Here is a 71,444-nt window from a genome sequence, read left to right as displayed (position 1 = left end):
ACTTATCTTTATTGTTGAAAGTATTACAGATATCCCTCCTTTTTTCCCCCATTGATCCCCTACACCCCACATCCGTGCCCACCTCCTCGGCCTTCACCGCACTATTGTCTGTGGTCCATGAGTTACGCATATATGCATATAACTTCTTTGATTAATCTCTCCATGCTTCTATGCCTCTGGATCTATTTTGTTCCTCAGTCTATTTTGTTTATTAGATTCCACGTATGAGTGAGATCATGTAAAACTAAATTAGGAAGAATCAGAAAACCCGAATAGGCTAATAACAAAGGATGAAATTGAAGCACTAATAAAAAAAACCTCCTAGCAAACAAAAGCCCTGGTCCAGGCGGCTTCACAGGGGAGCTTTCAAATTTTTTAAGTTGTAGGGTTAGATAGTTTACTAAAAGCTTTTCTTGCTTTTTGAGGTAGGCCTGCAGTGCTATGAACTTTCCTCTTAGGACTGCTTTTGCTGTGTCCCAGAGATTTGAGGTTGTTGTGTGTTCATTTTCATTTGTTTCCAGGAATTTTTTATTTCTTTCTTGACCTTATTGGTAACCTATACATTGTTTAATAACATGCTATTTAGCCTCCAGGTGCTTGAATGTTTTTGAGTATTTTCACTGTAGTTGATTTCTAATTTCATGCCCTTGTGATCTGAGATGCTTGATATGATTTCAATCTTCTTGAACTTGTAGAGACTTGTTTTGTGTCCTAACATGTGGTCTATCTTTGAGAATGACCCATATGCACTTGAAAGGAATGTGTATTCTGCAGCTTTGGTATGAAATATTCTGTAAATATCAATTAAATCCATCTGATCTAGTGTGCCATTTAGAGTCACTGTTTCTGTGTTGACTTTCTGTCTGGAAGATCTATCCAGTGAAGTCAGTGGGGTGTTGAAATCCATGACTATGACTGTATTGTTGTTGATGTCTCCCTTAAAGTCCTTAAGGGTATTATTGATAGGTCCTTATTTGTTGCCATTTTAATTCTTTATGCCTATGTTTCTCTCTCTCTATTTCTTCTTATTATTACAGCAGTCCCTTCAACATTTCTTGCAATGTTTCTGTTTCTACTTCTAATCATAGCAGTCCCTTTAGCATTTCTTGCAATGTTGGTTTGATGGTGATAAACTCTTTTAGCCTTTTTTTTCTCTGGGAAGCTCTTTATTTCACCATCTATTTTGAATGATAGCCTTGCTAGATAGAGTATTCTTGGTTTCAGATCCTTGTTTTGCATTACCATGAGTACTTCATGCCATTCCCTTCTGGCCTGTAGAGTTTCTGGTGAGAAGTCATCTGACAGCCTTATGGGAGCTCCTTTGTAGGTAACAGATTGTTTTTCCCTTGCTGCCTTTAATATTCTCTCTTTGTCTTGAATTTTTGGCATTTTAATTGTGATGTGTCTGGGTGTGGGCCTCTCTGGCATCTTGTTGCTTGGGACTCTCTGTGCCTCCTGAAGTTGTGTGACTTTTTCCTTGACCAGGCTAGGGAAGTTTTCTGCCATTATTTCTTCAAACAGGTTCTCTAACTCTTGCTTACTTTCGACCTCCTCTGGCACTATGATGCAAATATTGTTACATTTCATGTTGTCCCACAACTCCCTTAGACTGTCCTCCTGTTTTTTTTAGTTTTTTTTTTTTTTTTGATCTCTGATTGAGTGATATTTTTCTACCTTGCCTTCTAATTCACTGATCCAATCCTCAGCTTCCTCTAATCTGCTGTTTATTCCTCCCAATGTATTCTTTATTTCTGCTATGTCATTCTTAATTTCCTTCATAGTTTCTATGTCTTTTTTCATGCTGTTGGCATCCTTACAATCAGCATTCTGAACTTTTTATATGATAGATTGTTTATCTCCATTTCATTTAGCTCTTCCCCTGGAAATTTCTCTTGTTCTTTTATTTGGGGCTTATATTTTTGTCTCTCCATTTTGGCTGCCTATTTGGTTTGTTTCTATGTATTAGGTAGGCCTGCTAGGACTCTCAGTCTTTTTGGAAGGTCTCTGGTGCAGGCCAATGTCAGACACTGTTTGTGACTGGGCTTGAGAACCCTGTTTGGAGCTATGAACAACCCACGGCTTGAGGTCCCCTCTGTTGGGGCTGGGTGCATTTGGACAGGACCAAGATGCACACCAAAGTCTGCTTTTCTAAAGCCGGGGTCCGGAAGCAAATCGGGCAAAATCTCAAAGCACTCTGAAGTCTGCCTCTGCCTGCAGGCTGATTAATCTGATTCTCTTAATGAGCCTCAGGCTATAGAAACTTCACAGGTAGGGAGAAAGGTTTTCCAGCAGGGTGGGGCAATTGCTTCCCCCTCAGGCAAAAGCTGCTTGGAAGGTAAATGTCTGCCTCTGCAGTATGGGGGAATGGCTCAGCACAGGAATCCAGAGGGAAGCCCTCTGAGCTTTAACTCTAGAGCCCACAACCCTCCTCACACAGCTCCAGCCCACTCTGCCCTCCCTCTGCTGGAGCCCAAGGTAAGTGGCTGCACACAAAACTTTGTGCATTATCTCTAAGAGGGTGCCTGCATTTCCAGCCCTCTCTCCCTGGCAGACAGAAACTAGGCTGCTTTGCATAGCCAGATGTTGTGTGGGCACCTTTATCAGTTGTGGTGCTCTGGGCTTTGGGCCCCAGAGTCCTCAGTGTGAGCCCCCACAGCTGAGCTATCTCTCCAGACATTTAGCTGCTGCCTATGGGAGCCCAGACAGCCCTCTCACACCTCTGCCCTTCCTACCAGTCTCTATGCGGTCTCCACTTTTCCTCCTTGGTTATGAGGGCGCTCTTCAGCTCCTCTTCAGTTGCTGTTGCAAGACCATTTTCTTCAGTTGCAGGACCATTTTTCTATAGTTTAAGTGCAGTTCCAGTTTGGCCCCAGGAGAGTGTTATTGTAGCTTCTGCTCAATCTGCCACCATCTTTAATCTCTTCCTCATTGTGGTTTTAATTTGCATTTCTCAGATGATTAGTGATGTTGAGTATCTTTTCATATGTCTATTGGCCATCTGTATGTCTTCTTTGGAGAAGTGTCTATTTCGGTCCTTCACCATTTTTAATTAGATTTTTTATTTGTTTTGGTGTTGAGTTTTATAGTTCTTTATAAATTTTAGATATTCTATATGTTGGAGATATCACTGGCCAATATGTTCTCCCATTCAGGGGGTTGTCTTTCATTTTGTTAATGGTTTCTTTGGCTGTGCAAAAACTTTTTATTTTGGTGTTGTTCTATTTGTTTATTTATCCTTTTGTTTCCCTTGTCTGAGAAGACAGATCAGAAAAAATATTGCTTTGAGAAACACTTGAGATTTTATTGCCTATGTTGTGTTCTAAGATTTTTATGGTTTCAGGTCTTACATTTAAGTATTTAATTCATTTTGTGTTTATTCTTGTGTACAGTGTAAGAAGATGGTTTAATTTTATTTTTTGATAACTATCTGTCCAATTTTCTCAACACCATTCATTGAATAGACTATCTTTACCCCTTTGTAAGTTCTTGCTTCCTTTGTCAAATAATTGACCATAAAAGTGTGAGTATATCTCTGGGCTGTCTATTCTGTTCCATTGATCTATATTTTTGCTTTTATACCAGTCCTATGCTGTTTTTATCGTTATGGCCTTGTAGTAGAGTTTGATATCAAGTAGTATAAGTCCTTCAACTTTGTTCTTTCTCAGGATAGTTGTGGCTATGTAAAGCCTTTTGTGGTACCATATAAATTTTTGGAATATTTGTTCTAGTTCTGTGAAATATAACATTGTTATCTTGATAAAAATTGGATTGAATGTATACATTGTTTTGGGTAGTATGGACATTTTAATGATGTTAATTCTTCATATCTATGAACATGGTATATACGTTCACTTAATTGTTTATTCTTCAATTTTTTTCTTCTGTATCTTATAGTTTTCTGAGTATGGGTCTTCTATATCCTTGGGTAAATTTATTCCTGGTTATTTTTTTATGCAATTTAAAATGGGATTGTTTTCTTAGTTTCTCTTTTGATAGCTCATTATTGGTGTATAAATGCAACTGATACTTTCTGGATTATTATTTTGTATCCTGATACTTTACTGAATTCATTTCTTAGTTCTAGTAGGTTTTTAGTGAAATCTTTAGGGTTTTCTATATACAGTATCATGTCTTCTGCAAATAATGATAGTTTTACTTCTTTCTTTCCAATTTGAATGCCTTTTATTTCTTCTTCTTGTCTGATTGCTGTGGCTGGGACTTCCAGCCCAATGTTGAATAATAGTGGTAAAAGCTGACATCCATGTCTTGTTCCTGATTTTAAGGGAAATGCTTATATTTTTTGTCTATTTAGTATGATGTTGTTTGTGGGTTTGTCATATATGGCCTTTATTACATTGAGGTATGTTCCCTCTATTTTCATTTTGGGGTGTTTTTATCACAAATGAGTGCTGGATTGTATCAGATGCTTTTTCTGAGTCTATTGATATGATCATGTGATTTTTTTCCCTTTATTTTGTTTATGTGGTGTATCATGTTAATTGATTTGCAAATATTGTATCAACCTTGCATCCCCAGAATAAAACCCACTTGATCATGGTGCATGATCTTCTGAATGTATTGCTGGATTTGGTTTGCTAATATTTTGTTTAGGATTTTGGGATCTGTGTTCATCAGAAATATTGACCTATAATTTTCTTTCTTTGTAGTGTCTTAATAGTTTGAGAAGGATAGCTGTTAATTCTCCTTTAAAAGTTTGGAAAAATTCACCTGTGAAGTCATCTGGTCCAGGACTTTGATTTGTTGGGAGGTTATTATTATTATTATTATTATTACAGCTTCAGTTTCACTAATAGTTATAATCTGTCTGTTCAGACTCTATGATTCTTCCTAATGCAGTTTTGGAAGATTGTATGTTTCTAGGAATTTATTCATTTCATCCAGATTGTCCAATGTTTTGGCATGTAGTTATTTAAAATATTCTGTTACAATCCCTTGCATTTCTGTGTAGTCAGTTGTTACTTTTCATTTCTGATTTTATTTATTTGGGTCCTCTTTCTTAACAAGTCTGGTTAAAGGATTTTCAATCTTGCTTATCTTTTCAAAGAATCTGCTCTTGGTTTCTTTGATCTATTGTACTGATATTTTAGACTCTATTTCACTAATTTCTGCTCTGTTTTTGTTATTTCTTTTTTTTTTCTACTCACTTTGTGCTTTTTTTGTTGTTCTTTTTTAGTTCCTTTAAGTGTAAAGTTAGATTGTTTATTTGAGATTTTTGTTGTTTTTTGAGGTAGGCCTATAATACTATGAATTTTCCTCTTAGGATTGCTTTCACTGTGTCCCATAGGCTTTGGTTTGTGTTCTCATTTTCACTTGTTTCAAGTTTTTTAAAATAATGTCTTCCTTGAACTCATTGTTAACCAGTTCATTGCTTAGTAAGATATTATCTAGTGTCCATGCGGTTTTTAGGTTTTTTTTCTTGTGATTGATTTTTATGTTCATACATTATGGTCAGAGAAGATGATTTTAATCTTCTTAAATTTATTGAGTCTTGTTTTGTGTCCTAACATGTGGTCTATCCTAGCAAATTTTCCCTGTGCACTTGAAAAGAATGTATATTCTGCTGCTTTGGGGTGAAATGCTCTGAAGATATCAATTCAATACATCTGACCCAGTGTGTCATTTAAGGCTACTATTTCCTTGTTGATTTTCTGTCTGGGAGACCTATCCATCTATGTTAATAGGGTGTTAAAATCTCCTACTATGACTGTATTACTGCTGATTTTGCCCTTTATGTTAATCGAGATTTGCTTTATATATTGAAGTGCCCCTATGTTGGCTACATACATATTAACAAGGGTTCTATACTCTTGTTGTATTCATCCCTTTAAAATTATGTAATGTCTTTCTCTGTCTTTTGTTATGACCTTTGTTTTGAAGTCTATTTTGTCAGATGTAAGTATTGCTACTCTTGCTTTTTTTTATTTGCATTTGCATGAAATATCTTTTTCCATCCCTTTTAGTCTCTGTGTATCTTTCATTCTGAGGTGGGTTTCTTGTAGACAGCATATATATGGGTCTTGTTTTCTTATCTATTTAGATACCCTATGTCTTTGGATTAGAGTATTTAAGCCATTTATATTTAAAGTGATTGTTGATAGTTATATTTATTGCTATTTTATATTTTTAACTATGTTCTTCTGTGTTTCTCCTCCTCCTTCTCCTCCTTCCTCTTCTTCTTCCAGCAGGCCCTTTAACATTTCTTGTAATACTGGTTTGGTGATAAAAATTTCTTTAGCTTTTTCTTGTCTTGGAAGCTCTTTATTTCTCCTTCAATTTAAAATAATAGCCTTGCTGGGTAAAGTAGTTCTTGGTTTTAAGTCTTTGCTTTACATCACTTTGAATATTTTATGCCATCCATTCTGGCCTGAAATGTTTCTGTTGAGAAATCAGCTGTCTGTCTTATGAGCATTTCCTTGTAGGTAATTAACTGTCTTTCTCTTGTGGCACTTAAGATTCTCTCTTGGTCTTTAACCTTTGGCATTTTAATTATATGTCTTGGTGTGGGCCTTTTTGGGTTCATTTGAGGGGGACTCTCTGTGCTTCCTAGACTTGTGTATCTTTTTCCTTCAACAGGTTAGGGAAGATTTTCATCATTATTTCTTAAAATATGTTTTTGATCTCTTGCTTTCTCTCTTCTCCTTCTAGTCCCTAGGATGTGGATGTTGTTACACTTCTTGTTGTCCCAAAGGTCTCTTAAACTATCTTCATTCTATAAAATTCTTTTTTCTTTTTGCTGCTCTGATTGAATGTTTTCTGCTACTTTGTCTTCTCAATTGTTGGTTTGATCCTCTGCTCATCCAACCTATTGCTTATTCCTTTTAATGTATTCTTCATTTCAGATAATATATTCTTCATTTCTGACTTGTTCTTTTTCTTGGTTTCTATGTACTTTTTGATACTTACTATCTCTTTGTGGAAGTTCCCATTAAATTTCTTGAGCATCCTTATAACCATTTTTTAAAACTCTATATCTGGTACATTGCCTGGCTCCATTTCATTCAGCCCTTTTTCTGGAGGTTTCTCTTGTTCTTTCATTTGGGGCATATTTCTTTTTCTCCCCATTTTGGCTGCCTCTTTGTGTTTGTTTTTTGTATTAGGTAGATCTGCTATAACTCCCAGTCTTGGTAGGGTGGCCTTATATAAGTAGGTGTCTTGTGTGGACCTAGTGGTGCAGTCTCCTTGATCACCTGATCTGGGAATTTCTCTTGTTCTTTCATTTGGGACATTTGAATTTCAGGAATTTCCCTGGTGTGGAGGTTATATGGGACCTCCTGTTGCAGTTGAGTCTTAATTGCTATTGGGCTGTTCGTGTGTGACATCGACCCTCAGGCTGGCTGACTGTGAGGCTTGACCCAACCATAGTGTACAAGCTGTTGTGCAGATGCTGACCACATAAAGTGAAATTCACCTCAGCAGGACCTGGTGACCACCAAGATCTCACTTTGGATATGTTGCTTGTGAAGCTAATTGGATCCTGCTCTGATTTTGTCTGAACATGGCCACTGGGTGTGTTGGTTTGGGGGCCTCTTGGGAGGGGCTCTGGTGCAGGCCAGTGTCAGACGCTGACTGTGACTGGCCTGGGCAACCTGTTTGGAGCTACAGGTGATCCACAGTTTGTGTCTGCTTCTGCTGATGCAGAAAGGACCAAGCTGTACAACAAGGCCAGCTTTTACCAGCACCAGGCCCAGGAGCAAGTCAACAAAAGTCTAAAGGCACCCTGAGATCTGCCTCTGCCTATTGGCTGCCTGTTAGGCTCAGTCACTGAAAGAGCTTCTGGCGGTACTGGACTTGCATGAGGTAGGTTTCCAGTGAGTCACCGAGGGTGAGTGGTGTGCACCAGATTGATCCAGGTTCAAATTCAGTGCCAGTGCTGGGTGTGAGGCCACTCATCAAATACCCCATGTATACTAAAGTCTAGCTGCTACCTGCCTGGTACCCACAGATCTTTGTGTTGGGGCAGAGCCTCAGGGAGTCATCAGGGTGAGGTCAGCATAGTTTATCAGGCCCAAACAGACCAAGATTTGGCCACAGAAATGGAGGGCTCTGCATCAGTTGGATATGAGAAGGAAAAAGTTCCCCCATCCTACAGCCACACAACTCAGTCTATCCAAGATTCTTTTTTTTATTTTTATTTTTATTTTTTTTATTTTTATTTTTATTTTTTATTTTTTAAATATATCTTCATTGATCCCAGAGAGAGGAAAGGAGAGGGAGAGGGAGAGCGAGAGATAGAAATATCAATGATGAGAGAGTCATTGATCTAACCTGCAAACCGAGCCCCAACCAGGAACTGAACCCTGATCACCTGGATCCCAGGCTGACGCTCAACTGCTGGGCCATGCCTGGCCGGGCAAGATTCTTTTTTTAAAAAACTATATCTTTATTGACTTCAGAGAGAGGAAAGGAGAAGGAGAGAGAGAGACAGAAGCATCAATGATGAGAGAGTCATCATTGATTGGCTGCCTCTTGCACACCCCCTACTGGGGATCGAGGCTGTAACCTGGGCATGTGCTCTGACCGGGAATAGAACTGGGATCTCCTAGATTCTAGATCGATGCTCAACTGCTGAGCCATGCTCGGCCGGGCTATCCAAGCTTCTGCCAGGAACCCAAGGTCAACAGGGTGGTTCAGGGCCATCATGAGTCAGGAGGGTGGGGCTAGTAGATCACCCCTGATGGTAAAGTCAGGCTTGGGGGATATGTAGCCCCTGCTCCAGAGCAACACAACTCAGCCTGTCCCTGATTTAGCCCAGACCTTGGCAGGGCGAGGCCACTTGGAGCCTGGAAGGTGGGGTTAGAGGATCTCCCATGAGGGGTAGGTGCCATTCAGGTTCACGGGAAAGTAAGGGGAATAGCCCCTGCCCCAAAGCTACACCACTCAGTTACTGATACCCCTTAAATCTGCCCTTCCTCAGCAGGGCATGAGTTCTGCAGGGTGAAGCTACAGAGGGTCCAGAGGATGGAGCTATTGCATTTCTCCAGGTTGATGCCATATGGAAGGGAGTGCTTGACCCCCAAAAATGGTGTCTATGGTTCAGGAGAGTGACTCAGCACAGGGAACCTAGCGGCTACCCCTCAGCTTTTTTCCCAGAGCCACAAACCCTAGTCTCTCCTCACATGACTCTAGTCTGCTCCACCCTCCCTCCACCAGAGCCAGGTGAGTGGCTGCAAATGAGATTTTGTGTGTTGGTCCTTTAAGAGGGTACCTGTGCCTGTAGCTGACTCCAGTCTCTGCCTGAGTGACAGAATCCCCATTGATTTTTACAGCCAGATGTTGTGTGGGCACCTCTTCCTGGTTCTGATGCTCTGGGCTGGGGAGTTAGGCATGGGGTTGAGACCCCACACTTCTCAGTGGGAACCTTTACAGCTGCAATGTCCCTCTGGAACCTCAGCTGCTACCCATGAGAGTGAGGTCAGCCCTTTTTGCATCTCCTCCCTTCCTATCAGTCTCCATGTGGCTGGTCTTCAGTTGGTTATTCAGGTTGATTGCTCTATATTTTAATTGTAATTTTGGTTTGGTTCCGGGAAGAGGTGAGTACAACATCCACCTAGTCTGATGCCATCTTGAATCTCTGATACTAACTGCTTTTCTCTTGCTGCTTTTAAGACTCTCTGTCTTTAACCTCTGACATTTTAATTATGATGTGTGTTGGTGTGAGCATCTTTGGGTTAAACTTGTTTGGAACTCTCTTTGCTACCTGGACTTGTATGCTTATTTCCTTCACCAGGTTAGGAAAGATTTTTGTCATTAATCTTTCAAAAAGTTTTTTAATTTCTTGCTCCCTCTCTTCTTCCTCTGACACCCTCCTGATGGGAATGTTGGTGCACTTAAAGTTGTCCCAGAGGCTCCTTATACTATCCTCATTTAAAAAAAATTTTTGGATGTTTCTGTTTCCTTGTCTTTCAGATCACTGATTTGATCCTCTGCTTCATCTACTCTACTGTTGATTTCCTGTAAGGTATTCTTCATTTCTGTTTCTTTTTTTTTTATGGTTTCCATGTCCTTTTTTATGCTTTTGAAGTTCTTACTAAGTTTCTTGAGCATCCTTATAACCATTGTTTTGAACTCTGTATATGGTAGTTTGCTTGCTTTTATTTTATTTTGTTCTTTTTTGGATATTTCTTCTGTCCTTTCATTTGGGACCTTTTTCTTTGTTTCCTCATTTTGGCTGCTTTCCTGTGTTTGTTTTTATGTATTAGGTAGAGCTGCTTCATCTCCTGGTCTTGGTAGAGTGCCTTATGTGATAGGTGTCCTGTAGGGTCCAGTGGCACAGCGTTCCCAGTCACCTGAGCCTGGTGCTTAAGGTGCACACACACCCCATGTGGGCTGTGTGCACCATCTTGTTGTAGTTGAAGCTTGATTGCTATTGGCATGTCACTGGGAAGGATTAACCCCCAGGCCAATTGGCTGTGAAGACTGGCTGTGACTGCAGTGATGGAGCTGCTATTCAGGGGTCCAACCCACGGAGCAGTACTCATTTCAGTGGAGTTTTGGTGCTCATCGAGTCCACCTTTTGAGTGTGCCTCTCATGGAGATGGTTGGGTTGTAATTTGGTGTGGTCTGAAAGTGTCCCCATTTACACCAGCTCTGGGGTCTCCTGGGAGGTACAGGCCAGGGTCAGCCATCACCTGTGCCCTGCCTGAGGCCATCTGGCACAAGTTACAGAGTGATCTTCAGATGGTTGCAACTTGTGCCGGGCTTGGAGGTACATGGGAGAGGCCAAGTTGTGAACCGGGCTAGCTGCTGGTAGTGTCAAGCCTGTGGCCACTTAGCAAGAGGTATGGGGTATGCAGAGACCAGATGCTGCATGTTTGAGAGATTTTAGGGAAGTTCAAAGCATGAACCAAGAGAGCCAATTTGTATGAAACAGCCACTGGAAATGGCTTGGGTGGACCAGAAAGCTGGATAGGGCTGGGTCTCAGGGAATCATCAGGGCGGGGAGAACAGTGTAGAGTAATGGAACCTCAGATATGACACCTGTCTGCTGGCTCTGTGGAGGGAGGGCTCAGCAAAGGAACAATGGCCTCTGCTAACACTGCTGTCTGGCAGAAAGCTGTCCCTTCAGCCCTCATCCTAAAGCCAGACAATTCAGTTCTTCCCTGTATGTCCCTGGCTCTTTTTGAGCTGCTGTCTCAGACCTGAATCTCAGAGCCAGTGAGTCTGAGTAAGTCTGTGAACACGCCCTCTGTCTCACTCAGCCACAATCCCTGCTGGTTTTTATAGGCAGAAATTATAAGGACTTCTCTTCCTGGCACTGGAACCCTGAGCTGGAGGTTCTGGCGTGGGGCTGAGACCCCTGCTCTTCAGGGGGGAACTTCACAGTGGAGATATTGCTCCCATGTGGGTATGGCACAGCTCATTTCGTTGCATGTCTCCACCCCTGCTACCAGTCTTAGCGTGGCTTCTTCTTTACATTCTTAGTTGTAAGACTTCCATTCAGCTAAATTTCAGGCATTCTGAATGACGATTGCAATACTGATGTGGTTGTGGGAGGTTCTAAGTACCATGTTTACTTGTTTGCCAGCCTGTCCAGAACCCCAGGACACATCTTTTGTATTCTTTGTTGTCAAATGCACATTCCTCGATAAATTTACATTTCCCATTGCAAAGAAAAGGTGGCAACACCATTTAAACTCACAATGGCACAGCTCTTTGGAACCTGTATGTACAGAAGCCATACAAATCTTTTTGCCTCTGCAGTTCCCTAATGCTGTTTATTTAATGCCGATTTAGATCACTGTTCACAGAGCCGTGTGCTGCCCATGAGTCCTGATCTCACTGACTTCAAGCTGTGGTTGTGCTTTGTTACTGATGGCTGCACGTGCAAGGCTCCCCCGAAGGCTGCAGGAAAATGAGAACAGTAATTCCTTTTCTGGTCATGTTAAATTTGCCAGCCACTTGGAATTTTGTAGCATAAACATGAAACAACACATCTTCCACCCACATCTTCTCTTGAACTTGTTAAGCTGTAATTACTGCATCCCCAGAATGTGATCACTCTCACTGTGGCCCAGTCCCTGCCCTCCACACACCACCAGCAGCTGGAGGACAGGTAAGCCTGGTACATTCACACCAAGAGCGTCCTTTCCCTCTCTGGCACATCTTAAGTCAGGTCAGGGGAGCATGGTGTCACCACACCCATCGGCCACAGGAGGCTGTATCATTTGGAAAAGTATATTAGCATTTCTCCAAAACCCAGGAGAAAAGAGGCACGGCCCCTCTAGAAGCTGCCTGACTCGGAACCTGGGGAGGAGATGCGAGCATCACCTGGGTGCCAGTGGTGGGAGGCACATGGAGTAAAGGTGTTCAGGAAATAGATGAAGAGAGGGAATGAGAACAGCAAGGACTTCGAAGGCAGCAAGCCTGAGTCCAAATTCTCATTCCTCCACCTATAAACTGTGCGACTTAGAACAAGTTAATTAACCTCTCTGAGATTCAATTTCCTCTTCTATAAACAAGACACTTATGCCTCATAGAACTGTCTGGAGTTCAGTGATTGAGACCATGGGCTCAGAGGTCAGGCAGGTGGCTGTGTGCACTTGCGCAGTTATCTAACCTCTCTGGAGCCTTCATTTCCCCAGTTTTTAGATAGACAACATAGTATTACCTCCCAGGGCTGTGGAGACACAATAAGATAAGTATTGTAAACATCTAAGTTAGTACCTGGAACATTACAAAGAATTAAAAAAAAAAGATTACAAGATTATTCTCTTGCCCATAGACCTGCCTGTAAGGAGTGGATGATCCAAATCCCCTTCCAGCTTTTGACTGTCTCCGCTGTCACTTTCCTGTCCACCCCCCACTCCGACCCCCGTCCCCACCCTGACAACACACTCATCAATCCTCCTCTCCCCTAACTGCTCCAGTCATATTCATTTGCCCTGTTCTTTCTTATCTCTGAGCTTTGCTCCTGTCAGGTGCAACTGAGTGATCTCCTCTCTCCTCTCTGCCAAACCGGGATGAGTGCCTCATTCATGCCTTTGTCAAATTAAAAACTTCACGGCAAAAATACCACGAACAAAGTAAAAGGACAAACCAAGATAATATATTTACATATTCATCTCCATGCAATATGGAGAGCTCTCATAAATTAGTGAAAAAGACTAATAACTCCATTTAAAAATTTAGGGAATGCACACATAGCCAGTTTACAAAAAAGGGAGTGCAAAGGGTCAATGAATACATGAAAAGAAGCTCAGACTCACTCATTATTTAAAAATGCCCAAATCGGGAATCCACTCCTAGTGTGTGCCAGGCACTGTTCCTGGCACTGGGATGCGAAGCAAGGAGGGCAAACACCTGGGTTCATTTCCTACTACTGCTGCCACAAACCACCACAAACCGAGTGATGGGAAACTACACGGAGTTCCCATCGCACAGTCTGGAGGTCAGAAGTCCCACAATCAAGGTCCAGCAGGGCTGAGTTCCTTCTGGAAGCTCTAGGGGAGAAGGCATTTTCTTACCTTTCCCAGTTTCCAGAAGCTCCCGCATCCCTTGGTTCAAGGCCACCCCACCCTCTCCCTGACCTTGACCTCCCTGCCTTTTCCTTATGAAGACCCTGGGGTTACATCTGGGGCCCACCTGGATAATCTGGGACCATACTCCCATCCCCAGGTCTTTAATGTAATTGCATCTGCAAAGTCCCTTCTGCCACCTAAGGTAACATTCACAGGTCCTGGGGACTAGGACAGGGATATCTTTAGGGGTTGCTGTTCTGCCTGCCACACAGCCCCATGGAGTTAATATTCCAGTGCTGCTTCCAGGCAAAGACACTCACAGCAGCAATATTTGTAACGGCAAAGAGCTTAAAGAGCCTAACTGGTCGTTAATAGCTGACTAGTTAAACTGGTTACAGTACATGACTAGTGGGACCCCAGGTGGCCGAGGACCTGAACACAGAACTGTATGTAGCCACCAGGATCCACCTCCAGACACTCTGCTGAGTGAAAAGGTGGCTGCAGAGCAGGAGGAAGAGGGAGCTGACAGTCCTGTGGAAACACAATCACGCTGCTCTGCTTGTGGGGAAGAATATATTTGCAGACAGCTGTTCACAGAGACTGAATGAGGACCAGGGTTTGAGTCAGGGTGAGACTCACTCTTCATAAGACAGTCTGTTGTACTGATTTAATTTTTTTTACCATTTGAAAATAACTTTCAATTAAAAAAACTCTAAGGAAAAGATAGAAATGAAATCTTTGGTGTTTTAACTGTAAATACCGGTCATTTCCCCAAAGCTCTGTCCCCACTGTCTTCTCAGTGACACCCCTCGAAGGTGCCCCAGGGCAGGGAGGAGCTGGTCAGCAGGTGCCCCCCCCCCCCAGAGGGCTGGCTGGAGGGACCGGTTCTCAGAACCCCCCAGTCTGAGCAGCCAGCAGGATAAGGGTGGAGGTGGGATCTGAGGGGAAATGAGGGCAGGCCAAGGACAGCCAGGCAGTCATTCCTCCATTCAGCAAACATATGCGGGAACCTGTCTGTGTGCAGGGCCTGAGTGGGGCCTGGGAGGGACAGCTGGGGACATGAGGAGCACGCACTGGAGGCCCACAGACACTTGTCAGGCGCCCACTCTGCCTCGTTCGGGGCTGGGTTTTGCCCCAGGGAATGATGAAGCCCGATTTAAGTGTTAGAAAGCCCTTGGGCAGCAGGGGGCACAGAGCTTAAAGGGAGGACCTGAAGCAGGTGGCAAGCTGGAGGCTGGCTGGGGAGGCAGGGCAGAGACCTGGATGCGAGAGCGCTGCGGGAAGGGGGGCGGGTCTGAGGATGACTCGGGTGCAGAATGAATTGAAAGAACTAGGGGATCTGGGGGAGCCCTCTGTTCTTTTCTGAACAGTTGCATGAATGACAGCCCGTCAAGTGAGAGGACTATGATAGAAAAACCCTGGTGCAGTCAAGGGCACTCGTGGCGCATCCAGATGGGGAAGGTGGCAGGGTGGGCGCGGGGCCCAGGCGGCAGGGTTGACCCCAGGAGGGACCCAGCAGCAGCAGCGCGGGGCTGGGGCTGTGTGCGCACGTCCAGCACGCGGTTCTTAGGCCACATTAATAGAAATTGCAGAGTTTTCTAAGACATTTTAATTCAGGCTTTACTGAAGAACACGGACTCACTCTTCACTCACCTTCTTCCTTCCTCTTCTTCGTCGGCTTTGGAGGTGGCTTTGGGAGGAAGCAGATGGAGCTGGGGGTGACCCCTCCAGCCACCCCTTGGTGTCCTCTCTGCTGGGGACCATGTGGATATGGGTGAGAGAAGAGGGTGAATGTCAGTCTCTAAGGGGTGGGCAGGGAGAAAAGAGCTGGGGAGCAAGGCTGAGGGGAGTCAGGGAAAAGTGGGGTCAGACACCAGCGAAAGGTTGGGGAAAGGGGAGAAAATGTTTCAAAAAGCACATTGTGCATTATGAATTTTAAAAACATTTTTTTGAAAGGGGGTAATGGTTAGCACTGCCAAACCCTCCTCTACCCACCTGTCTCTATCTATCATCTTTCTATCACTTTATCTATCATCTATCTATCATCTATCTATCTATCTATCTATCTATCTATCTATCTATCTATCTATCTATCTATCTATCATCATCTATCTATCATCTATCTCTCTATCATCTATCTATCTATCTATCTATCTCTATCTCTATCATCTATCTATCTATCTATCCATCTATCTATCTATCATCTATCTATCTATCATCTATCTATCTATCTATCTATCTATCTATCTATCTATCTATCATCTATCTATCAATCATCTATCTATCTATCTATCATCTATCAATCATCTATCTATCTATCTATCTATCTATCTATCTATCTATCTATCTATCTATCTATCTATCATCTATCTATCTATCTATCTATCATCTATCTATCAATCATCTATCTATCTATCATCTATCTATCTATCTATCTATCTATCTATCTATCTATCTATCTATCTATCTATCTATCTATCATCTATCTATCTATCTATCATCTATCTATCAATCATCTATCTATCTATCTATCTATCTATCTATCTATCTATCTATCATCTATCTATCAATCATCTATCTATCTATCTATCTATCTATCATCTATTATCTATCATCTATCATCTATCATCTATCTATCTATCTATCTATCATCTATCTATCTATCTATCTATCTATCTATCTATCTATCTATCTATCTATCTATCATCTATCTATCTATCATCTATCTATCTATCATCTATCTATCTATCTATCTATCTATCTATCTATCTATCTATCTATCTATCATCATCCAACTGTCTATCCGTCTGCCCACCTAGCTGATCAGTGGATGCTTACATCCTGCCTGTCAAGCACAAGGCTTAGAGTCGTGTTGGAATCTGCAGGCAAGGCTGTTAAGTGCCTTACACTCTAGTCGGGTGAAACTGAAACTAGCTATAAAATATTTAAATAACAGCTAAACCCTGAAGCCAAAAGGAAAAGATTGATAAGTCTTACTACACAAAAAATTAAAAGCTTTAGTACAGAGGAAAAATATCTTCAGGATAAACTGTAAAGGTATTTGCAATGCATATGACAGACAAAAGAGTAATTTCCTTAATTTACATTGAAAGAATCATTGCGAGAAAGACCACAAATGAACAGATGTGAACAGGAAGTTCTTAAAATTGAAAGCCAATCTGAAAGCGTTCTCAGCCTAACTCATGATTAGGGAAATGTAATTCAAAACAGCAATGAGGCTTCAATAATCACAGCTCAGACTGGCAGATATAAAAATGTGCATTACTATTCAGTGCTGTCCGAGTGTGGGGCCAGAGGCATCCTTCTACTTCTGGTGGCAGTCAGCTGGTCCAACCTTTTTGGAGGCTAATTTAGGATTATGTCAATGTTTAAAATACACAGCCCATTGACCAGCGATTCCACCACTAGGAGTGAGCTCCACAGGTGCCTTGCTGAGGTTACTGAGGTGTCCTGGGAGGGTGCTCACCGCAGCTCTGTGTGAAGAGCGAAGCTTGCAAGTACTGAATATCCATCAGCGGGGGAGTGGGTAGGCGAGCTATGCTGCATCTGGGCTGTGGAGCATCGGTAGGAAGGAGGTATAAGTAACCAGCTCCGTAGAGAACAATGTCTCTAGCATTACGCCATATATTGATAAAAGGCATATGTATTATATGTGAATCATTCAAAATTTTTTGAAGGGATACATGTAAAACCAGTAACCATGTCTGTCTTAAGACACTATATGATTGTTTCATCAAGTGAGATGAGAAATTCAGGAAGGTCTTTGGGTGGAAATCATGAGTCTGGCTTTTGACTATTGAGTTTAAAGTGCATTTGGGAGGAGTACTGAGAGGGCTTCATGTAGAAAGGGAGGCTGCTGTTATTTATTTTATGTTTTCAAGCACAACTTGAACTTTTTAATTATGGACATGTATTACTTTATTTTATAATAGATTTTAAATAAAATTACATATTAAGACACTAATTGAGTAGTTGGCCCAAGGCCACATGTAAGAAACACCAATGACTTGTTCAGCCAACAAGGGCCTGGACAGGAGGTGTCAGATCACTCCTCTGCACCGAGTTGCTTCTCTATCCTGTGAAGTCCTTTTGTCACTGCCCATTGTCCCTGGAGGACATTAGTAAAAATTCCCTGCAAGGTGACTGAGAATAATAACCCAACAAGCCCCCTCCATCTCACCCCAAGATACAGTTATGACAGGAGATGGTTCAGAGCAATTTTCATTTCATTGTGATCACCAAACATTAAAGTATTGTCTTGGTCAAAGATAGAACGAATCACTATTTGGGCAACTGTGTGTGTGTGTGTGTGTGTGTGTGTGTGTGTGTGTGTGTGTGTGTATCCCAAGGTGAGTGGCACAGCAATTGTGTGTGTCCCAAGGTGAGTGGCCCAGCCTGATGATTGGAAGGAGCCTAAATCAGGGTCAGGAGACCTGGAATCTAATGCAGCTCAGCATTCAACAGTGTGTCCTGGGCCCACTCTCATTGCCATTACTGCCGCTGCAATGAAGGACGCCAACTCACATCACGACCTCTGATGATCCTCACAGGCCAGACATTCTGGTTTTTCTACATTTTTTCTAGATTCCAATTCAAGCTATGGTTATATATTCTCCCATTTCTCTACTTTACCCATACAGCCTGTCTCCCCTACTAGACTATGAACTCCTTGTGGTCCATGATTGTGACTTTCGTCCCCTGATCCCCAGTACCTGGCACGGTGCCCGGCACAGAGAAGCTGCTTGATACACCCTTGTCAAGCCTGTGTGCCACATAGTTTCCTGCCACAGGAAGACCTGAGAGACCTGAGAGGCTAGTTTTGCCTCTGGCTCAAGCTGTCATCTGGCCCACACGTCTCTCTCCGATTGAGCAAACCCAGGAGGGCTCCCGTATGGATGGGGGCAGAGAGGGCTCTGGGCAAAATGATGTAAGCAGTGGCCCCTCGGCCCGCTTGTCCAGTGGGGACTCAGTCGTCAGCTGGGAGACCCTAGGAGCGGCAAGTTGATTCATCCAGGAGATAAAGAGCTGTGTGTGGCTCAGCGGTTGAGCATCGACCTAGGCTCCAGGAGACCGCAGTTCGATTCCAGGTCAGGGCACATGCCCGGGTTGTGGGCTTGATCCCCAGTCTGGGGCTTGCAGGAGGCAGCCGATCAATGACTCTCTCATCATTGATGTTTCTGTCTCTCTCTCCCTCTCCCCTCCTCTCTCTGAAATCAATAAAGATATATATTAAAAAAAAAAAAAAAAGCCGTGGGTGCTGCTGGGAGCGTCTGTAACATTGCTTACCAGAGGAGGAGGCTCCTTTCTAATTAATCGCAGCCCCTTCTGTTAGTGACAGCAGGGGCCACAGTCAGCGTCACAGAATCGCTTGGTCTTTGAGAACTCTGCAGTCCGGGCACCTCGCGGGAGCCTCCTCAGCAGGCCCGGGTCCCGCCTGTGCACGTCAATCAGACAGCTCCTCCAGGGGGTCCCACGAGTCACACACAAGCTTCTCTTTACCCCAACCTGCCCTCCTCAAGGATTCTCCCTTTTTGTAAATAGTGTAACTACACTCGGGCACCTCAGCCAGGACTCAGCCTGGAGTCCACCCCACTCTCTGGGCATTGAGGGCCCATGCCATGCCCCTCGCCCTGTTTTGGACTCCTCTTCCCTTAGCTGGGCTGCTGTGACAGTCTCCTCATTTGCCTTGTCCCCTAAATGTCCAGCCCCCAGACCCAGTCGTCCAGCTCCCTCTCCCTAGAGCATCTTCCCTCTGCCCTCGCTCCCTCACTGACCCGACACCCTCCCAGCTCAGGCGGGACACCGAGGGGAAGCTGCCCATGACTCCCAAACCCCAGCGGGTTCACTACCCCCCCCTGAGTCCCTGGGCCCTCTCAGAGATCAGTAGTTGTCTGCTGAGGGGCCTGTCTTCCCAGCTGGACCGGGGGCTCCTGAGCCCTCTCCACACCCAGCACTTGCTGCAGGTCCTGGCATGTGGAGCGTGTTCTGGCAGGGTTTGCTGGAATGGATCAAACCCAAAATACTCATGAGGAAAAGGGTCTGACGAGGGAGACCGTTTCAACTAGGGGAGGGTGGGATGTCAGATGCTGGGGTCATCTCCTGATGCCGGAGAACGTGAGACATAATCAGGGAGCCCACCGAGACCGTGGGCGAGCACCTGCTGGTGAGGACATTTGCTGCCCTGATCCCTGCCTTCTCAGGCCTGGGATGCGGGCACTTTTCAGAGGCTCTGGTCCTCTGGTGCCCAGCCCCACGTCACAGCTGGCACATCCTAAGACAGTTTGCATGAAGGCTCCTCTTGGCCCCTTTCTTTCTCACTGGCCAGCCCCCAGAGGAAACCCCTCGGCAGGGAGTCCTCCACGTACACACTTTTGGAGACGCTGGCAGGTGGCGGGGTATGTGTGTATGTTAGAATGACCTAGTCCCACCCTCCCTTGTTCAAATGAAAAATCAGGGGCTAGAGGCCAAGGTCCCAAGCCAATATTTGACTGAGGAGGGACTAGAACTCAGGCCCCTGACTACATTGGTGCTTTTCCTCTATAGAGCCCTCAGCCCCCCCAACTTCTTCAAGAGTCCCTCCATGAAACTGCCGGAGTAGCCACATCCTCCTGGCAAAGTCTTTACCCTGTGGTGTGCTATGGGAAGCAGATGGCAGGTGTAGGGGAAGAGCATGGGTTTCTGGGTCAGCCTTGGGCCTGAACCATCAGCTCTGCTGCATTCCAGCTTGCTGTGTGGCCCTGGGCAAATAACCTAACCTCTCTGAGCTTAGCTAGAAGCTCATGGGATTGTTCTGAGGAATTAATGTACAGAAAGAGCCTCACACATTACCGGTTCACAGCCAGTGCCTAATAAATGGAAGTTTCCCTACCTCCTAAGGGTGCCAACTCCCTGAACATGCCCTTCAGAATGCATTCTGTCCAGGGCAGGAGTAGATGGCTTATTACTGGGGACTAGAAGGAGGGAAGGAGGAGGGAATTTCATGGAGGCCTGGACGGGGCACAGTGAAGGGGCTGTGTTTCTTATTAAGCGGGTGGGCTGGGTCCCAGTGACACCCACCCTGGAGCCTTCTCAGGACCAGAACCGCAGCCTCTGGAGGTTGGGACACGTGGAGCTGGGCAGAGACGGAGGTCTGCGCCTGGCAGGCTGAGCAGGCCTGCAGCGCCCCCTTGTGCCCAGACACAGAAGGCGACCTCGGGAACCACGCCAGGGTCTGCAGGTAGACAAGCCCCCAGGCCTGGGTCCTGAAAGGAAAGCAGGGCCAACCAGCAGGCAGGGGTGGGGGGAGGCAGCCAGGTTATGTGTGTTATGCCTGAAACCTGCCCTTCCCCAGGCTGTTCCACAGTACCAGCCACGCCACCTCCCGCAAGGATCAGCCATCATCCAGTGTTTACCAAGCTCTCCCTGGAAGCCAAAAGCCTGTGTGTACACCGCACTCACTGTGCTCTGTGGTGACTTACTGTGTTCTTCCCAGCCCTCACCATGGGGCAGAGGACCAGAGAGCTCCCCTCAGCTTATCAGAGGACTGCAATCAGAAAATTCAGAGAACTGCTGCTTTAACATGCATTTTAACAAACATGCAAATTTCCTGTTTATCTTTTGAATGATTTTGAGTGCATTTAACGAGAAGACACCACAAAGCTGTTTTGTGTGTGTTCATTAAGATTTCACTATCTGGATTTGGGGAGCATGCTGAGGAAAGGAATCAATCTGGCCCTGAGCCCGGTGGGGGTTCGAAGCAGAGGCCCCACGGGCCACCACATTCCTGAGCCAGCCCAGCCCATCACTCTGTACTGAGACTGTGTTCACTTGTGGCTTCCTACGTGGGCCCTGAGCTCAGGGGACAGCCACTGGGTCTTTAGTCGTTGTCTCAGGGATGCCCAAGAAGATGCCTCGCTTGTAGAAGGCACAGGTAAATGGCTGCCAAGTTGCAGGGGAAAACTCAGGGGGGAGATGGTAAGGCTGGGGACAGGTGTGACAAGTGGCAAGGAAAACAGAGCAACACAGTAAGGTTAAGGTAAAGTGAGGACCCTCTTTAAGGATACTCTAAACTCTCCCATTGGGACATCAAGCCCTTGGCACCTGTCATGTGTTAGAGCCCCCAAACCTGCTGGCCCTCAGGAAACACCACTTGCCCAGGAGGTGAGTCAGGGCATGAGGTGGTGCCCAGCTGGGCAGAATGGGAGGCAGGACGTGAGGCTCCACGAAGGCGCCTGAGCACAGCATGCGAAGGGCCACTCCTCGCTGCCATCACGCACACCTGGCTTCAAATCCAGCCTCTGCCTGTGACCTTGAACACGCAGCTCCTCTTCCGTACGTGGTCCCGGACCCCCACCTTGCAGGCTGTTTTGAAGCTTAAATGAGAGGATGAGCCTGGCACTGGGTGAGCCCTCGGTGGATGGCGGCCTGACTACTCCTACCGTTTCTAATAAAGGCAGCAGCAGTACAGCCCTCCGCACCCCAAAACTGGATCCTTCTCCCTCGACACCCCAGGGCCCGTTCCTCCCCGCTCCACTCAGCTGCCGACCTTGGCTCATGCCCTTTGAGGAAGTAAAAGCAATGAGATGAGAACGGCCCCGTCCCTCATCTTCCCAAGGCCAAAGCCACCGGCTTCTGCATCTTTATGCATATTTTCTCCTTCCCTCCTGCTGTCCTGGAAGAACTGCTCCTGTCCCCACCGATTGCTCAGAATCCCTTGCCCTCTAGTCCTTGTAAGGACTCGGCTCCTGAAATTATGCCCTTGCTCCAAATTATTAATTCTCCCTCTCTACTGGGGCATTGCCATGAGCATGCAAGCAGGACTTATTATATCTTGTTATAAAATACAAAGTCCTCCCCTGCACCCCACCTGTCTCCCTCCAGCTGCAGCCCCATTTCTCTTCACAGCCCACGCGGCAGAGGTGTTCTCCGACCGTCCCCCCCGTCCTCCAGCTGCCACTCGGCGACACGTACAACTGGAAGGCTGAGCTCAGGAGGAGGAAGATTCGGGACTCTTAACGACGCACATTGCACTTTTATTGTTTACTTTAAATAGCATATACATTTTTAAAAACAATTTATTTATTAAAGATATATATAACATACAGTACATATGATGTATATGTAATACATGTTACACGTGCTTAATAACGGGAGTACAGCAAGACGGCCAGCCCCGCCCTCCGAGCAGGGAGAGGCAATAGCAGTTCTCCTAACTGCGCTGAGTGTCACCATGCTGGTGCCGAATGTCACCGTGCTGGCGAGTCTGGGGAGAGGCTCAGAGGAAACAGGAGGGGGAAAGCGGAGGGAAGGCAGGTGATGAGTGCAATTCTCAGGCTGGAGAGTGGCTTGGGCTAGGTGGCCAGTGGCAATTCAAAGGCTGAGAGATAGGCTGGGGCCGGGTGACCAAAGGCCCCTATCCCATGGCTGGGAATGGACACGTCCTCGTCATGGCAGCGGGCGGTCTCGGAAGGGCTTGAAACAAGGGCGGGGACAAGACACACTCGGCTGCTTTGGTTCAATGGCTCGGAAGAGGCACGTGAAGGGGGAGAGCCCAGCCCGGGGGCTGCTGCAGTGGCCGAGGCCGCTGGCGGTGTGACAGGCCGGTGGCCAGGGGTGGAGACAGCGGCTCCCTGAGAGGCGCCTGGGGAGCCCACGTGTTCTGTGTGCGCCCTGGAACCTGGGGCGGGCAGGTGAGAAGGAGGGAGCTTTCCATCAAGTCACAGTCCTTCTGTGATGCCGTTTTAGAAGTCTTCTCTCTTAAAATAAATTGGCACGAACACTTCCTCATATTCCTAAATACCCTCTCTGATGTGGCTTATAAAGGTCAAATAGCCTGTGACTGCATTTTCCGCACGGTCATTTAGTGAACCCAAACTCCCCTGTCAGCTATCGGCTATTTCCAATTTTTCTTTTCAAGAGAAGCAAATCTCAGCTCATCAGGGGGAATCATCCACAGTCAAGAAGCCTTAGAAAACCCCTTAAGTCACCCATGATGTACAGTGTTGTAGTTCTGCCCCATACAGTAATGTACGCGTGTAAATACATAATGTTCGGCATGTGATAAAGAAACGATTTGCAAAATAGAATTTTAGGCCACTATTGAAATTGCCAATTTTCTTTTCATTTTTCGGAACACAGGTAGTTGAATTGAGATAAGTTAAAGGCACATCCACACTGTTGCACCCAACGCTCCCAAGAACTTTGCCGCGCCTCTGCGGGTCGGTAGCTGCCTCACCGGCCCTGGTTCTGCACCCCCCCCCCCCCAACAGGCCCTTCGCCCCTCCTCGGTCCTACCCTAGAGGTGGGGAAACTTCCCTGCCCTAGGGCTTTGGGCCCAGCCTTGTGACTTGCTTTGGTCAATGAAGTATGGGCAGAGGCGAGGGTGTAATCCTGCTGATGCCTTAGGAGGCATCGGGTGTTCTCGCTTTCCCTCGCTTCTGCCTACACCAGGAGGCGAGTTCTGGAGGGAATACAGGCGGCCGGCCTAAGCCTGACCTACACCGAGGAGCCAAGCCCAGCTGGACCTGCAGCTTGAAGCACAGCTACCCAGCCCAGAGCAGCCCATCTTAGCCCATCCAGACACATGAATGAGCACAATGATTTCCTACGTAGCAGTAACTAACCCTACAGTAGGCTTTCCTGATTATAGTTGATCCTCGAACAACAATCCAAGTATAACTTTTGACTCTCCAAAACTTTACTAGTAGCCTATTGTTGACCAGAAGCCTTACTGATAAGATAAATAGTCCAATAACCCTATTTTGTATGTTATGCGTATTATATACTGTATTCTTACAATAAAGTAAGCTAGAGAAATAAAATGTTATTAAGAAAATCATAAGACAGATGAAATGTTTTTGAAAAAATTTGCATATAAGTGGACTCGTGCACTTCAAACTCATGTCGTTCAAGGGTCACCTGTAGTTCTTTTTCTGTTTCAGAAAGCTCAGGTCACATCTTGTCAAATCTCTCCTGGCCCCAGGAAATCTGCCTATACTTCTATTCACGGTGGGTAACAGCTTGTTTCCCCTGCTTGACCAACACCAAGGAATGTTTTTTAAATTGCCAATTTGACATCCAAGTAAATGATCTAGGGTTCTTTTTGCAATTCTTTTGTTATAAATGAGGTTGAACATTTTTTTTTATATATTTACTGGCCTATGGTCTCTCTTCTGTGGATTAATGGTTTATATTCCTGGGACTTATTCACCTCTGATCACCCTGCCACAGAGGGGAGCTGGAAGGGTTTGAATGAACACATTCTTTGAGTTCTGATCCCCTCCTCAGCCCACAGACTTAAAACAATCCTATCATGTAAGTGCTGTTTTAATAATGCAGCTTCCGATATTGTAATCATTCATATTTTCTGAATGCTTTCTGAGTTCATTAGGGTGCAAATGCAAAAGTATTCAGAAGTAGAAGACCTTGATGCATTCTAATGACCAAAGAAAACTCATTTTATATCTCCCATCCTCAGTTTTCCCACCTATAAAATGGAGATAATAATGGAACCTTTCCCTCAATGTTGCTGTGAAAAATAAATAAGATTATGGGCAACCAGCACAAAAATATAATGCATCTAGCATGGTGCACACCACAGAGTAAGCCCTCCAAACAGTTAGACTTGTGGTGACTTTTCCTTCCTTACATGGGTGGGCTACAGGGATTGAGAGAAAGGAAAGATTTCTCTGGAGTGAGAGCAGTCAGGAAGTTTCCTAAAGGAAGTGGAATTTGAACTGGGCCTTACCAGGCGGGGAGTGGTGGATGGGAAAAGGGAGATATTCTGGGTGTGGAGACAAGGCTGAGAACAAAGCTTGGAGCCAGAAGCTTTCAGTCCCCAGTGTGTGCCAAGAGCATAAGGAAGTATTTTATTTTTATCATCATTATTTCCACTTTACAAATGGGGAAGCAGAAACTCAGAGAGGTTATGTGACTTTACCAAAGCCACAGAATTGGTCATTGGTGCTGGTCATTCAGCAAACCAGTTCTAGCAGCCATGGAGCTGCTTCTGAGTCTCTGGATTGGAGAGACGCCTGCCATTCAGCGTGGGAGGCAGGAGCCTCCAGCCTGGGTGCTGCACCTTCAGGGTCCACCTCCACTACCCGGTCAAGGCCGTGCACTTCGGGGCAGCCCCTCCAGGGACTAGGGCCTGACTGTCCCTCTCTGCTCTGGAATTCCCTGTAGAGCTGGCTGAGACTTTGCCATGTTTGCATGTTGCCCTGAGGCTGTCCTGCCCGCTCCTGGTCCCTCCACGTTTTCACAGGCATTACTCCCAACAAATCACTCCCCCTCCCAACTCCTTCTGTGTGGGCCTCTGGAGGCCACAGACACACCATCCTCATCATCCGGCCCCCAGTCCTGGTGCGGATGGGAGGGCCCCGAGAAGACTCATCCACCTGGCGCAGGGAGCTCAGGGGGCAGTGCTGGGGGTGGGACAGCGCTGGGGGGAGGAGTGGACTGTGAAGGATCCTGAGTCATAATAACTGACAGTGTTGACCATGTGCCCAGCACCATTTCAAATGCTTCCTTTTTACTTATCATTTCAATTCATCCTCACAAGAACTCTGAGAGGGAAGGACTGTTATTACCTTTATTTTGAGACTGGAAAACCGGCCCAGAGAGGTTCAGTCACTCCCTTGTCCAGGTAAAGACCTGTTACGCGCAGTGGCACTAGGACCCTAGCCCAGGCTGTCTGATTCCTGAACGTTCCTTCTTAGCTGTGTCTCTACCGTGGGATGCTGGCCACTGTCGGGGCACAGAGGGTGCTTTAGGACCCTGCCATCTCGCCCCCCCAGCCAGCCTGTTCGGTGCTGGGATCTGTCCAGCAGGCCTCAGCCAGGTCATAGTGTCCCCGGGAGGGGGAGGAGAAAGGAGAATGATTTCAAGGGAACGGCACAGCCAAGGGTCACGCGGAGGTCAGGAGGCCATGCCGCACGGTTAGAGGCCGCAGCCCACAGCAGCCTGCTCTGTCTCTGGCAGCTGAGGATGATGTCACGCTAATTTTACCCGGTTCCTCTTCAGCCCCACATCAGCCTCCAGTCAGCCGCAGAACCAGGGTGCCCACATGGCTGCCATGTGCTACGGCCCCGTGTGTCTGCAAGGGGAGCTTCCTCCGCTTAGCTCGGCCTGGAGCTTATCGGAGGAACCGCCCGACGGAGGGGAGGGTGGCCGCTCGGGGGTCAGCTGGAGTAACAAGCAAAGGGCACAGGGGGATTTCGCTGGTGCCTTTGAGTGTCACTAGGTCACAGTCACGGGAGGGTAGAAAGGGGATTTGTGGCAGGTGCTCACCGGCTCACCCCGGTGCACCTGGTCAGCCTGTTCATGGAGATGGTGCAGCAGCAAGAACATACAAACTTTTAAAGAAAATTTAAACAACACTAGGTAGTAAACAAGTAGGTAGTAAAACATGGGTCCCATTATTTTGTTTTGAAAGCTAACCTCATAGATGTAAAAGGCCAAGGATTCGGTTCGCCTTTGTGAAAACTATTTCTTCATGCCTGGGAAACTGAATCAGGACCTTTAGTCAGAATAACTGGAGGGCAGGGAATGACAAGGACGCACCTCCTGTCTGAGGAAAGACTAGGAAGCAATCCTAGCTCTGCTTGGCGTCCTTTGTTTGTTCATTTATTCCAGAGTCAATCAGAAAACCTTTGTCAAGAGCTGGCTGTATATGAGACGTTGCAAAGGGGAAGGTGCATGAGCACAGGGTAGATGCAATAGGGAGGAATGAGACACTAAGGTTGCTGGGGGCCTTGGAGGTCAATGTCAGGTCACTTCCTAGTAAGCCACAGTCATGAATCTGGCCCACTGCCTAAGGGACTGGGGGGCCACTGAAGGCTTTAGGCAGGGAGTGACATGGTTGGCTTTGTCACTTCTAAAGATCTCTCAGGCTGCTGTGTGGTGAATAAGTGGGTGGTTGGTGGAGTGTGCTGGAGGGGAGAGTCTAATTAGGGGATGTTCCAAGCATCCAGGCCATGGGTGCTGTGCCCTGGACCATTTTGGTGGCAAAGATGGGGCGAACTGGATGGACCGGAGAGCTATTTGGGAGGCAGAATTAGGGACTTGGTGCCTGGTGGATGAGGAGCATGGCTTTGACACTCAGTGTTTATCCTGAGCACTGGATGGAGAGCCACTGGCTGAGATGAGAGCACAGGAGGGGCAGGTGACGAGTCAGGGGTTAGCTGCCTGGTTTGTGAGGTACCCATGTGGAGGCAGTTGGTAGGCAGATATATATGACTGGACCTCAGGAGACATCTGCATCTCATCAGCAGCTTGGAGACAAAGACCAATGCCATGGAAGGGAAGTACTGGGTGCAGGTGAGCCACAGCCTTGCTATGCAGTGTGCCATGGTCCATTCTCTGCAAAGATTTTGACTATTCTGTGCTTATAAACTGCTTTTGTCCCTCTGAAAAGATATGTGTGTGAGAGAGAGACAGACAGACAGACAGAGGCAGAGAGAGACAGAGAGAGAGAATGCACGAGTGCCAACAGATCTGTAAGGGTGGCAGAAAGGGGTCAATGGCAGGAAGCAATCCCAGTCCATCATTCTTGGGGGAGGCAGATCCCAGGACACACAAAAAAAATGCAGGGAGCGGGGCCCAAGACTGCCAGGAGGACCTTCCCTCTGTTTCTGTCCCCTCATCTCCTTCCCCCCTATCCACTGGGCAAGGGGGCAGGGGACTTTCACCTCATGCCCATCCTGTTGGCTCAGGTAGACCTCCTTTACTTAAAATGCTATGATCAAGCCAGCCAGGTTTGGCTTTTTATAAATATATTTGTTTTTATTGATTTCAAAGAGAGGAAAGGAGAGGGAGAGAGAGAGGATCATCAATGATGAGAGTCATTAATCGGCTGCCTCCTGCACGCCCCCCGCTGGGAACTGAGCCCGAACCTCGGGCATGTGTTCTGACTGGGAATCGAACCGTGACCTCCTGGTTCATATTGACACTCAACCACTGAACCATGCTGGCCGGCGGCTTTTGATAAGCTAAATGGAAAAAAATAGAAACTTGCTTCTGCTTCCCACTCTATTTCCATGGTGCTCATGTTTCTAAAGAGGTTCAGCAGCCAGCTTTGAAATTCAGATGGGAGGGATGAACATCTCTGTTTCAGGCAGCCCCTGTTCTTTCCTTCCAGTGGCCAAGACACGTATTGGGAGATAAAGAACAGGCAACGAGGTTGGAGAGATAGAGGCGCTGATAAGATACTTGAGTTACACATTTTCAAAATGTTATATCCTAGAACCCCTGATATGGCTTAACGTGTCTCATTGGCATTTTAAGTCCTCCCTGACCAGCATTTCCCCATCCCAGCATGCCAGAGAAGGGTGCAGCATTATAGAAGTCTCTGCCGGATTAAAAGAGCCAGCTTTCAAGCCCTCCTCTCTGCAAAGACGTCCCCCTTTCTGTCCCCCCGCAGCTCTGACACTTATTCTAGAGTTGTGCACCTGCAGCCTCGGACAGTGCGGTGGCTTCTGGGTTCTTCTTGGTTAAGCTCCAGAGGGAAGCCCTGAGGTGTCCTGATGGGACCTCTCACTTGTGCTGTGCCTGTGCTCTGCAGCAGCCAGAGCTTTGGCCACTCCATCCCCCAAGCCCTTCCGATGTTCCATCCTGGCTTCTAACCTTGGCTTTACCATTTACAAAGTGACCCTCAGCAATTTTCCTAATGCCCTTGAGCGGAGCAACTCTTGGGTCACATGCATCTCACTCTTCCAAATCATTTATTACACCTGGGAGCAGCGGGGGGGGGGGGGGGGGGGGGAGATATGTGATTGCACTCAGAGAGAGTATATATTCCAGGGGGAGAATGAAAAGTCAGAAGCCAAATTCCTCAGAGAGGGTGAGTTGTTCTACCTGCTTGGTTTAATTCAGTCTTTCATTGAGCAAATATTTACTGAGCCCCTATAGGGATGGATACAACAGACAAAAGTCCCTACATTTCTGGAGCTCACATCCTAATGAGAGCTAATTTTCATGCTTAAAGGTACAATTCCTATTTATCATGCAACATGGTGCCAACTACATGCCAACCTCTTCATTTGCTGGAGAATAGTTCCAGCAAATGGGAGAACTTGCTATGAGAGATGCCACATCTGAATGATTGAAGGAATGGTCACAACTCATTGTGACTACAGATGATCTTCACTTTCTGTGTTCCATTTAGATCCCCCTGTACCCCACCCTTCCCCAGCTATAAGTTGAAGCTCCACTGTCCCTGTGTGCAGGGCATCTGAAAATCAATGCAATGTGTGTGCATTGAGTGGGCACATCAAGAAGGGGTGGGAGGTACACATTAGTGATTTCAGCCATGGCCAGCGAAGTTGCCAGGTAGCACTTTGAGTTTTATTAATGATCCCACTCCCAGGGAACCCCAGAGAGCGCTGGCCTTCCCCCGGTGGAGTGAGTGTCTAAGCTTGCAGGCACCGTGGGAGCAGGGCAGCCTAAGGCCCCAGCAGGTCAGCTGCACTCCACACCGGCATCCTCACTGTGGTTGCAGTTGTGAGAGCCCCAGTTGCTCTTGTTGCAGTTCCACAGGGTCGTCTCTGTCCCTTGACATGCAACATCATCCAGCCAGATCATCCCAGAGCCTGGATACAGAGAAAGCAAGGAGGGAAAGGGGAGTGGGATTAGGCTCAAAGCCGAGTGGCCCCTTGGTGTTGGGGGCTCCCATTTGGGGTACACTGTCAGTTCCTCTCCCGTCCACTCAGGCCCAAGGTGCTGACAGTTGGACTATTCTCTTCTAATGACCCTGCCTCTGTCCTGCTTCCTCTCCTTTTTGACAAAAGTCTCATCGAGTATTTCACACTAATCCAGGCACTATTTAAAATCCGCTCCTGGGGGCTCCCCACCTTCTTCTCTTTCCGCTAACTCACTACAGGATGTCTGTGTTCCTCCCGGCATCCACCTTCCTCAAACCCCTTTCTCCTGAGACAGCTGATTTCACACCAAGAGCTCAGAGGAAAACAGTTGGATTGTTGGAGTGCAGAAATTTACACCACAGTGTGACAACCTATATGAAGGAAAGGTGTATTTTAAAGTTGTTTTACAATCCAGATTTAAAAATGGTTATGCACTTTGGGGTGGAGTAAGAGCAGAGAGCATTTGGGGGTGGGAGCAGGAGAAGTGAGCCTGGTGTCCCTGCAGGCCAGCCCTCCCAGCTGAGGAAATGGTCTCAGCCTGCTGACCTAGCTCCTTTACTGAAAGTTGGAACCTTGTGCTGAAAGTCACAGGCCGAGTCTCTAGCACCCCACGCTGATTGAGGAAGTCCTTGCTCTGATTTGGTTTGCACCTTCCCCTTAAAGGTGACCACAGCATGGGCCGTGCAGGCCTCTAGCACCCAGACAGCTGGAACGGAGGCTCACGCTTGCCCACCCTGTGAGTTTTCTCCACTCCTAAAGCTGCGTTTCGGAGAGTCATGCCTCGCAGACACTGCCAGCTGTGCCACATCTTGGCTCCGGGCGGACAGACACTGACCCAGGCCAGGCAGCCAGAGCCCCAGCTGAGCCTTTACCGTCACTCTTAGAGAAGAAAGGTCACATTTCTTCTAGGGCTGCCACGCTGCAAGGATGCAAGCCTAGGGCCCTGAGCTGTAGTTTTGCTGTTGCTTGAACGAATCTTTCTCTTTTAACCTAAACCACACCGAGTCACTTGCAACCAAAGGGAGAGAAAGCCCATGACAGCCCCTCAAGGAAAGAGGCTGCCGGGGGAGGACTCACCAGGTGTCATACTGAAAAGGGCCCTTCCCGAAGAGTAACCCAGCATGCGGCAAAAGACAGTGGCATCCGAATTGCCCCAGCCATCGTCGCAAATCGTCCCCCAGGCATTGTTATAGAAAACTTCAGCCCGGCCTCGGTTCGCAGAGCCAACAATCCTGACAAGTGGCAGGGATTCACCTGGGTGGAAGGACACACGTGGGAGAGGCGAGGATGGCAGCCTCGGGCTTGGCGTGGCTGTGGGCTGTGCCTATTCGTGGCAGGGAGTGCTGTGTTCGGGGAAGAAACACCCCGTTTGGCCGGGAAGACCCCACATGTGGCACCACCACTGCCTGGCAAGCAGCCTCTGTGCCTCTGGGCCTGCGGCCAAGAGGCCACGGGGTCAGGTGCCTCTGTGGCTGGTTGTGGGGAGAAAAAAAAGAAAAGTTGAGGGAAAAAGGAAGGAAGAAAAGAAGAGAGGGAGAGAAAAAAGGAAGGGGGAGAGGTGGGAGGAGAGAGGAAGAGAAGGAGAAAGAAGGGGAGAGGCTGGAAGGGGGGTGCACTGGGGCTATGGCTGGGAGCAGGCTTATTCAAGGGAAAGGCCCACTAACCTTCCCCAAAGTGAGGCATTTCTCTGAGACCCAGGGCGGCTCCCCCGGCCACACATGCAGTGCTCAAGTACAGAACTGACTCGAGCGCACAAATGAAGGCAATAGAAGCCGCAGTTACCTTTCTGGCCTTTCTCTCCCTTCACTCCTTGCTGCCCAGCAGATCCTGTCACAAGGAGAAAACCACAGGATTTGAAGGAAGCCAGGCCAGGACTCCCTCGCCCTCCTCTGCCGCAGCGGGGTGGAGGGTGGAGGGGTGGCCAGGCCAGTCTCTCTTCCCAGCTTTGCCCGTGACCTGGCATTATGCGGACGGGATGCTCCCCGGGCACCAACGGCTAAGCGGGAAGACATGGACCTAAGCCACAGCAGGAAGGGTTAAAGCTAGATTAGCGAGGGGCATTTAACAGGTAAGAGGCCTAACGTGGGAAGCATCTTCATGGAAAGCTCCGGGATGGGGGGCGCGATGGGCATGGATCGAGTGCACGTCTGAGTGCCCCCTTGCTGAGCGTGGACTGTGCCTCGTTCGCTCCATGTTGAGGCTAATCCCAGCTCAGAACTCATCCACGGAACCAGCAGACCAGACCTTCTGGTTCTGAAAACTCTTGAGCCCCCTACATCAGAGCCTCTCCTTTGAACCCACAAAGGAGAAATAGAGGCCTTACCTTTCATTCCTTGGTCTCCCTTCTGGCCACTTGGCCCAGTTGCACCCTTGGGGCCTGCCAGGCCTGGGCTTCCCTTCTCTCCCTTCATGCCTACAGGTCCTGGGAGGAGAAAGACTGCTCGGTCCGGTGCTCTCTTCTGCTTTACAAGGGGCCCAAGAGCAGTGGTTTAATGAGTTGTCCTTAACTAGCAGGTTTCCCTGTGAATTGGGCTGTTTGGATGCTCAGTTGGTATCTTTGGTCCCTCTGGCTGCGGGGGGTGGGGATGGGGGCACCGCTCTAATCTCCCCAGTCCAATGCAAATGCTTGTTGAGAAGTTGCTGACAGGAGTCCAGAGATTGTTGGTCCTCATGGACTACATAACTGTGTGGAAGTTCTAGCCATTCTAGAAGAATTTGCTAGAGTGTTTCTAGGCCTTATTTTCCCCTTGGTAAGTTAAAACAGGAATAGAGTATCCAGTTTTTGAGGGAGAGAGGCTGCTCCAGCAGCTTGTCGGAGAAGTGTTGCTCTCGCACTCCTGGGCTCTGGGTGCCGAGAGGACTAGAGCTGCTCTCCGGAGAGCGCTGAGCGCAGTAGCCAGCTACCAGCCGGGGCTTAGCATCGAGGATGGTGCAATAGTCCAGGGAGAAGACGGAGGAGGTGGGGAGGCGCTGGAGGCGCCAGGTGGCTGCATAGCCCAAAGCCACTACCTGGCCACCGGCTCTCCTGATACTTTTCACCGAGCCCCCTGTCCCCCCCCATCCAAAGCCCTATACCCCTCAACTCACTGAGTTCCTGTCATTCCTCAGGTTTCCCAGGGAGAAAATCTGAGGCCCCGGCTGCTTTGAGAGAAGGTCACAGCAGTTCTTTCAAAGTCAACAAGCCAGGCCTGAGCCTTTGCAGTCATCATTGCAAGGAAATTAAAATAGAGTCGGCCCCTTACCTGGAACTCCTGATTCTCCTTTTGTTCCTTTCTGTCCTTGAAGTCCTAAGATCAAAATACAAAAACCAGGAGAAGATAATAAAACTTGGATATTAGATACTTTTAATCTTAGACAACCTCTGCCTTTGTCTGATTAATGCAGATGGAAAGATACATCAGCGCTTCACGATTGTTTAGCTTCTTCTGCAGAACACAAAGGAGACGGACTGTACATAATGGGACGCGTGTGTTGGGGTGAAACAGAAATGTCCTGGGTGGAGGTCTGAGTTAGACAGACAGATCCCCACTCACTGGCTGACCTTCCGTGCCAGTGGTAGCCTGACTTAGTGTCTAAGTCCAAGTCTATTCCTTCCTGTTGCATTTATTGGAAAAGAATTAAGAGATACTGTGAAAATAAAATTATGTTTATTTCCAAAAGACTCTAGAGGGTACTCAGGGGCCACCAGGAGCTTTGAGGGCCTCACCCATAGTAGGTGTTAATAGTTTGGTTGGTTTATTTCATTGTGGCCCCAGTGTGGCTGAAGAGTCATGCGGCTAAAGGGCCTCATGTGCAGAAAATGGAAAAATAATCACTGCAGTTATTAGTGATGATACTATTTGTGTTCTAATGTGAAAAACCCTGCCTCCCTCCCTCCTTCCTTCCTCCCATTCATCTTTTCTCACTAACGTCCATGGATGGTCCACTCTTCCCAGCACCAGGTCGGGTCACTGTGGGATAATAATTTATTGGTTTAGCAACATCATGGTCTCTTGGTTTTAAGGCTACTATTAGTTTTACTTCAGAGAAATGGGGCTCTCCAAGACAGCTACACAAACTTGGAAAATGAAACTTGATATTGATGTGAAGTAACAGTTACTAGAGTGTAGCAATGAGAATGCAAAGTGTGCGATGTGCCCATCACCACGCCCTTGACTGGTGTCCCCCCCATGGTGCAAGCCCAGCCTTAACCAAAGGCCCGCTTTTGATGTTCAACAGAAACCACAGTTACCTTCCTTGCCAATTGCCTGGGGGAAGTTCCTACATGGGGAAGTTCCTGCCTCCCAGTTCCTGACTTTCCTGAGTACCTACTGTGTGCTGGTCAATGAGGGGTAAGCTAAAGCCTGGCAGGTCTATTTGGGGCACCTTGGAATAAGAGGCCAAGGGAGTCTTGGCTCCCCACAGCCTTTCAGATATCTTGTCGAGGCCAAGCACTGCCTGGGGAGGAGGGTCAGAGGGCCATGGAGCCACGAGCTGCCACTACAAGCCTCGGCACCAGGAGAAGCAGGGTGCACTGGAAGGATCTGAGAGGGCACCTGCTGCAGCCCCCTCATGCTAGGCATGGGGACAGGACTGAGGCTCAGAGCTTCTTCTAGGAGCTGAGGGTACCTTAGAGGCCTGACACTGGCAGGAAGTCCCCAGCTCACCCAGGCCTTTGGTTTGTGCTCTGGTTCCTCTATCTAGAATGCTTCACCTTTTTGGTGCCTTTGAGAACTTTGACCAATCCTGTAAAATGTGCTAAAATGTCAGATGTCAACAACTGCGAAGCCTTCTCTGGCCTTGACTGCTGATGCTGCACAAGTCAGGCGCTCTGGGCTGTGTCCACCTCCGTGACCTAGAGCAAGGTGTCTCCTTCCCTGAACCCCCTTTCCTCCTCTGAGGCCTGCTCCCCAGCCAGCCCGTTTGCTGTTGACCCGAGGTCACCCTGCAGAGGTGGCAGATGCTTCCTCTCTACTTACCTGCGTCTGAATCGCATGTGTCAAGATTAAGGAGCTGAAGACATTCAGAAACAGGTCTTTGTGATTAAATTAAAGTGGTCCACACTAGGCCCTTGGCCCTCTCTGTCTGCATCCTAGAGCGCACCACATTGCAGAAGTCTCTAACTTAAGGCTCTGTCCCTAGAAGCAAGGCTCAGGGATGCCAGGCACTGTGACCTCCCTTTATTGTCCCCTCATCTCTCAAAGACGCACCTCTCTCCAGCTGTCCCTGCAGCACCGATCAACATACACCTTGTGCAGACAAGAACAGGGAAGCCCTTATTCATGAGGCCCATGTCCCTTTGGCCTGACTCTCCCTCCTTTTTCACGCCTTCCTCCCAGCCCCTCACCTCCTGGGGCCTCAGCATCTCCTGCCGCCTGCCTGCACTGGGCCAGGCACCCTGCGCAGCCAGGGGCTTTACCTGTGCGGCCTTGTTCCATCTCTCAGCTGCCCTGCAAGGCAGGCCGTTTCCCTCTGTGCAGAGGGTGAAGCAGAAGCCCTCACTCTGAGATGGGAGGGATTTATCTAAGGTGAGGTTGGCGTTGGGTCCCAGGGTCTGCCTCCCACTGGGCCCTGTCTCTGCCAGCTCCCTGTTTCTTCCTGGAGCTTGGCTCGGGCTGTTCGCTGGGTTCCGAAGGCACCGGCTGCTGGCCTTGGGTCCTTCCTTTCTCCTGAACAAGCAGTCACACTGCAGTGTGCCCCAGAGTCACCTGCACAAGGTTGCTAAAGAGCAACCTGCTGGGCGCCCCCCAGAGTCGCTGATTCCATGGATGGGTCTGGGATGGGACCTGGGACTCTGCATTTCTGACAGGTACCAGGTGATGCTGATGCTGCTGGTCCGGGGACCACATTTTGAGTAGCACCGCCCCAGACACACCCCATTTGATCTCGGGGGCCAGCTGATGAAGTGCCTGCTGATACGTGTATGTAGCGAGTGGGTGGTGGCTTTGTCTTCAACACTCCCCTCTTCAGGTGGAGGAACCGGGAGCTGAGTTTTGTGTGAGGTCTCTCTCGGCCTCTGGACACTAAAGGACATTCACTGAGTGGCTGTTCCATCGAAGGACTTGTAATTGCTTCACTACAAATCAGGGTAGCGTCCCAATCAGATCAGGGGGAGAGAAAAGGTTGAAAAACAGCATCTAGAAGTGAGTACAAAAGTGCACTGGAAGCAAGTGAACCTGGGCTTCCCTCTTCACCACAAACGAACTGGGTTTCCCGGGTGTCACAGCCTCACAAGCTGAGAGGGCCCAACATACTTATTTGCAAGGTATTTACTTGGGGAAGATATTTCTACTCCCAAAATAATTTAGTTAGAAAGCAAATGCCTTCCTATTGTTTAGTGTTGAGCTGGCGTTCTGCCTAAAATCTCCAAATGTTCCTGCTCCCAGGGGAAATCGCCTGTTTCAGCCCCAGAGTGCCCCTGAGCTGCTGGACCCAGATGTTATTCTAGACTACTCCTTGCACCTCATAGAGGGGGAAAATGGGGCCCAGGGAGGTCAAGTACCGGCCCACTGTTACCTAGCTGGTCAGAGGCAAGTCCAAGGTGAAACACAGGTCTCCTGGCTCTGACCAAATGAGCCATTCCCAGGACATTAGGAAACCCCCTTCAGTCCCATCCTGACATACAAGCTCAGTACAGCCTGGCACGTCTAGGATTCATTTCATAACTGACAAATTGAGCTGTGTGTCGAGAAGCAAAAGCCGACCCCAAACTGGGAGGCATGTAGACTCCTGCAAATGTCTCTAAAAAACTTAGAGAAAAACAAGGGAAAGATTCATAAGTGACAATTTAGTAATATGACTTGGTGGAATTTAATAAATTCTTGCACTAACTCAGTACTTAGATATGGGGAATGGAATTAACTGAGAAATTAAATTCACAATGTAGGGTTTGATTGCTATTGTGGATGATTTTTTGTTGCTATCTTTAAAGTAAAACATTGTAAAATATAGATGAGAAAAGAGATTTCAAGTTATTTTGAACTTCGGATTTGCCTCAAGAGGAAAGTAAAAGAACTTAGAAAATTTGGGTTCTTGTTATACTTTGGACTTGAAGGCTGTTGAGATGCAGAATTTCTGATCAGATTGGTGCTTTGGAGGTTGAATGTTTGGCTACTTCTAACATGGTCCCACGGGGTGGAAATAGAAAAAGAAATGCCATTATTACCAGCAAGTCCTTCCTTATTTCCGAACAAACTTTATGAAACTTTGAGCTAAAATTCATTTTGTTGTGGGTTTTTTGCAAAAAATTTTTTAATGATTTTGTAACTGTTTAAAAGATCAAAGGTTACAAAAACTAAGTTTTAGGGGTTTGATAAAGCCCTGTTTTGTTAATGGTAATGGAAATTACCTTCAAGAAAGCTCTGCTGGGTGACAATGCCACTTACTAAGCCATGCAGTTTATTTTCCAAGCAGATGGAAGGGGTTTGCTCCTCACAATCCTTCATCTGAGACGGCTCCGCCTTCTCAGGAGATGTGAGCAGGAGGAAACACTTCACCGGAAGGGGTCACCATGGTTAGTGACTGTCCGTGACAGTGGGGAGATTTGGTGACTAAGCTAGGATTTACCCTCAGACTGTGGAGTGGGGCTCATTTATCTGAGTCCTATACTCTGTGCTATTCTATATAGCAAGGTCTGGAGAAGCACCAATTTGGAATCAGAGTTTGAGATTAACTCCCAGATTAGGTGCATGTTAACTGTGAGACCCTGAGCAAGGCGTTTGCGCTTTGGGAGCCTTCGCTTCCTTGGCTATAAAGTAGGAGGCGTGTGTGGGTAGATGGACTAAGATCATGGGAATCAAGTCCCAAGCACAGTGTCTGGCCCAGAGGCATTGCTGATAATAAATAGGTCTGTTTTTATTATTAAAGCACAATATTGAAAGCTAGCTGTTTCCCAGGTCAAGCCAAGGCACTATAATTTCTCTGTTTTTGTCCAATGCAGCCAGATAACCTCTTGAGAGATTAGTGATTTTATTTACAAAATGGGGAAAAGACATCAGTTTGGAAAACTGGCTTGATGTAATCAAACCTGGACAAACACCATGGGACCTCTAGTTCGGGGAATACCGGTGTCCTGACATCGAAAAGTACACATTGTCTTCGATGATGAGCCCTGGCTGCCACTCACCACCCACCCTTCCTTCTCCCGGGTCAGAGACCTAACCTCTCCCAGGGCTCATTAGCCTTTTCCTTCAGGATGCTATCGAGGCCTGGCTATGATGAGCCAGATTGTGGTCCTATCGGTGGGAATTCCCTTCTGAGATGTCCGTGCGGACCAGCAGCTATTTGTTCAAGGTAAGCATTTGGGTTTGAGTGGGAAACCTATGCAAGTTTACACAGGTTTTAATCATCACACGCCTCAAAATGAAAATGTAATTCACCATGTTTATCGGGCAGCAGGAACTTGCCTGGTTGGTATTTACCACTAGTTCTGAATGTTGGAGATCCCTGTGAAGGCACCCAATGAATAGACAAAGACGATGGACTGAAAACGGTCCCCAGACTGTGTGCTCCAATGGAGTGGGGCCGTGGGTAAGTGAGGGACAGCCATAACGGCCGGAGATCTTCGGGTTTCCTTCTAAGGGTGGAAGAAGCTGCTGCAGCTTCGCCTCTGAGTGCCCTGATGGGGGCAGGGGACCCTTCTGGCTGCCTGGGGAGGAAGATGGCATAATAAAGTGTAATGGATAAAGCCCACGTCTTGGACCAGCCAGGCCTGGACTGCGCCCTGGCTGCATCTCTCACTGTGAAGTAGCACTCACAACCCAAGTCCATTGGGTGGTCAGGAAAATGCTCAGGGTCAGCAGCTGCTCTCACTGTGCGAACCCTCCCAGGATGCAGAGCACAGGGCAAGATTCCCTGCTCTCGGACAGTGGGAGACACTGACTAGGGCCCGGCAGTGGGCTCAGTGGCCCTTTGGGTAAAATCATGTTTTACCCCAAGTATTCTTACTTAGTCTAGCAATGGGAGTGTGTAGAGGGGGAGGGATTCTCCTTGTTTATAATGAGGGAGGAAAGCCATCATCTCCATGAAGCCAAACAGAAAGCTCAGAGGCAAGACAGTCTCAGGCCCCAAAGTCAGACACCCTAAGATCTCCAAGAAAGAGGGAGGTGTAAGATCAGAAAGGGAGCTGACAAGTCAAGGCCACCTATCCACCTCATCCAGATGGAGTCTTTCTGGAAGTTGAGACCTTGCTGGTGGCCTTTAAGTGGCATCAGGTAGCAGAGCCCCTGCTTATACCAAACCACAGTCTGTGAAAAGAAATCAGCTCCATGGCCGGATGGATTGGAAGGACTGTGGGTGTAGGACCTGCCTGGGCCATGGCTCCTGACAACCTTCAGTAAAACCCCAGACGTCAAAGGCCCAGTCCAAAGCTGGCCAGGGAGAGGGCGCACCTACCCCTCTGACCAGAGCTCCTGACTCCCCCACATCCCAACCTAAGAAACCAACCAGGTGCCAGGGACACCACCCTACAGAGCCCTTCCTCACTCCTCCATGACTTCACCAGCCCTGTTTCCTCTCTCTAGATTCTCTTCCCCTCCTGCACACGTCCAAGCTCCACTCATTCTCCAAGACTCAGCTCAAGCTCTTACATCTCCCCTGCACTGGTCTGCCCTTGGCCACCCCCACCGGACCCCAGCCACCAATAACCTGAAGCATTTAACAGGGTTAAGTCACATTCGTTAAAGGAATTATTTGGTCAACCACTTGATCAGTGAAAACTCAGAGGTCCTGCCTCTGGTGTGGGTCCATAGCGTGGCCCTGGGGTGAGGGCATACAGGTTTGCTAACACAAGCATGACCTTGACTCTGCCAGAGGAGGGGACTGCAGCAGGCTGCCCACAGACATCCTAGGCAGACACGCAGCCCTTTCTCCCAGCTCCAGGCTGCCACCACACCTCCTGGCCTGCACCTGGCTTTCTAAATGGCATGTGACTGTTCTCCATGCAAATGTTCACATCAAACTGCGCTTGACACAGTGTGACAAAGTCTGTGTGCCTCCTGCACCAATCTCTATGCCTGAGAGCAGGAGCCAGGTCCTATGCATCATGGGGCTCAGCACCCAGCACAGTGGCTCAGACTTTCTAGACCGTTGCAAGTGCCCAGATGTGTGTAGTGACTAGATAAAATTGGCATAGTGGTTTATAAAGTAGACCGCCTTGGTATTATGGTTTATAACCAGACTAAATTGACATGACAGTTTATAACGTAGGCTAAGTTGGCACGATGGTTTCGAAACTAGTCTCTGTGAGTTCGGTTGCTGTGGGTTGCTCTCCCTAGTCTGACAGCCCTGGGAGAATATGCAAAGAGGGATTTCTTGACACCCCCTATCCGAATCCCTGACCCTTGAGGCCCCACTCAGGTGAGCAAGAGAGAGTGGAAACTATGCCCACAGCTGGAAGGCAGAACAAGGAGACAGCATGGCTGAGGTGCCCTGCTCTGCTTTTTGATGTTAGAGGCCTGGTTGTGGCATTCAAGGCCTTTAAGGAACCCTGGGCAGAGGAAGAACAGCCCTAGGACCTTCCGGGGTCAGAGCACAGGAGACACTCTGCTTTCTTCTGGTGGGCCCGCAGGGAGCCAGTCTTCCTTCCTGTCCATCCCTGCCCACCCACCTACCCACACCCTCCCTTACCTGTGTCTCCCTTGCTTCCTTTCATGCCTTCAGGTCCTGGGCTCCCGGGTCTCCCTGGTTGTCCTGGACAACAGATGTCACAGCGAGCATAAGAGTTGGGTAGATGGATCTTCAGACCTCACCCCCCATGTCCACCACAGGACAGAAGACCTCACCTGTTAACCCAGTGGCACCAGCTCTGCCAGGCTCTCCCTTGGCACCTGGGGATCCTGCTGCACCCTGAGGGCCTCGAGGACCCTCTGCTCCAGGTGGTCCTGAAAGTTAATTCACAACTGCAAAGCTGGGGTGGCTGGCAGAGGGCCTGGCTGCCATCCCCTCAACGCACCTCCGCTCAGCAGTGAGACTTGTATGTCCTGGCACCTAGTATGTTCCCTGGGCAGCCCTGGAAGCCATGAGGCAGCCCAAACAGTGAGAGGGAATGACAGTCTCAGCGGTTTGTTACTTTCTCCCATTCACTGCAGCTTGGGGCTTGTGGGCTTACTAGGAACCTGGGTCACGAATGTGTAGCTCCCACTCTGGTGGCAGAGTGGGTGCAGCTCTAACGAGGGGCATCAGTTTAGTGTGCTGCTTTGTTCCTCTTGAGGGGGCCAGGTTTTGGAGGCCCCAGATGCTCTGGATTAACACCACAATGGAATAAGAGATAGTAGAGTCAGGCCCTGGACTTAACTTGGCCCAGAGATGGACTAATGCCCAGGTTCCTGCAGTTCTTACCTTGATCTCCTTTGATTCCAGGAATTCCAGCCACACCTACAATTAAGAAGGACTTAGGACTTTTTTCCTGTAGCTCGGCCTTCCAGGAAAAAAATGGAATATGTACAAGCCCGTGCGTGGACCTGCCCATGCAACCTCTTACCTGGAGAGCCTGGTTTCCCTGAGTCACCTTTACTCCCCTGGGCTCCGGGGGGTCCCATGACGCCCATGTCTCCTTTCACGCCCATGTTCCCCTTGCTTCCTGAAAAACCAAGGAGTCATAGTCGGGCATGGGAGGAGGGCAAGCCTGGGCACCAGGTCCCGCTTGACACAACTCGTCCCACTCAAGACACAAGGGCCCCCCCTTCAAGGAGCACACCACCTTGCCCCAGAGACAAGACATAAACTCATGAGAAATGGACACGGCGACCTCGCCTGGCTGGCAGCAGATGGTCTCAAAGCCTGGCTCTCAGGGCCCAGGTCAGAGCTCAGGTCCCCTTGGGAGGGACCACAGCTGGGGCTCAACTCGTGCTGTCTGGTTTATGTGGGGAATTATTTTTTCAAGCCTTCCAGACTGAAATCTGAATATTCCTGCAGGTAGACCCCAAATGCTGAGCACAGAAACTATGAAGTATTGATGGAGAGAAAAACATTGCAGCAGCTCATTTTCCTGCCAGTGCTTCAGCCATGGGCTTTCCTTGTGCCCAAGGTTTCAAATTTTCCACTTGTCATCAGCATTCGAGGCTTGTCCCAGCCAGTCCACTCCTCGATCTTCCTTTCTCCCTCCTCTTTTCTGCCACTGCTTGGTGCATATCAATTGAGGGCAGCTCCTCACAGGGCAGGATTCGCCAACCCCTTCCCAAATTGCGAGCTGGGTTTGGGAGCGGGCTGCATGGCCCTTGCCAGGCCCCTTGTGGGCGGCTCATCAGTAACCCACAGGCTGGCTGGTATTCAGGAAGCTCGGAGGTCGCACCATCAGCAGAGACGCAGCAGAGCAACCCCTTCGGCCCTGGGGCTGGCTTGTTGGGATAGAATTGGTTAAAAGCCTCCATTCCATTCATTTTATGGTATCAGAGCTGGGGAGGACTCAGGAGGCCACCAGCTTTCTCTCCCCCAGTGAAGGAGGAAAGGAGACAGAAAGGTCTGAAGAGGAGGCAGAGAAGCAACTGTTGCATACACCCATCTGGGTCTAAGCTTTGAGGGCTGTTAGGGGCAAGGCTTGGAAATTAGATTCTTGGAGATGCTTTGGATACTTGAAAGGGTGACTATTTCCTGGTGGAAGACAAAACAACCGTGAAGAGCTTGGTTAGAGTTGACATCTCTACAGCAGCCTCGGCAAACACACGGAGGAAGTTCTCGCTCATCGGGAGTGTTCACTTAGGCAGAAGGGACCAGAAGTGATTTTCCTGGGGGGACTTGTTGGTGGCCCACTGCCCCGGGCCAGCCAGGACCACCACACTGTGACCAGCTGTGTGGCTGCGTGAGGTTTCTTGAGCGGGGTCTGGCCTGGGCCTGAGCCTGTGGTGCTGTGACGTCCGTGTCTCCATCAGAGGGGGCACCCGTCGAAGCAGAGCAGTATCAGCAAAAAGACCAGGCACCACATGCAGAATCACAGCTGTGTCTGACTCTAGAACTTTCCAGTCACAGCTAACGAGGGAGTGTATCCCCTGGAAGTCCACCACTGTGGCATTACCCGTCTGCTGAGCGAAGAAGCTCAGTACCACGGGGGTGGGTCGCACCAGGTTGGCTAGCCCTGTCCACTGGGTGGGGCAAGCAGTGGGTAAGAGAGAGCTTGTGACCTGGGAGAGGAGATCAGGGAAGAGGAGGGGTGGGGCTGAGTCCTGGGTTCTGAAGAACTGAAACTGCTGCGTTTCCCCTCCCCAACCACAGTGCTCCCGGGCCGCTCTGGGTGTGGGCCCCATGCCCTCGTGGGTGGCAGTGGGATGGGAAAAAGCAGGGCTCAGAGTCCTTGGGAAAGGACTGGAGGGCAAAGGCCTGGCTGTTGTCCCCTCTGTGGGCTTTCCTTTCCTACTGTAAAGAGAACTCAGAGTGCCACTTTGGGAACCATCCTGAGAGGTCAACTGTCCAACCATTTGCTGGGGCAAGGATCCCCCTTCAGTCCCACCTGGGAGAATTCTGCACCCACTCTTCCCATCCCCAGCAGTGGCTGCTCCCTAAGACCCCCATCAGCCCATGTCACCAGGGGCAGCCCACAAGTCTTACACTGTCCTTCCTCCCTCACCACGACACAAATGGTTCTGCTGGGACCCTCACCCATCGGTCCTTGTTTGCTGGGCGCCACTAAAGCAAGTCTCTTTCCTCTTTCACAGGGGCCTCGCTAAGGTTTGAGGCTGGCTGCCGGGTCCCTGCTGAGGGCTCTCCTCGAAGGCAAGTGTGCCTAGTTTCTTACGCTGTAAGTAACTTCAGGAACAGAATCACACTTCTTTCATGTCTTATGTCCCTGCTGTAATTAATCCTCATTAAAGGGGACTGCTATTATCCTTTCAGGTGAGTAAATTGAGGCTCAGAGAAGTTAAGTGACTTGTCCAAGGTCACACAGCTAGCGAGCCATGTTAGAACCCAGATCTGCCTGACCTTGAGCCTGAAGTTCTACCTTACACGGCCCCTCAAGCTACTATTAATGATGGTCATCACTTATCTAGTACCAGCCACGTGGTGGAGCCAGAAAACATGATCTCTAACCCTTACAACTGCCCTGCAGGGTGTGTGTAATTTAATTATCATTTTAATTTAATCACCATTCTAATGGGAAATGAAGAAATCAAACGTCATCAGGCTGTCATGTGCCCGGGCACACAGACGTGCAAGCGCAGAGCAGCGACGGCCACTGAGCCCGTTAGCCCTGCAGCCCTCATTTTCCTGATGGCACCCGAGAGCCCCCTGAGGGGCTACGAAAGAGGCCAAGTGACAAAGAGCCTGACGGTGCTCAGTCAAGGCCAGAGCCCCTGGGGCAGTTCCTCCAGAGCTGCGCCCTGGACTTCCAGGGTCTCTAACACAGACTGCTGGGCCCATCCTGCGTTTTGAATGAACACCCAAAACAGCCCTTACCCAGGGCCCCTTGAGAAGTATTGCTCTGAGACGGCACCTGCCGTCAAGGGAGAGGGCCTGATGACCTCCCCGGAATCAGCCCTGGCCCTCACGGCCATCCAGGCTCCTCTTCCTCCCAGGCCCACCTCAGCCTCCTATTTTGGTGCCTCACTTTTTTTTCCTGCCACTTCCTAGCACTGCCTTTGTCCTCAGTTGCCACCTGTTATGCTTGGTGTGACACTATTGTCCTCTCACATTGCTCTTAGCTTTCACATTCCTGTCCTTCGCTCACCTGGATGGCAGGTACCAAATCTAAGATCCCGGGATGCTGGTAGGCAGAGCATAGCCCGCCCCTCAGTGGGTGCTGAACAGACAAGGTTGCACAGAGTGGGGCCCAGTCCCCCCCCCAGCCTCCTGGGGCGCACTCGCACCCAACAAGGCCCTTACCTGGGGAGCCCATGTCTCCTTTGTCTCCCTTAGCGCCAGTTTCCCCTTTCAGGCCAATGAGACCCTGATCGCCTTTGCTGCCCTTCTGTCCTGGGGTGCCTGCGAAGGGAATGCCAGTGAGGTGGGCTCCCAGCATCCTCCTGGGCATGGGCTCTTAGGCGGTGGGCAGGAGGCATTCTGGGGAGAAGAGAAAGGCATCCCCAGAGGAAGCTGGGGTGTGTTAGCTCATTTCTTGGGTAATCTTGCAGTGGTCCAGCAAGACTCAATTAGGAGGCCACTAATGTTCTGGGGCTGGGGAGAAGCCTAGGGAAGGGACACTGGGGACAAGACTGAGGTCCAGGGGGATAAAAGTAGACCTGGAACTGAAACCCCTCACTCCAGCAGCACGGGGTCTCAGGGAAGGGCACTGTTGAGAATCAGTCTGGGGGTTGACAGCTGGCTCCCCTGAGCGCTGTGTGTCCTGAACAAGGGCCTTCTCTTGGCCTAGCGCCGCTTTCCTCTGTGTGGGGATAGCAGCGCCTCCTCACAGGGTCCTCAGGGGACTTGATGAGGGTGTGGACATGGTAGAAACCTACAAGGGGGCTCTTGTTATACTTATTAGCCAAAGGGAAGAGGCAAGAACCCTAGAGAGCCCATGGACACGGGAAATACCTCAGCAGAGCTGTTCCTCATCCTAGCAGGTCAAGGCCGGGGGCTCCGGCCCCGGGTCCTTCAGGAGAGGTACCCCACATCCTGACAGGATGGGTGCAGGCCCCTCAGAGGGGCTTTCTAGGGTGAGGCCTAGGACCCCTCCCACCAAGGCTGTGCAGACTGTCCCAGCTCCACCGTAGCAGCCTGGCCCCTGGAGCGGAGGTGAGGCTCAGGCCCCGGAGTCTAACTCAGCTCTTCCAGTCCTTCCTGGGTTAGCTTGAGCAAGTCAACATACCTCTGAGCCTCACTTTCCTCTCCTGAGAAATGGAGATATCAGCAACAGCCACTCGGGATTCGTGTGAGAAGTCAACAAAGCACAGACAAAATGTTCCTTCTCTTAACTGGGGGGCCTGCTGCACCCCAAGCCTGCCTGGTCCCTCCGCTCCCCCCTCTTCTCCCCCCTCTGTTCCTCCTGCTCTTGCACTCCAGGCTCGTGAACTATCCCTCTCCAGCATTCCTGACTCACTATACTCCTTCCCCACCCCAGGGCCTTGAGCTTGGATTCTCTCTGCCGAGGGCCCATGCTTCCCTGCAGCCTTCCCTCACCCACAGGTCACAGCTGAAAGGTGACCCTGGAGCCTCCCCTGGGCCTGCGGGGCTCAGGTCCCCTCTGTGCTCTTTGCACCCAGGGCTCTGTTCTTTTTTCAGAGCAGTAGCAAGGGCTGCTGCCAAGTCATGTTTCAGGTTGCTCCCCTGCCTAAACCGAAGGCCCCTGAGCGCAGAGGTCCTGTCTGTCTTCTGAAGTCTGGATTCCCACTGCCTGGGGTGTGCCTGATCCTTAAAGGTTTTCAATAAATATTTGTTGGGAGGAAAGAAAATCACCTGGGACACACAAAAGAGGGAAACTGAGGCACAGGTGGTTCCACACTACCCTTCCCCAAAGCTTGACTTAGGTGCATTTGCCCTTCCCCACCTTCCTGGCCAGCGCAGCTTCACAAGCAGGCTGCTGGGGCTGCAAGCACCAGCTTCTGAGCTGAACCCCATCCTCTCTGGACCGCCTATTGGTCTCCAAGGGGCTTTCTAGCAAGATATGCCTTTCGGGAGCTCTGACCAGACAAGGCAAGCCATGGGGGGAGGGGAGAGAGACCCCAGCCTCTCTGGGGGAGCCACCGTGGTGGAGAACCTGGGAAGACAGGTGGGCCCTGAGAGGGAGCCCAGGCCTCCTGCAGCCCAAGCCTCTGCAATTGCAATTTCCTGCCTCACTTACCCCGAGCCGGGCATGGGCTAAGCACTTTCCCATTCATCATTTCATCCTGACACCACTCCTGGAGGTCCCGTCATTACCCCCATCTCATGCGGAAGGACACAGAGCTCAGAAGCGGGACGTGACTTGTTCAAGGCCACCCAGCTCCTGAGAGGGCCGCCTGCTGTCCAAGCCCAGGCTCCTGCCACTCGAGAGGCTTCCTCAGTAAACCCCCCCCCCCCGAGCGGTGTGATTGGGGCCATGCTTGAAAAATTATGAAACTAAAAAGTTCTGCCCTGACAACGTCGAGTACGTTTATTTTCAATATGAAATTTCTACCACTCAGCTGGTGGACTGGAGCGAAGTGTGAGCAAAGTGTGTGTGTGCATACGTGCATGTGTGCCTGTGTGTGTGTGCGCGACAAAATTTGTATGCTAAGAAAAAGGCAGTTGGAGAAAAGGCAGCTGAGCCCAGGCTTCATCCTCAGAGAGCACTGTCACTGTCAGACATTGTTCATGTCATCTCACTTGACTCTTACAGCCACTTTGTGAGGGGAGTAAATTATCTGCATTATTTCTACACAGGTGAGCTGCCAAGGTTCCAGGAGAACTAAGTAACTGGCTTAAAGTCATACAGCTGGTAATGGCAGATCTAGGACTAGAACCCAGGTCGGCCTGACCCCACAGGCTGCGGCTTCCTGCATTGTCATGGTGGCCACAGCCAGATGGGGGCTAAGTGCGAAGTGTCCGGTGAGAGGGACCTGGAGAGAGTATCCATGGGAGACAAAGGAGGACCTGTGCTGGGACCCTGGGGGAGAGCACAGCCAAGGGGATGCACTGGGGCTGGTCTTAGAAGCAGCTAGATCTGAAGGGGAGCAGCGAGGGGGAGCCATGTCCCACTTCAGGTAACAGCAGGTTCAAGGCCCAGATGCTGGGAGTGCAAACAAGGCCAGGGCACCAAGGAAAACCAAGCGAGAACCAGGGGCTTGTGGGGAGACTGTGGGACCCATGGAAGGTAAGCTGAGGTCAGGTGTGGAGGCCCAGAAAGGCACAGGCAGCCGGCGCCGTGGGAGAAGGTCGTGGGGAGGGAGCGTGGGGCAGCTGGACGTGAACCCACCTGGAGCGCCGCGTTCGCCTTTGATCCGGAGGAGCTCTGTGAGGGAAGGAGAGAGGGTTGCAGGCCGAGCTGTGGGGCAGCCAGAGCTCCCGCTCCGCACTGACATGCACGTGGGAACTGGGGGCATTGGGCAACAGGAGCCAAGTCCCCGGGCATTTTCCAGGAACGAGTCCTTAGGAAGAGCCGGAGAGCCCTGGGAGTCCCAGAAGTGTGGGACCCTGGAGGGCACCCCACATCATCAGGAGACTATGGAGCTAAACCAGCTGGGCAAGTGTGTCAGGTTGAAGGAAGGGCCCTCATACCGATCACAACTAGCTCCTTTGACTCTCAAGGGAAGGAGTGGCCTTCTCTGTGTCTGAGCGCCTGAGCCTGGACCCTGCTCCTCTGTGAACGTCCCCTCTACCTGTGTCCCCACTGTGCTCTCATCTGTGCTCACTGTGGACCTGCCCCCCTGGACGCTGTGTCTGGCATGTGCTCCATGGGCATGGCACCCTGGCTTCCTAAGCCCAGAGCACTCCAGACACAGAGGTCAGAGCAAGGCCCCGGCTCCATGTAATAGTGTAAACCCTGCAGCAGCCAGGTCACATCTAGGAGCTAGTTTTACCTAAATTAGCCCTTCCCACTCTAGGACAGACTAAGAGGAGGGGACCAAGGGAAGGGGGACCCCTGTGGCTCCATTTTCTCCTGTTTGCAGCCACCCTGCTTCCCCTGCAGGTCCAGCTATCCTTTCCTCTCTATGGTTCCCATATCACCTGGGCTGGCCTGGTGCCCATGATGATTTTCTACACCAATGGGCTAATATTCGGTGTCTGTGGGGATGGGGTCCCAGGAATTACCCCAGCTTCTGTGTCCTACCCAACCTCCTAAACATTATGGATCAGCTGAAGGCTTTGTGGCTTAGACTTGGCCTTAGGTTGGGTTTTTCCTGTCGCTGGCTCTTGAGGTCACACTTGGCTTGGGCATGTTTGTGGCTCCTATGTTCCAGGCCCTCTCTCCTGTAGCCCTGTCTGCAACCCCTGGGACCTGTGCTTAATGTGCACCGCATATGGCTCTCACCCCGGGGTTTCATACCAGGCCAGGGTTTTGGAAGACCCCCTTGCTAGGGAAGGAGACTCAGGCCCAAAGACCCCCTTGCCCATGAACTAGCAGCTCCTACTTTCTTGTCCCCCTCTGAGGAGTCCCAGCCTGGAGGGGAGGGGCCAGACCTGGGTTCCGAGTGAAGTTGTCCACTTGCTGCAGCAGGTGCTCCTGCTGGGTGCGGACCTGGCTGAGCTGGGCCTGCAGGACTTGCATCCTCACAGCACCCGCAGGCAAGCGGGGGCGTTGCTCCGACCAGAGCAAGGAGAAGGATGGGTTGTCCTCTGCCTCCAGCGTCCCATTGTCGAAGTCAATCTCCAGGGTCCTGAGATGCTCCTGCAGATTCAGAACTGGACAACCCCACCACCACCACCACCGCACAGCATTCTTTTAGGACCTCACTAGAGTCTGAGGCATTGATCCCATTCCCAACTTTCCTGTGTTATAGGTGCATGGCCCTGACGACATAAACACATGTCCTGTGCTGTGAGGACCAGCGTGAGCACAGAGCTTTCTCTCTGTCTTGCCCATGTGTGCTCTACATTTAGGCATGACATTACATGTTCACAGCACATCCCTGCAGGCATCACTCGCCTGCTCTGGGTGTGAATGCACTGCAACTACTGTGCTGGACTGACTTACTTATATGTGACCTTAATATGCACATGATATGTGTTTATGACAGCTGGGCACACGCTGCTCTTAGTGACTACAGTGTCTACTGATGAATTGCTTTGTGAACTTAACATCTGGACAGGGAACACTTTGAAAAATAAAGTCATGTTGAAATGACTGCTAATCAACAAAGCCCCTTGCCACTCAGGGGCTGGAAACTTGATACCAGATGCTGTGGATGAAAAGGGGCCACATGCTAACCTGACTAGCTCAAGGAAGACCTGCATAGTGGCCTCCAGACTCAGAGACCTAAAGTAACCACAAAGGATGGTCTGAAATTAAGTCTTTTTAAACTAAAAGCAGTTTATGGTGGGTAGTCATGTCCTAGGCTGGTATCCTCCCTGACAAAGGTTAATCTTCACCTTAACACACTTTTGCAAAAAGAAAGTAATTTTCCTTTTTCTGGGCTCCTCAAAGCACAGGCACAAATCCTCTCATTTTCATTGTTATCATGTTAATTGTTGACTGTTACGTATCCTGCACCCACCTAAGTAAAGAAGAGCATGTCTATCATTTTTCTTTTTCATCCAATCCCAGAGGTTTCCCCGCTTGGCTTCCTCCCGCCTCCCTAATCTATCACCAATGGATTTCATGTAACCCACTTACGCCTCCTCTTTTGATTGTAATGTATAAAATGTGCAAAACTGCCGCTCTCTGAAGCATTATCTCAATTCGTTGAGATTCTGCTTCCCAGCATGTGTGGACAGTTTGGCTCAAATTAGCTCACAAAAGTTCTTCACAAGTTTGAATGCTTCTTACATTAACAATGCTCACAGCACACCCGTGTGAAATCATTGCATCTTTCACTGCTTCAGACACACACAGGCTCACATGTGCATTCTCTCTCTCTCCCTCACACACACACACACACACACACACACACACGCAAGACAACACATACTTCCCTCTTCACTTCCCCCTCTACCTCCATCTGTGAACTGAGGGACTGAGAGCCCTCTCCCAGCAGGGGGGCAGCGGTGGCCCCAGGGCTCAGCACTCACTGGAGCTCTGTGTCTGTCAGGACCATGTTTGGTCACTTGCAGAGGGACCGCACAGGGCCCAGACTCCTTTACCTTTCATCACGAGCAACCCGATGCCCGCAGAGAGCAGAATCAGGTAGATGACCACCGTGACCATGAAGCACTTCACCCCATCTCTCTTGTTAGGCTTTGCACCTGAAACACAACCCAGGAGGAAGGTGGCTGCTGCCAAGGGTGGAGAGGAGGGGGCCCCAAGCTGGGCCAGAGTCCCCTCTATTGAGTGGAGAGGACACCGAAGGCCCACTAACCTCAGATCTTCCCCAATCCTCCCTCTTGCCACAACACAGGAAGTGTCATTGTCGCCCATTCATTTGTGTGGCCAAGTGAACAACCCCCCCAGCCCGAGCCACATATCACAATGGGAAGAGGGTCGTCCTTAAACTGGTGTCATTGTCGAAGCTGCGGCACAGAGACTGGCCACAGCGGGCTCGGGTAGATGTTTATCAGATGAATTAGTATCTTGACGTGTTTATTTCAAAACTCTGAGAGGAGGATTGTTCCCATCTTATAAACAAGGAGTAAAGTTTGGAGAGGTTGAAAACCCTATTAAGTTACAAGATGCAGATCTGGAATTCATGTCCAGGCCTTTGTTTTCCTTATCTTTAGATTTTGAAATTACAGCAGTAAAACAGTCTTAATATAATTAAACAATATGGAGACCACTGCAAGAGCTAAAGATTTTTCCTCAAGCCCCTGAGTTCCTGATGAGGAGGTGAGCTTGGTTAACATTCTGGGGTGGGTGTGGCCTTCCTCCCAACCCCCCCTTGCTCTCAGAAACTTAATACCCATACACTCCTAGGTACACTTTTTTTTCTTTTAATTTTACATAAATGATATCACATTACATAGAATACAGCATCTTGCTTTCTGCAATGAATGATTTTCATGGACATTCCTCTAGTTTTCTTTGTACGGAAAGATTTAACGATTCTTTTTAACAGCTACCTGATGGTCCTTAAAAACAGAAGCTACAGTTCATGCAAATATTTCCCTACTGATGAGCTGCTTCCAGTTTGGGGTGTTACAAAAGAGGTTGCAATGGCTCAGCTCCAGTCTTTTTCCTGTGCCAGTTGTCTCCCTGTTTAGAGGCAGCGAAAGGCAGGGACCTAGCCTGCAGAAGGGCCACCTCTCCGGTTACTGAGCACCCGCCCTGCTCCAGGAATTGACCATCTCTCTAACACATGCAGCAATCCTGCAAGTAAGCGTGATCATATCCTTCTACAGGGACAGACCTGGGGTTCAGAAAAGGTGAAGCCGTGGGCCCCTGACCCTAGGTCCATCCGGCTCCCAGGCCTGAGCTCACCTCGCTAGCCTATACTGAGTGCTGCCACAGGGAAAATGCAGTTGGAATGAGCCCTCAGGGCAGACTTGAGGGGAAGAAAGATGAGGAGTGAGCAGCCCGAGAGACAGAGGGGGTACTGTGAGCACCATTTTCCTTAGGGACAAGCAAGAGTGGGTTCCCATTTGACTTTTGCAATAGAGATGTATGACCTTGGTCTTTCCTATCACCTGTGGACCTGTGTCTTGCTGACATGCTTTCCAGCGCTTCTAACACATGGGGGGCTGGAGACGGTCCTGGAAGTATCAAGAAGAGTGGGGGCTTTTGTTGGGTAGATTTTTAGTCATTGACACTTGGTTATGCTCCATATAGCACAGAGTGCCCCGCCCCTTCTACTCCCCACACAGAGGCCCACACAACTGCCTGAGTGAGCTCCCGAATACACAGCCTGGCCACGTCACTACCCTGCCTCAGCCCTTCAGGGCTGCTCACTGCCCTCAGCACAGACACCTCCCCGGCTGGTATGCGAAGCCCTCTTGCCCGCCAGCTCTCCTGGGCCTCAGTTCCTATCGTAGCTCCACACAGACCCTGCCTACTGTCGGGCCAGACATGCGTGCCTACGTCCTTCCTGCTTGGGGCACTGTATCCCTTCTGGATACACAGCCCTTCCTCCTCTCTATGGCATGACAAGTTCCTGCTCATCCTTTGGGAGTGCTGTGGAGCTTCTCCTGCTCCAAAACACATCGTCTGGTTCCCCTGAGCTTTGTGAGACCCTGATCTGCTTCCACCTGCTGCGGCACCAATCACCCTGAACTGTCTGTGTGTCTCAGGCTCCCCACATGGTCTAGGAGCTTCTTGGGCTCTCTTCCAGCACCCACATGGTGTCTGGCACACTGTGTGTGCTGGAAAGATGATGACTGAACAGAACAAATGAAGGGATGACTGAGTGGCTGCACCTGTGTGGGTCCTGTGAATGCATGGAATTGACTGTCCTAGTTTAGAAGTGTTGAAAGAACATTGGCAATACAAGTTAGGGCTTCAGGTGTCCATACAAACATCACGGTGGGGATGGATAACCCACATGGGAAGCCTTGCATGTCACAAATGATGGTGGACGGTGGATACAATCTACAGATAGAAATAAACTTGATGAAACATAACATGGGTGGAAATGGAAACATAAAGTGTGTTTCAGAGGTCAAAGGTGGGGGTGAGGGGCAGCATGGAAGACATAGCTATGTTCAAACTAGATGGTAGGAGCATAGTGGAAGCATCTGAGTACGGACAAGGAGAGGAGAAACAGACATGATAGAATGCTAGGAGTAGTTCATGGATGTCCATGGAGGCCCAGAATGCTTTGCTATGTCAGAACTATCCCCTGGCATAGAGGCAGGTGTCTTAGAAACTGGTCATTTTGGGTCTATGGGCATTATTTAACTCACTCTGTATAAAGCAGGGCATCTGATAAATTACTTACCCTCTATTCTGATCAATTCATCTTTTAGAGGGTAGAAGAAACTGCTAAGGAATATCTACTCTAAGCCCGGTGTGCCCATGAGAAATTGCTGCTTCAATGAGAGAAAGGAAAAATCTCAGATGAGCAAGAAGGAGCTTCCCTGAAGTAAACGATGGTGAGTCCGGCTGAAGATTTTAGGGGAGCAGTTTTCAGAAACTTGACAACTCTATTTTCTGATACACAATGGCAATATGGCTCCAGAGGGAAATAAAATTTCAATTTTATAAAAGATCTCAATGAAGAAAGAAAGACTGCATACAAACTCTAGTTCCCAGGCCTGCCATCTCCCAGCCCCTGCTCCGGTGGCAGAAGGCAGCGGTGGACTCACCCCTCTTCCGCGGTAACACTAGTGGAGATCAAGCAGGAGCACCCTGCCCTGCTCCCAGGGATGGGCTGTTAGTGAGCTAGACCAGGCAGTGGTCTCCGCCCCATGGGTGATAGTTCCCATCCACCTGGTAACACTGGGCAGTCTGGAAAAGTGCCTTCTGCCCCTACAGACAGCACCAGCTGGGAGCCAGCAAGAATGCCAATAGCATCAGGTGAACAAAGCAGACCAGAATAGCACTGAAAACTAAATTGTTTTTGAAACCACAGCCCACAGAAGAGGGCTAGAATCTATGCAATAAACCCAAACAGTGTGACTATCTACTAAAATAGAATGTAAATGGGATCCAGAGTCTCCTGACATACTATACATAATGTCCATTATACAATGAAAAATCTGAGAAGAGAGAAAACTACAACTTGAATGAGAAGAGATAATCAACAGATGTCAGAATTATGATGACACAGATATTGAAATTACTCAATAAGGATTTTAAAGCAACCATAACAAAAGTGTTTTAATGAACAATTACAAATGCTCTTGAAACAAAAAATGTTAATCTCATAAAAATATAGGATATTAAAAAAATCAAATGAAAATGTAGAACTTAAAAACATTGAAAAAGTATTTAAATCTCATTAGAGGGCTCAATAATAAAAACTGTCCAATCTGAAAAACAGAAAATTCTCTCTCTCTCCCTCACCCCCCCCCCCACACACAGCTCCAGCCTTAGAGACCTGTGAATCAATAAAAAACACACAAAATATTGACATCACTGAAGTCCCAGAACGAGTGAGGCTGAAAAAATATTCAAAGAAATAATGGTGGCCAAAAACTTCTCAGACTTAGTGAAAGACATAAATTCAAGAAATTGAGAAAACTCAATCATGATAGATGCAAAGAAATCAATATCACCTGGCTGGGCGTGGCTCAGCTGTTGAGCATTGACCTAGGGTCCAAGAGGTGGCGGTTTGATTCCTGGTCAGGGCCCAAGCCCAAGCTGCAGGCTGGATCCCCAGTCAGGGCGTGCAGGAGGCAGCCAATCAATAACTCTCTTATCATTGATGTTTCTATCTCTCCCCCCCATCCCTTCCTCTCTCTGAAATCAATAAAGACATATTAAAAAAAAATACTCACAGCTTCCAGAACCCTCTCTTCTACTTGCCAGTCTCCCCACTCCACCCCACCTTTCCCTTAAAAAAAAAAAAAGAAAGAAAGAAATCAATACCAAGACACATCACAAGTAAAATTCTGAAAAGTATCTAGATAAAGAGAAAATTAAAAATCTAAAGAAAAAGGAAAACTCTTAAAAGCAGCCAAGAGAAAAATGGCACATTGCCTATGAAGGTATACCAAAGTGAATGACTGAAGACTTCGCATCTGAAACCAATGGAATGACACTTTTTTTTTTTCCTATGCTAAAAGAAACAAATGATCAACCATGAATTTTATATCCAATGAAAGCATCTTTTAAGAATGAATAGGAAATAAAGAGGTTCTCAGATGAAGGGAAACTAAGAGAAGTTATTGGTAGATATTGGCAGAGTTGTTTAAAAAGCATGATCCCACTATATAAAAGAAATAAAAACAGAGAGCTTCCATTCACATGAGGCAAAAATTGATACAAATGAAAGGAGAACTAGATAAAACCACAATTATAATTGGGGACTTTAACAACTAACTCTCAGAAATTGATAGAAAAATGAGCAAAAGTATAGAATTGAAGAACACCACAAAGCAGCAGGATTGCCTTGACATGAAAATGAGACAAAGACTGTACAAGAAAAGAAAAAAAAAAAAATCAATGTCTCTCATGAAATTTGACACAAAAATCTTCAACAAAATATTAGTAATGCATAAAGCAATGTATAAAAAGAATCTATATACCACGACTAAATGGAGTTTCCAGATATGCAAGGCTAGTTCAATATCTAAAGATCAATCAATATGATTCACCATATCAACAGACTAAAGAAGAAAAATTACATAATCATCTAATTGAAACAGAAAAAGCACTTGACAAAATCCAATTTATAAGAAAACTCTCATAATTATAATTTAAAATTTTAACTCTCATAATAACAAATTCATAATAAAAACTCTCAGAAAACTAGAAAGAGAGAAATTCCTCAACTTAAAAAAAAATACCCAAAGCTAATATGATTCTTAATGGTGAGACAGACACTTTTCTCCTAAGATTGAAAACTAGGCAAGGATGTCTGTTCTCACTCTCTTACTCAATCACATTTCTACTGGCAAATATGTGGGAATCAAAATTAAAACATGATGGCATTTACAATCATTCCAAAGAAAATAAAATATTTAGACATAATTTAACAAAATGTATAGCGTCTCTATATGCTGACAATTACAAAATCTTGATTTAAAAATCAAAGGCCTAAATAAATATAGAGACATGCCATGTTCATGGATTGCAAGACTGAACTTAGTAAAGATGTCAATTATCAAATTTATCTATAGGTGCATTTCAATTCTTATATGATTCTAGCAAGGTTTTCTGTAGGTATAGATAAGCTTATACTAAAATTTAATAGAAAGGCAAAGCCATAAAATAGTTAAAATAACCTTGAACACAAAGAATAAAATGTGATAACTTGATATTAAGGCTTAAAATAAACTTATAGTAATCAAGACAATGTGGTATTGGTGGATAGACATACAGATCAATGGAACAGAGTAAAGAAGACAGAAGTAGACCTACACAAATATATCCAATTGATTTTTGACAAAGGGGCAAAGCTAATTTAATGGAAGGATAGCCTTTTCAGCAAAAGGTGTTGGAGCAATTGGACATCCAAAGGCAACACAAACAAAACAAAACAAAACAAAACCTTGACCTAGACTTCACATCTAATGGAAAAATCAACTCAATTTTTCCAAGATGGAGTTGGACTGAGTGGAAACTACACTGACACTCTCCCAGGACCAAACTGGAATTACAACTAAAATACAGAAAAACCATCCTGAATAATCAACTGCAACTGAAGATGAGCTGGAGAGCAACCCCATCACCAAGGAGGGAAAGTGGAGACCACTAGAGACTGGTAGGAAGTATGAAGGCATGAGAGGGCTGGCTGGGTTCCCACAGGCAGCAACTGGAGGTCCAGAGGGATATCTCAGCTGTGGGGGGTCCCACTGAGATCTAGGGTCTAAGCCCCAAGTTGAGCTCCCCAACCCATAGCACCAGAACTGAGAAAGGTGCCCACATAACATCAGGCTGTGAAAAGCAGCAGGGTTTCTGTCTGCCAGGGAGAGATGGCTGGAAATGCAGGCACCCTCTTAAAGAGATAATGCACAAAGTTTCCTGTGCAGCCACTCACCTTGAGCTCCAGCAGAGGCAGAGTGGACTAGAGCAGTGTGAGGAGAATCCAGGGGGGTTAGCTGGGGAAGTAGATTTCAAAGAGCACCCATCTACACCCTGGTGCTGCACCCCATACTGCAGAGGACACCTTTCTCAGGCAGGTATTTACCTTCCAAGCAACTTTTGCCTGTGGCAGAAACAATTGCCCTACCCTGCTGGAAAACCTGTGGCCCCACCCCACGGAGTTTCTACAACCTGAGGCTAATTAAGAGACTGAATAACAGCCTCTGGGTGCTTTGAGTCTGCCTAATTTGCTCCTGGACCAAGGGCTTAGAAAAGCGGACCTTGGTGCTTGTCTTGGTCCTGTCCAAACACACCCAGCCCCAGCAGAGGGAACCAGAAACTGTGGAGTATAGAAAACTTCAAACAGGTACTCAAGGACAGTCACAAACAGCGTATGACATTGGCCGCACCAGAGACCATCTGAAAGACTGGAAGTCCTAGTAGATCTACCTAATATATAGAAACAAACCCAAACAAGCAGCCAAAATGGGGAGACAAAAAAACAAGCTCCAAATAAAAGAATTCTCCAGAAGAAGAGCGAAATGAAATGGAGATAAGCAATCTCTCAGATATAGAATTCAGAATACTGATTATAAGGATGCTGAACAGTCTGAGAAAAGAAATGAAAACTATAAAGAAAATTAAGAATACATAATAGAAATAAAAAAAAAAGCATTGGAAGGAATGAACAGCAGATTAGCAGAAGCTGAAGATTGGATCAGCAAATTAGAAGACAGGGTAGAAAGCACTGAATCAGAGAACCAAAAAGAAAAAACAATTAAAAAACAGAACAGTTTAGGGGAGCTGTGGGAAAACACGAAACACAACAATATTCACATCATAGGAGTGCCAGAAGATCTAGAAAGCAGGTCTAGAAAATAAGCAAGGCTTAGAGAACCTATTCGAAGAAATAATGGCAGAAAACTTTCTTAACCTGGTCAAGGAAAAAGTCACACAAGTTCAGGAAGCACAGAGAGTCCCAAGCAAAAAGAATCCAAAGAGGCCCATGCCCAGACACATCATAATTAAAATGCCAAAAATTCAAAACAAAGAGAGAATGTTAAAGGCAGCAGGGAAAAGCAATCTGTTACCTACAAAGGAGCTCCCATAAGGCTGTCAGCTGACTTCTCATCAGAAACTCTACAGGCCAGAAGGGAATGGCATGAAGTATTCACGGTAACACAAAACAAAGATCTGAAACCAAGACTACTCTATCCAGCAAGGCTATCGTTCAAAATAGATGGTGAAATAAAGAGCTTCCCAGACAAAAAGGGCTAAAGGAGTTTATCACCACCAAACCAGTATTGCAAGAAATATTAAAGGGACTGCTGTAATAAGAAGTTGAAATAGAGAAAAAGAGAAACATAGGCATAAAGAAACAAAATGGTAATAGATAAATACCTATCAATAATAACCTTAACTATAAATGGAATAAATGTTCCAATCAAAAGACATAGGGTAGCTGAATGGATAAGAAAACATGACCCAAATACATGCTGTCTACAAGGGACCCACCTCAGGACAAAAGACTCACACAGGCTTGGAAAAAAAACCACTTCTGGAGGACTTTAAAGGAGAGATCCACAGCAGCACAGTCAGTAGCAGACTTTAACATCCCACTGACTTTACTGGATAGATCTTCCAGACAAAAAGTCAACAAGGAAACAGTGTCTCTAAATGGCACATTAGATCAGATGGATTTAACTGACATTTAGAAAATATTTCACTCCAAAGCTGCAGAATAGGCATCCTCCTCAAGTGCACATGGGACATTTTCAAAGATAGACCACATGTTAGGACACAAAACAAGACTCTGCAAGTTCAGGAAGATTGAAATCATATCAAGCATCTTCTCGGACATTTACACTATGGAATACTATGCAGTTTTAAAAAAGAAAGATCTCTCACCCTTTAAGACAGCATGGTGGGACCTGGAGAGTATTAGGCTAAGTGAAATAAGCCAGGCAGAGAAAGATAAGTGTCACATGATCTTACTCATATGTGGAATCTAATGAACAAAATAAACCAATGAACAAAATAGATCCAGAGACATAGAAGCATGGAACAGACTGATGAATCTCAGAGGGAAGGTGGGGGTGGGTGGGTGGGGAGAGATTAACATAAGAATTTATATGAATATATGCATAACCCATGGACACAGACAATAGTGGGCTGAAGGCCTGGGGGAGTGGTACAGGGTAGAAGGGATCAATGGGGGAAAAGGGGATATTTGTACTACTTTCAACAATAAAGATAGATTACTCATAGTAAACCCTGGACTTAACTTTAAAATGTAAAACTATAAACCTTTTTAGGATTAAGCATAAGAGAAGATCCTCAGGACCCAGAGCTAGATGAAGAGTTGTTCTACTTGACACCAAAAACACAATCCAAAAAAGGAAAAATTGAAAAGTTGAACCTCAATAGAACTAAATAATTTTGCTTTGCAAAAGACTTTAAGAGAATGAAAAGAAAGTACAAACTGGGAGAGAATATTTGCAACATATCTAGCAGAGGACTTGTATTGTGAATATATAAAGAACTCTCAAAAGTAAACAATAAAAAAACCCAATCTAATTAAAACATTGGCAAAAGACAGGCAGAGATATTCACCAAAGAGAGTATACAAATGGTAAATAAGCACATGAAAAAATATTCAACATCATTAGCCATTAGGAAAATGCAAATTAAAGTTGCAGTGAGACATCACTATCATACACCTGTCACAATGGCTCAAATAAAAATAGTAATACTGCCAATTAAAGATGCAAAGAAACTGGATCAGTTGTACTTTGCTGGTGAGAATGTGAAATGCTACATCCGCACTGGAAAAATAGATCAGCTGTTTGTTGAGAAACCAAACATACACTTAAAGTCCAGCAATTGCACTTTTGGACATTTAACCCAGAGAAATAAAAACTTATGCTCACACATAAACTTTTACTAAATAGTCATAGCAGAGTTATTTGTAATAGCCCAAACTGGAAACAACCCAGATGCCTTTCCATGGGTGAACTATTAAACCGTGGCACATTCCCATCAAAGAATAATATTCATTAATAAAAAGAAATAACTTTTGATACACATATCACCTAGGATGGATCTTAAGGGAATTATGCTATGTGGAAAAGAGCCAATCCTAAAAAAGCTGCATACTGTGTAATTCCACTTATATAACATTCTTTAATTAACAAAATTATAGAGATGCATCACTGATTAGAGGTTGTTGGGGAGAGTCATTGCTGGTGGGGAGTGAGGGGTATGTGTGGCTACGAGGAGTGGCATGAGAGAGATTTTTGCGGTGATGGAACACACATCCTGTACTCTGATTTGGATGGTGGTTACACAGATATGCACATATGATTAAACTGTAGAGTTCTATGTTCACATACAGAAATGAGTGCATGTAAAACTAATGTATCTAAATAAGCTCTGTAGGTTGCACAATGCCAATTTCCAAGTTGGGATATTGTACCATAGCGATGTGAGATGTCATTACTGGGGAAAACTTGAAGAGGGTCACAGAGACTTCCATGTACTTTCTTTTTTTTTTTTTTTTTGCAACTTTCTGTAGATCTATAATTATTTCTAAATAAAAAGTTTTTTAAAAAAAACATGAACAAACAAAACACCCCTAGGGTAAAGCCAGATGCTTAAAAGATGTTGAGAAATAGTGACACGGCAAAGAACAAATGACACGAATAAATTGCAGTCACGGCAGCAAGGCTGACCCTGAATGGACTCCAGGGTTAAGGTGTTGGGAAAAGTTTTTAAATTGTCTGTAGAGCAGGAAAAAGGGACAACTGGTCTCAAGGTTGGGAGCCAATGCTTAATGTTAATTAAAGCAAACAACAGCCCTGCCGGGTGAATCAGTTGGTTGGAGCTTGGTCCCGTACACCATAACGGGTGTGGGTTTGATTTGATTCCTGGTCGGGGCACACACCTAGGTTGGGGGTTTGATCCTAGGTTGGGGGTTTGACCCTAGGTTGGGGGTTTGATACCCATCAGAGTGCATCCGGGAGGCAACTGATCTCACATCGATGTTTCTTGCTCTCCCTTCCCTTCTCTCTCTAAAAATCAATAGAATCATATCTTTGGGTGAGGATTTAAAAAGACAAAGCAAAAAAACTCAAAACTTTTCTATCTGTATTTTTGGGGGTCTTCTCTGTCCAGAAGAATGCTCTTCAAAGATGAGGAAAAGATAGATGCAGATAAATATAAATTACCAGGGACGGAAGTGGAGGGGCATGGGAGACACGGTACACACTTGCAGCGAGTAGAAAAGTAAGTCCTGGGAACCCGTGCACAGCATGGTGCCTACAGGCAACACTGTTATAAACATCGAACTTGCTAAGAGACTGCATTGTAACTGCTCTCGACACCAGAAGACCCGATCAGTCTGTTGTGTGACAGAGGGGTTAGCTAATGCCACAATGACAATCACACTGCAGTGTAATGCATCAAATCAATATATTGTACACCTTTAATTTACGTATGTCAATAAAAAAACTAAAAATAAATAAGTATATAAGTTCTTCAGGCTAAAATTAGTGGGAGGAAACATCATGAAGAAAGACGTGCAGCCTGAAACAGGGCTTAGGGTGAGAAGTCGGACAGGCGACATTCCACAGGCCTGCAAGAGGCTGACGTGGGGGCAGAACCCCTGAGAAACCAGACGCATGAGGAGAGTTACAGGAAGATGCGAGCAACAGGGGGCACATCCCGGAGAGTGTTAACAGGGACAAACCCAAAGTCTCTGGGTCAGGCTCAAATGCTCCATGACTGATGCAGGAAATGCAGCTGATAGCAGCTCAGGAGGAAAGACCTGGGGTCTTGTTGGACCTACAGGGTTCAAGCCTCTTCAGAAAAACTAAGGCAACCTTCGCAGAAATAAACCAATCAGTGAAGATGCCCGGAGCCATTCAGTGCTGAACCAAGTAGTTGTATTCATCCGGGTAAGACCTGATGGGGTCGCTATGTTACAGAGCCCCATAGGGATCACTGTCCACAATGGCACTCATCTAGAAAGTTCCATTTGTTCCGTGATCTTTGTACGAGAAGACAGAAAGTCGGAAATACATTTAGGAAAATATTCCTTCCATGCAAACTGGAGTGACTTTGTTTCTTGGTTGGATATTTAGTCAGTGGCAGCCACAACCCAAGTCAGAAATCTGGGACTCACCCTTGCCCCTTTCGTCTCCCCCACTTGCGGGGTGCCGCCTTGTGGTCCCACTGGTTGACTGCTAACGTTTCTCCAGACCGTCCTCTTTCCTTCTTTGCAGCCACTGCTTCTCATCATCTCTCACTGCCACGCTCCTCTGTCCCCAGCATTACTCTTTCCAGTTTGCTCCATCAATCTCAAATGCACACCAACGCCTCTCAGCCCAGCCTCAGCCCCTTCAAAGCTCCCCTTCCTTGTCCCTAGCATGAAGTCCGTATTACCTGGCCCTAGCCTCACTCCCCACCCACCTTTCCCCACCCAACTTTGGCCCGCCCATATTGAGCTGTTGTATTTCTCTGAATACTCCTCGTGAATATATCTTACACATATGGTCTCCTACCCCACCCCAGCCACCATACCATTCTCTAACCAATCCCCTTTATCCATTAAACTTTAGCACAGGTCCCAGCTCTGACCTCCAGGGCCCACACCAGACTCCTGTGTAATGTCCTGTGTAAATATCAGGTACAGCCGGTGGTGCACTGTATAGAACTAGGTTATGGGCAGGCTCACCCTGCCAGGCTCCTGCCACCGCGGACAGGACTGTGGGCTCCCTGAGGCCAGAGGCTGCCTTTATCTTTGTTTGTTCCCTCGGCGCTGGGTGCAACGCCCAGCAGGTAGCGGGTGCTGAATAGGTTTGATCAGTTGACTTTGTTTGAACAATTCAGTATCTTAAAAGTCATATATCCAGAATGCTGCATTCCCCACAGTTCTGAATAGCCAGCAGCTACTAAAGTCATTCGCCTGCATGCCTTTTCTGTTACCACACTGTAAATTCCTAAAGGCAGCCCCCCAGGCCCTTCATCTTTGTACCTCCATAAATCCAACCAGCGAGGTGCACAAACAGATGCAGGATGAGAGGGGCACTGAGGCCAGCAGACAGAGCTGCAGTAGCTCCAGAAAAGCATGGGAGTGGAAGAGGCTGACTGACTTGGAAGGCGATTTGCAGAGCATGTTGTAGGGTGGGAGACCAGAGCTCCGCTGTGGGAAGCACTCACTGGTGACTTTAAATGCTACAAATTCTAGAAGATTTAAACAATGCATCACCCATGTAACACTGAGCAAAAAAAATAAAGACAACAGAGTGGACTGAACTTTTAAAATCTGAGTTTAACCTAAATAAACTAATTATGAAGCTATGGACATATCTTAGCCAACGGGAAATAGAAAAAGCACTCCCTGGTCAACACATCAGTTATAACAGTCACCTTAAAGAATTTCAAAGGAATTGCATTAAATAAATATGAGGCTTCAGTTCTGTGGAACGTTTTCATTCCTCTTGTTTTGCGTTGCGATTTCATCACACAGCCTGTGTGTCAGACTAAGACACTAATAGAAAGGAGGGGCATATGATAAGTATTAGCATTAATCGTATGGAAATACAATTGAAAGGAATTGTGAAGCTTAAAAAGTCCCACTATATGTTGAAAACACAGCATCTATTGTTAGCATTACACAAATTCTACATTGAAGCTTCCAGAAATGTATCAGTGAGAGTCTGTGGTGCAAACCCAGACTTCCTATGGACACCTCTAGTCTTCCGTCGCCAGCAGAAAGCCTACCTCACCAGGCAATGTCATTATTGGGGAGTAGTACTTTACCACTGATTTCAAAGGCCTCCATTGTAGACAATACGGTTTGGTCCAGAGCAGCTCTTCCTCCAGTGCTAGCTAAGAACTCTTCCTCTTTGAGAATTTCCGTTTTTTCCATCGCGAAGCTTTATAGATGGTCAAAGTCCTGGAGCCAGCAGAAATGCTTCCCTCAGGAGGAACCGCTCGGGGAAAGATTGTTCCCATTTGACTACAGTAGCTACTTGTAGATCACGCAGCACTTCCCTTTGGCTCTGATTTCTGAATTTGCAAAATGCTTCCTGCCATGATCAGGATTAGGCATTTCCCAGAAAAGGGCTTTTCGCTTGTGCAGCTCCTGCTTGGTGCAGCTGCTTGTTAAGGGGACCGACACAAGTCCCTTCTCTCAGGCTCTCGAGAACGGAGAGCTGATGACATCGGGAAGGCTATTTCTCTACCTCCCCTCTCCCTACCTAAGCCCAGTCCCAGCTCCTTGCCCCAGGATCTCTTCAGCCCACACTGAAACCTCCCTCCTCTGACCTTTTACTCTTGGGGTTCATCTTTGCCACTCAAAGTGTGGACCATGGACCGGTAGCATTGGTATCACCGGGAAACTTGTTAGAAATGAAGTCTCAGGTCCCACCTCATATAGATTAAATTCAGCTGATGTATGTACATGTTAGCATGCAGAAGCACTGTTCCATGCACACAGTTTAGCCTTCGGTTGTATTTCCCCTGACAGTTTTCCATGTTCCATGTGTGCACATGTGTGCTTGCTCTGCCCCAGGGAGATCTGAGGAACCTGAGGGGAGAAACCCTTTCTTTCTGTCTCCTGAGCTGGGCCTACCTGCCCTACGGGGAGGTCCTATGGTGCAGAGGTTAAGACACAGACCCCAGGAGCTCGAATGCCTGGGTTCAAAGTTCACTTCTTCCACAGGGCCTGCTAATTCACTTTCTTTGCCCTGTGGCATGGCAGAAAGCAAAAGAGGAAACTGTCCCACAAGGCAGTTTCCCCAGTGGCGCCCACAATTTCAACATTCAGTAAGTCTCTGGTTTCCGAGGGCTGGGAACAGGAGCCCGAACAGAGAAGGTTGGAAGGAGACTCCTGGAAGTGGAGCAATGGAGGCAGCTGGCAGCTCGGTCAGAGTTTCAGGGGTTTTTCCCTGCCGGAGGGAAATCCCCCAGGCAAAGGCAACCCCTCGCTTAGGCTGCAGCGCCTCCTCTCTCTACGTGGTCAGCTCAGCTCTGACCCAAGGCATCCTCAGGGGTGGGGACAGGGAAGGGACTCATTGGAAAACTCAGTGGGTGGGGTACCTAGCGACACCATCCTTGGAGGGAGCATTCAGTGGATGCCAAGTGTAGACATTTTCACTCTGGCTACGGGACCAGGCAGACCTGATTCGGGACCCAAATCCGACTCTTTCATTAACTTGCCGTGTGACAGCACTGACTTCTCTGAACCTCAGCACTCAGTAACAGTGTGTAGAATCGTTAACTGCTGTCCAGGATATATTAGGTGCCAGGTGCTTTGCTAGACTTTACCTACATTACTCAACAGGCACTACCTGCCTCAGATCTGTAGTTAGAATGTGAGGAGACCAGAATTCAAATCCAGCAGCCTAGTTTGATCCAGGGGCTAGAAGCCACAGGTTTGCACCAGAGCAGCCTTTTGAAAACACACATGCCAGTTCCCACCTCCAGCCAGAGGCTCTGGCTTTAGCAGCAGCCCACAGTGGGTTCTAACACGAGGCCAGGCTAGGACGCCTGTGCAGAACAAATATAAGTGGTCACATGCAGCACGAAGACCCAGCTGGGCCCTCACGGCTGGGCTCCACCCTGGGAGGTTCCAGTAGATTGAATCATACAGAATTACTGATATTCATCCCCTTTGACATGCAATAAATGGCCACTTAATAGGATTCAAGTTAAACATATCAGCCTGCAGGGCCAGGACTGAAGTAAGGCCACTGCGGCCCTAGACTTAGTAATCAAGGTAAATAATATTTGAACACAATATTTTAAAATTTAGGGTTAATGCAAAAAGCCCATCATGAACAAAACATCAACATTTTAAATAAAGACAGGATCCCACATTGCAGGTGCAAATGACATGACTGGTCACTCGTTCTCCCTGCTCCGGCCCGCTCATTACTCTGCCTTTCAGCATCCCCATTTGCAAAGTGGGATAGCTGGAGTCGGTCGCCCTGTCTGCCCAGAGGGTGGGTGTAAGGATGAAACTAAATAGTGGAAATGTAAGCACATTTGAAAATGAAGGACTCTCAGTAGAACAGCATCTAAGATCAAGCCCCTTGTCAAATGTGAAACTCCTGCATTGTCAAGGTTGCCCTTAAAACTCCCTTAAATCTTCCATGAAGTATAAAGCACACAATTTGGGGAAATTGTGCAGTCTCTTCCTGAATCCCACTCAGACACTTTTATCTCTGAGAACACCAATCTGGCTGCTACTTCCTCGAACATCAGATGAAGTGGTCCACTTGCATTTAGGGACCATGTTGCTCAAGAAATGTAGGGCAGGGCTTTATTTTTCTAGTAGAGCGCATATACTTGGATTGGAGAATTTTTTTTTTAAAATATATCTTTATTGATTTCAGAGAGAGGGAAGGAGAGGGAGGGAGAGAGATAGAAACATCAGTGATGAGAGAGTCATTGATCGGCTGCCTAGCCCGCAACCCGGGCATGTGCCCTGACTGGGAATCGAATCCGGACCGCCTGGATCCTAGGTCGATGCTCAACCGCTGAGCCACACCCAGCCAGCCTGGAGAATTTAAATATATGTTCAGAGTGGCTCTACTGTGGTTATATCAAGCTCTAATGTTCTCCAAAGTGACAGTCTAGTATTCACAGTGCTTCATTAGACAGGTGAATGGAGCTGGAGTCTAGGCAAAGGAGCCCCCACTCCTGGTGGCCTCTGCAGAACTGTACGCTCCATGAACTAATGGGCCCCAAACTAGTCTAGTTGATCGACCACCTGGGAAATCACCAAGAACTCCTGAGTAACCCCATTCCAGCTGTCAATGTAAGAAACATTCAAACCTGTGAAGAATTTCTGTGAGTTTCTTTGAGCCAAAACTGTCGACAACTGCTGAGAAGCAAAATCTCAACAGATTGAGATAATGCTCCAGAGAATGGCAGTTTTGAACCTTGTTTTATACATTACAGTCAAAAGAGGAGACATAGGTGGGCTACATGAAATCCATTGGTGACAGATTAGGGAGGTGGAAGAAAGCAAAGTGAGGAAGCCTCTGGGATTAGATAAAAAGTAAAATGATAGACACATATTTCTTTTACTTAGGTGGGTGTAGGATAGTTAACAGTCAACAATTATTTATTTATTTATTTATTTATTTATTTATTTATTTATTTATTTATTTTTTATTTTAATTTATCTTTATTGTTGAAAGCATAACAGGTGTCCCATTTCCCCCTCCCCCTATTGACCCCCTCCACCTCACTCCCACCCCTTCGCCAGGCCTTCACTCTGTTATTGTATGTTTCCGTGGGTTATGCATATATACACATAACTTCTTTGATTAATCTCTTTCCACCCGCACCCCTTTTCTCTCTTCCCTCTGAGATATGACCATCTGCTGCATGCTTCAGTGTCTCTGGGTCTATTTTGTGTGTCAGTTTCTTTTGTTCATTAGCTTCTTCTTAAAGAAGACCCTTCAACATTTCATGTAGTACTGGTTTGGTGGTGATGAACTCCTTTAGCTTTTTATTACCTGTGAAGCTCTTTATCTGACCTTCAATTCTAAATGATAGCTTTGCTGGGTAGAGTCATCTTGGGTGTAGGTTCTTGCTTTTCATCACTTTGAATATTTCTTGCCACTCCCTTCTGGCCTGCAAAGTTTTTGTTGAGAAATCAGCTGACAGTCTTATGGGAGCTCTCGTGTAGATAACTAACTGCTTTTCTCTTGCTGCTTTTAAGATTCTCTCTTTGTCTTTAACCTTTGGCATTTGATTATGATGTGTCTTGGTGTGGGCCTCTTTGGGTTCCTCTTGTTTGGGATTCTCTGTGCTTCCTGGGCTTGTAAATTGATTTCTTTCACCAGGTAAGAGAAGTTTTCTGTCATTATTTTTTCAAATAGGTTTTCAATTTCTTGCTCTCTTTCTTCTCCTTCTGATATTCCCCATAATACAAATGTTCAGCTACTTGAAGTTGTCCCAGAGACTCCGCACACTAACTTCATATTTCTGGAATCTTTTTGCTTTTTGCTCTTCTGACTGGGTGTTTTTTGCTTCAACATATTCCAAATTTCTGATTTGATTCTCAGCGTCCTCTACTCTACTGTTGATTCCCTGTAAATGACTCTTCCTTTCAGTTTTTGTAGACTTCATTTCTGACTGATTCTTCATTATGTCATTGATCTCACTTGTTTCCTTAATAGTCTTACTAAGATCCTTAAACATCCTTATAAGGATTGTTTTGAACTCTGTATCTAGTAGCTTGCTTGGCTCCATTTCATTTAGTTCTTTTTCTGGAGATTTCTTCTGTTCTTTTTTTGTGACATGTTTCTTTGCCTCCACATTTTGGCTGCTTCTTGGTGTTTATTTCTAATGTATTAGGAAGAGCTGCTATGTCTCCTGGAATTGGTAGAGTGGCTTTGTGTAGTAGGTGTCCTGTAGGGCCCAGTTACCTGAGCTGGGCCTTCTAGGTGCTCCCCTGTGTGTGCACTGTCCTGTTGTAGTTGAGCCTTGGTTGTTATTGGTACCACTAAGAGGAATTGACTTCCTAGTCAATCAGCTGTGAGGACCAGTTGTAGCTACAGCCAAAGAGCTGCTGTGCTGGAGACACCCCTATGGAACAGAATTTACTTCAGTGGAGCTTTGGTGTTCACCATGTCCACCCCTTGAGTGTGTCACTCTTGGATGTGGTAGGGTTGTAATCCAGCGTAGTTGAAGCTGACCACTGGTTGCACTGTCTTTGGAGCTTCCCAGGAGGTGCAAAATCAGCCTCTGCCTGTGCCCTGCCCAAGGCCACCCAGCATGAACTACACAGCAAACTGTAGATGGCTGTTATTTGTGCTGGGCTTGGAGGCGTCCAGGAGAGGCCAAGCTATTAACCAATGTAGGTTCCCACTAGTGCCAGGCCTGGGGCCAGTAATCAAGAGGTATGGGGCATGCTGAGGCCAGCTGCTGCTTGTTTGAGAGATTTTAGGAAAGTCCTAAGCATGAGGCTTGAGAAGCCACTTGCATAGAAAAGCCACTGGAAATGGCTTGGATGAGCTTGCAGGTAGGGAGCGGAGGGGTCTCTGGGAATCACCAGGGCAGGGCCAAAGGTGTGAGTCATATTCAGAGATGGCCCCTGCCTGCCTGCTCTGTGGGGAGGACTTGTCAAAGGAGCAATGGCCTCTGCCAGCTCTTCTGTCTGGGAGAAAGCTGCCCCTCTAGCTCTCGCCTTGATTCCAGGCACATTACTTCCCCCCTGAATGTCCCTGGTTCCTTTCAAACTGCTGCCCAGTACTGAAACTCAGAGGGAGCATGTCTGAGTGAGTCCATGTGCTGGTCCTTTAAGAGGAAATCCTGGGACTCCCGCAAACCTCCGCATCCCCCAGGGACAGTCCCTGCTGGTTTTTACAGCCCTAAGTCGTGGGGACTTCTCTTTCCTGCCCTGGAGTCCTGGGCTGGGGGCCCTATGTGGGGCTGGGACCCCTCTCTCCTCCAGGAAACCTCTGCTGCCAAGATGTTCCTGCCGGGTTTAAACCACAGCACTGGGTGTGGGCCCATGGCTGCGTCTCCGCGATTCAGCCCCAATCCACCCTGCATCTCTGTCCCTCCTACTGGTCTCAGTCTTTCTTCAGTTCCCTGTTGTAGGACTTCTGTTCAGCTAGATTTCAGGGAGTCCTGAGTGATGGTTGCTCTGTATTTTAGTAGTAATTTTGATGTGGTTGTGGGAGGCGTCGGGTACTGCTGTTACCTATGTCGCCATCTCACTGTCTCAGTCAACAGTCAGCAATCAACTCAGGAACAACGAGGGGATTTGTGGTCTCTGCAGAGTGGTGCCTGTGCTTTGAGGAGTTTGGAAAAAGAAAAGTTACCCTGACATTCCAAAGGTATATTATCATAAATGCCAAAAGACAATAGACAGGCTCAGTTAAGGTAAAGATTGACCTTTGTCAAGGAAGATACTGGCCTAGGACATGACTACCCACCATAAACTGCTTTTAGTTAGAAAGTTTTAATTTCAGACCATCTTTTGTGGTTACTTTAGGTCTCTGAGTCTGCAAGGTCACCATGCAGGCCTCCCCTGAGCTTGTCAGTTTAGCATGTGGCCCCTTTTCGTCCATACAGCTTAAAATGGGAGCCTTCAGGTTACGGCATGATATAAACATCACTAATGTTCAAAACAGGCACAACCTCACGCCAAGTCTCCATGGCTACCCTGAGTCTCCGTCACACCTCACCAGCTATCTGGCCATGTGCCCTGTTGTTTGCCGAAAGGAAAAGCACAGGAGACAAATGTGAACAATTCTGTCTATTGACTTCATTGTTCCTGTCAGTTGAGCATGACAGTGGTGGTCAGTGTCCCCAGGCCTTGCTCAGTGCCTGGTACTAAATGAAGCTTAATGCTGATTCATTTTGAAAATTAAAAACAAACAAACAAACAAATCCAGCAACACAAATGACCATCAACAGGTGATTAGATAAATAAAGATTCATAAATTTTGGTATATCCATTTAGTAGGACACTGATCCCCATAGAAAGAAATAAGCACCAATATTGATGAATCTCAGAAGCCATTGTGTTAAATGAAAGAAGCTAGACCCCAAAGAGGGCAGATTGCATGATTCCATTTATGTAAGGTTCCAGAGCAATCAACACTCATCTAGAGGGTCAGAAAAGAGAGCCATGGTTTCTTGGGGTAGAGGTGGAGAGAAATGACTACAGGTGAGTACAGGGAAATTTCTGGGATAATAGCAACATTTCATATTTGATTGGGGTGCTCTCAAGCATAATGAACTTGAAATGTGTGTATAGTGTATATAATTTACAAATTATATTTAAATAAAACTAATTGACTATAGTGTACAAATTATACTTTAATGAAGTTAATTAAAAAAGAAATTAAAGGGAAAAGATGACAGAATCATTATTGCTGGACCTTCCCCCAACTGGCAGTTACTTCTTTGAGATCTATTGGAGGGTGGTGGGGTCAGCCTCCCAGCAACAAGTGTGAGTGGGGCTGTTTCTCCAGGTGCAGCACCTGGGAGGCTCCCTCAGGCCCTTTCTTCCAGTGTTGGCATCCTTCCTCACATTTTGGAGTTGCTATGTCGGGACCGCAGGCTGTGCTCTCAGAACAGAGGAATGGAAAGGGAAGCAAACTGGCCTGTGGCGAGACTTTTGCACTGACCCAGGGACCACCCAGGGACCACCTAAGGCAAAGACTGACAAGGCAGCTGTGCCTCCCTGGTCTGATTTCAGGAATACAAGTTCTCCTGATC

The 71,444-nt window shown here is 47.5% G+C and overlaps 1 protein-coding gene across 1 annotated transcript; it reads right to left on the bottom strand.

The window, feature by feature from the left end:
• Positions 1-29,933: 29,933 nt before the first annotated feature.
• Positions 29,934-64,122, bottom strand: MARCO (macrophage receptor with collagenous structure). The gene is made up of 12 exons (XM_087819440.1): positions 64,014-64,122; positions 50,720-50,821; positions 49,100-49,321; positions 47,895-47,930; positions 41,601-41,645; positions 41,432-41,467; positions 40,721-40,783; positions 33,358-33,402; positions 32,439-32,537; positions 31,898-31,942; positions 31,193-31,369; positions 29,934-30,064 (listed from the first exon to the last, which is right to left on the bottom strand). Exons 1-12 carry the CDS (start codon positions 64,120-64,122, stop codon positions 29,934-29,936), a joined length of 1,110 nt encoding a protein of 369 aa, XP_087675566.1.
• Positions 64,123-71,444: the final 7,322 nt, after the last annotated feature.

The sequence above is a fragment of the Miniopterus natalensis genome, chromosome 8 (assembly GCF_054644295.1).
Source record: "Miniopterus natalensis isolate mMinNat1 chromosome 8, mMinNat1.hap1, whole genome shotgun sequence".
NCBI lineage: Eukaryota > Metazoa > Chordata > Mammalia > Chiroptera > Miniopteridae > Miniopterus > Miniopterus natalensis.
Note: the sequence above shows the minus strand (reverse complement) of the source record. Positions and strands in the feature narration are given on the sequence as shown.

Bases quoted from the DNA above. Each gene is read 5' to 3' on its own strand.
- MARCO (XM_087819440.1), bottom strand. From the start codon at position 64,122: ATGGAAAAAACGGAAATTCTCAAAGAGGAAGAGTTCTTAGCTAGCACT. The intron at 47,931-49,099 runs GTCTGGCCCCTC...CTTCCCTCACAG, and splicing joins CAACTTCACTCGGAACCCAG to AGCTCCTCCGGATCAAAGGC. The intron at 31,370-31,897 runs GTAACTGCGGCT...CCTTCCACCCAG, and splicing joins GGGAGAGAAAGGCCAGAAAG to GTGAATCCCTGCCACTTGTC.